Genomic DNA, 60,948 nt, shown 5'->3' on the forward strand with positions numbered 1-60,948 from the left:
ACTGTCAGCATCGGCATAAAAACATGAATCTGCCACCACCGTATTGTAAATGAAATCATTGACAGAGCCATTTTTATTAAATTTTCAACGTGTTGATCATGGACTTATCTGGGCAAACATTTAATTTAAAATGTGTATTGTGAAATTATGTTCTCAACATTGTTCATGGGTTAGTTCAACCATAAAAAGAAAATCCTGTCATGAATAACTCACCCTTATGTTCCAAACCCATAAAACTTTAATTTATCTTTAGACAAAGATATTTATAAAATTGTTTAATAATTGTTGTCCATCAATTAAAAGTCCATATTAAACATAAACTCAACAGAAACAACACTGGGCAAGAAGATGATATAATTAGTGTGTGTTGTGTGTGTGTGTATGTGTGTGTAAACTATCCTTTTAAGTGTTGAAAATAAGTAAATTAATATAAAAATTGAAAATTAAGTAAATAATTACTCACCCTGGTGTTGTTCAAGGCCATATGTTCTTTTTCAGATCATAAATTAAAGAAAAATTGACTACACATGTAATCTGAAATCTGGTTTCTGACAATTGAAATCAGAAAATGATTCTATGTGACTCGTGTCATATATTCCAAGTGTTCTGGGGGTATACAAACCGAAATGTACTGTAAATTTACACGACACGAGACTCTATAGCACCACATTTCACTCCAAATCATGCTCTGCAGCATGATAACACTGCAGCAGCAATAACTAACGTTTAAATATGAATTAGTGTTAATAAATATTCAAAAGTAACACTGCAGCGGCAACAACAAAACTTTAAATGTGAATTAGTGTTAATAAATTTTAAATTACGTGTTGGGCAAAATAACACTGCAGCAGCAACAGTGAAACATGAATTAGTCTTAATGATTATTAAAAATTACGTGCTGGACAAAGTAACACTGCAGCAGCAATAACTAAACTTTAAATATTAATTAGTCTTAAAGATTATTCTAAATTTCGTGCTAGACAAAGTAACAATACAGCTTAACTTTAATATGAATTATTCTTAATGCTTATTCTATCACTTAACTTATATCAAAACCTGGATCTATGCAAAAATAAAGCCACCATTAAAGTAGGCCTAACAATACAATCACTTGTACAACAAATAAATCACCCTGAGATGTACAGATTAGGCCTACAACAAGTTTATCCCCATTTAAAAGCACAAAAAGCCCGAAATTTAGGTTTTGTCCAACGGTTTTCCGAATAATGAAAAATCAAGCTGCAACACTTTAGCGCGCTAAGACGACGATGTAATTCACATGCAACAGTGTTTTTACTTATAGCTTTGCATAAACTTTGCAGAAGAATTGATTTTGGATGAAACTCACCCTGTAATCGGGAATTATCCGTGTGAGGAATCCAACTTCCCTCACGATGTCGCAGTTGGTGCTTTTATCACTGCGAATACAAAAATAGTTAGGCTACTTCCAATATCCAAAATACAAGTTAGTAACAATTGCAGATGTAATGCATTTTTCTATCACAACGAGCAAAACAAAAGGGAACTCACCTATTATAAGTATGAAGATGGATGAAAAATCCATGCGTGCTCACTGCAGCTCTTCCGATGTCAAGTCAAAAATACTGTTAAGTACCGTTTTGTTTCCCTCGAGCAATAATTACGTTAAAATGCCGTTATAATTTTTCTACGTCATATTACAAACGCAAAAAAACAGCAATGTACTGCTTTTGAACAAAACAGGAATATACTGTTGAAATTTGGCCGTAAATTTACAGCAATTTCTAACAGTGTACGATGTTCTGATAAAGAGATGTAGGCCTTGCAAAATGGTTGCTAGGGTACTCTTTTTGGTTGCTAGGGAGTGGCTTGGCAGCTGCCAATCATGAATCTCCAAAGGCTGCTTGTCAGTATAATTGATATAATACAACTCCCAAGCCTGTATGACATTCAGAATGGAAGATATCCCTCTTTAAAATTTGGTTGCTAAGGTGCTCGATAATGGTTGCTAGGGTGTGTCCAGAAATTGTTGAGGTGATTCATGATTGGCTGTTTGCTACCCCGAGTCAAACGAGACCACCCTTGTGTTTCTATGACACTTCTATCCGGAGATATCCCTTTGATCTCTTTCAATGGAAGTCTATGGGAGTTGTTGCTAAGGTGCGGTATATGGTTGCTAGGGCGTGGCTTGATAGCTTCACAATGATCCTGAGAGACTGATTGGTCGTCTGAGTAAAATGAGCCCGCCCCCTTGTCTCTATGACACTATGATCCAGAGCTATGTTCAATACAAAATCCCTATGCAATTTACCATAGTAGGAAAAACACATGCATTTGATGGGACATCCTTCACCATAGTAAGTCAATGGGGAAAATTTTGGGTAGCTCCTGCCCCCCAGGGGTGCAACTTTTACCCCATTGTGAGGTATGTTCTTACAGAGGCTGCCAGCCTCTTCAAATGTGGCAAATCACACGTTTTTCCGAAATCGTTGTTCGGAGCTATGAGTCGTCAAAGTTTGTCTCAATGTTAAGTCTATGGGATTTTTTGGAAATTTGTTCGCCCCTGGGTCGAACACCGTACCCCCGATCTCTGATAAAAGTGATAGGACACTTCTCTTCAATAGGCCGCACGATTTGATGCCTCATTCATGGGTCTGTGACAAAAACTGTGGACGTAGGAGTGCGCCAAACTTTTTCCTGGAATAGTATAATGCTATACTAGAAATTTTAAATAACATTGGGGTCAATGGGGGAAAATTTGGGCAGCTCCTGCCCCCCAGGGGTGCAACTTTTACCCCATTGTGAGGTATGTTCTTACAGAGCCTGTCAGCCTCTTCAAATGTGGTAAATCGCAGGCTTCTGTGAAATCCTCGCTCGGAGCTATGAGTCGTCAAAGTTTGTCGCAATGTTAAGTCTATGGGATTTTTGGGAAATTTGTTCGCCCTTCGGGCGAACATCGTACCCCCGATCGCTTAGAAAAGTCATAGCACACCATTCCCGAATATTCCGCACGTTTTGAGACCTCATTCATGGGTGTGTGACAAAAACTGCGGGAGGAGTAGCGTGCCAAACTTTTGGGCCGACTCAAAAAACACAATAGTAATAGTGTTGCCTTGCTTTCAGCAAGCACCACTAATAATAAGTTTAAATAGGATTTCAGTAAGTTGGCTTTCTCAAGCCAACTTAATAACATGGGGGTCAATGGGGAAAATTTGGGCAGCTCCTGCCCCCCAGGGGTGCAACTTTTACCCCATTATGAGGTATGTTCTTACAGAGCCTGTCAGCCTCTTCAAATGTGGTAAATCGCAGGCTTCTGTGAAATCCTCGCTCGGAGCTATGAGTCGTCAAAGTTTGTCGCAATGTTAAGTCTATGGGATTTTTGGGAAATTTGTTCGCCCTTCGGGCGAACATCGTACCCCCGATCGCTTAGAAAAGTCATAGCACACCATTCCCGAATATTCCGCACGATTTGAGACCTCATTCATGGGTGTGTGACAAAAACTGCGGGAGGAGTAGCGCGTCAAACTTTTGGGCCGACTCAAAAAACACAATAGTAATAGTGTTGCCTTGCTTTCAGCAAGCACCACTAATAATAATAAGTTTAAATAGGATTTCAGTAAGTTGGCTTTCTCAAGCCAACTTAATAAAAAATAATACTCTTTATTTTATTTTTTTAAAATTCAGTTTTCTGTTTTAAGTTTTCTGGATTCCATTTTAATTGAATAATACATAAAAACAATTTATTTCTTTTTAAAAATCGACTTATTTCTAGAAATTGTGTTTAAAATTGTGAAATTTTATTATTTTTTAAACAAATTTAATATTAAACACTTTGTTTTAACTTTATATTTATGCAGTGTTAGAGGGATTTAAGTTTTTTTTAAAACATCTTTTTAATGTAAAATTCACTTTACATAATAAAAGATCCACATTTCTCATTTTCATTCATTAAGATAACATGGAAAATGTGCCATGGTTTAATGGAAGATTGCTGAAATTAAAATTACACTAAACACTAAAAATTACACTAAAAATAACACTAAAATTAAAACTAGATAAAAAAGTTTGTTGGCAAACATTAAGTTGGCTTGAAGTAGTTTTAAGAGCTTTTAAAGGTTTTAAAGGTTTTTAGTTTGAAATAGTTTTAGTTGGATAGATGGATAGAAAGAAAGAAAGAAAGAATGAAGGAAAGAAAGAAAGAGCTTACTTAGAAAGTAAAAGAAAGATTAGTTAGAAAGAAATTAAGAATAGTTGTGCTTGTGTTTGATTCTGGGGCATCTGCCATACCTCCATTTGAATTTGGAGAGAAAAAACAAACACATATAGTCTATTCATTCTATTTTAAGCACTTTATACAAATTAGCACATACGTAATTTGATTATGCACCGTTTGTCCATGTTAACAAACAATTAAAAAAACTTTTAATACATTTTTTGTTTGTCTTTATGTAAGTAATAAAATCAGTAATTTTCATGTTGATATCTAAAGGTTAAAATTTGTACCCAATTCATGTGAGAAAAAGAATGAATCTGCGAATGAATAGGATATATTTGGGTCTTTTTCGAAACTTTCCCCTAATGGGATTCTTCAGGGCTTTTTTTCCTTACTCTGTACATATTGAGGATACAAAATCAGTTGAGTTTGCTTTTCTTGCAATTTGTTCAAGGTCGACCCCCATTTTGGCTTAAAATTACTAGACTAACAGGATTTCAGTAAGTTGCCTTTCTCAAACCAACTTAATAATAAGACATTTCAACTATAGCCAAAATGGCTTAATGGCTTCCAAACAATACTCAATAGCACATTTGCCATTTTCTCATGGGTATACATCTTTTCAAGTTTTTTATTTTGATTTATATTTAGACATTATAATTCTATAAATATAATTACAATAACAATAAAAATGACTATTTTTTTATCATTGTGCGAGTTTGAATATTGTCAAGCTGTTATACTTGTGTTTTTTCCAATATGTGGCCAAAACTAGCAACCCCTCATCAATACCCACTCATCAGACCATAACACAAAATTTATGACATTTGATGACATTTACAGATTCTACATTCTGCCTCAACAAGACCAAAGACAGATTTGAAACTTACCTTGTCCAGTTGATCTTGCAGCTCTGGGTCATCAACCTCTGTAATGTCCACTGGGGGAGCAGGGAGCCCTGACAGTTGTGCAAATAGCCGTCTGGACAGCACACGGGGTCCCACCCCACCATGGACAAGGCAGACGGAGAACATCATGCCCAACACCTTGTAAGTTCCCCTGGACAAGCCTAAAACAATTGGCATGAATTTTTTCTCTGTCTTGCAATAAGTGGTTTTAAGGTTTGTGGAAACTAACTAAAGCTTTGAAATCTCTCTATATATATGGACTTTCAGTATGCTGGCAATTGCCTGTCCAAAAAATTATACTTATTTATTACACAACAGATGAACCTACCAAGAGAATCAAGAGCAAGGCTTTTGCATTTTTGGGGCCCCACAAAGTACTGTGAATCCACAACCGCTTTCATGAGAAGCCTTATGAACTCCCTGTTAGGTCCACCATTATCGACTGAGCCCTCCCCAGATCCACATGCATCAACAAAAACGACATCCAACCGTTTTGATGGATTAAAGGCCCGCCTCCTGAAGGTCCTCATGGCACTCTCCAGAACACTGGACCTCACTACATTAACACAATTGGACATGGGGCTGGGCTCAGCAAGTTCAGCTGCTGATTGTAGATTAAGCAACAATCCCTTCAAGTCATGGCTGGAAAACAAAGTAATCACAGCAATGTAATCCAAGCTGGCATAAATATGCGATTATATGGCTAACTAATTAACCATATTTAATGTTATCAATTACGGCTTGTTGTTGGAAGAAAAAGGCAATGCAACTGGTCCAATTAAAAGAGGTTTGTTATTTGAAAAATATACATTAAGTCAAGTCACATTTATTTATATAGCGCTTTCACAATACAGATTGTATCAAAGCAGCTTCACAGTGATAACATGAAAGTAACACAACACAGATCAACAACATTGCTAAACACTAAATAACCCCAACTGAGCAAGCTCAAAGCAAGCCAAAAGCAAGGCGACAGTGGCAAGGAACCAAACTCCATCAGATTGGATGGAGAAAAAACCTTGGGAGAACCCAGGCTCAGTCGGGGGCCAGTTCTCCTCTGGCTTACATTCATATTGTTAAAATATAAATATTAAATATAATTATTGTTTATGAATCAAACGGCGCCATAACATATCGCAGGCGTTGAGTCGTCTCTTCACAGGCGTTGAGTCGTCTCATCACAGGCGTTGGGGCATCCGAAATCCCCGTGAGAGGCTGGACACAAAACTGGACCTGACGAACGCCATTTTTCTCGGGACAAGCGTCCCGAGATAACAGCAGAAAGGCAGATGGGAAATAATTAGCATAGCTGATGTTCATAATAATTTCCGTTATAACTCACAAACTCTCCGTAACCCGAACTCTCCGCAACCCAACCATACGCGCCGACCCGTTTGTCTAAAAGGCTGTCGAGCCCCACTGGTGCGTTAAGCAGTTTCAGTGGCAAACGGTTCCGTATGGCATAACAGAGGACTAGAAGGTAAGCATTATGTGAATGCTTGACTAAAGAGATGCGTCTTTAATCTAGTTTTAAACTGTGTCAGCGAGTCAGAGGCTCGGACCGTATCGGGAAGGCCATTCCAGAGTTTTGGAGCTAAATGCGAGAACGCCCTCCCTCCTTTACTGGACTTCGATATCCTAGGAATGACCAGAAGCCTTGAATTTAGTGATCTTACGGAGCGCGGTGGATTGTAGGGCGAAAGAAGGTCCGTTAAGTACATAGGTGCTAAACCATTTAGGGCTTTATAGGTCAGTAGTAGTATTTTGTAGTTGATGCGGAACTTAATAGGTAACCAGTGTAGAGATGATAAAATTGGTGTTATATGATCATATTTTCTTGACCTAGTAAGAACTCTAGCAGCTGCATTTTGTACTAACTGTAGCTTGTTTATTGAGGATGCAGGACAACCGGCTAATAAAGCATTACAGTAATCTAGTCTCGAGGTCATGAATGCGTGAACTAATTTTTCTGCATCAGAAACAGATAGCATGTTACGTAGCTTAGCAATGTTTCTAAGGTGGAAAAAGGCTGTTCTTGTAATATATGAAATATGATTTTCGAAAGACAAGTTGCGGTCTAGTATAACACCCAGGTCTTTTACTGTAGTGGATAAAGTAACAGGACATCCGTCTATATTAAAGTTGTATTGTGAGAGGTTTTGTGAGTAGTTTTTTGGACCAATAAGTAATACCTCCGTTTTATCTGAATTTAATAGTAGGAAATTACGCGTCATCCAGCATTTTATATCTTTGAGACACTCTGTCATTTTAGATGAGTTAGTGTTTTCATCTGGTCGTGATGAAATATATAATTGAGTGTCGTCAGCGTAACAGTGGAAATTAATTCCATGTTTTCTTATAATATTACCAAGTGGTAGCATATATATTGAGAATAGCAGAGGGCCTAAAACCGATCCTTGCGGTACTCCATAGTCTACTGACGTTATCTTTGATTTTTTCCCATTTAAACAGACAAAATGAGAACGGTCCGATAAGTACGATCTAAACCAGCTTAAAGGAACACTCCGACTTTTTGGGACTTTAGCCTATTCACCTTACCCCCCAGAGTTAGATAAGTCCATACATACCTTTTTCATCTCCATGCGTGCTATAAGTCTGTTTGACGCACCCACCGCTAGCCTAGCTTAGCACAAAGACTGGATGTGAATGGTTGCAGCTTTCATACTAATCCAAATGAGTGGCAAAATAATGCAAACGTTTTCCTATTTACATGTTGTGATTTGTATAGTCACATAATGTACAAATAACAAAGTCAAATGAGACACAGACATCTTTTAACCGTATAAAACCTGGGAACTATTCTCTGAAGGCGAAGCACTGCTACTTTGACGGCGTAATAACCGCATCACCGGAGACACGCCGTGGTGAGGAGCGGAGAGTTCGCTCGGTGTTTGGGTAATAGAGTCAGCAATTTATAAATAGTAAAAGCGTAGTTTAGAGTCATGGGTTTTCGCTCTATTGTAAATAGCTGCGACTGTAAACAGGGGAGGTAACATGTTTCACAGAATTCCAACTAAAAACGCTGACTGGATGAAGAAATGGCTAACTTACTCTGGATATTTATCCAAACACACCTAAGATTATCAAGGGACATTATGTTTGCTCGGTACATTTCAATGAGGACGACTATTTTGAAAAAATGGAATTTGCCACACGGACCATAATGTGCTGAAGGATACGGCCATCCCATCGATAGCACAGACAGGACAAGTATCACCTGCGGCTGAGGTAAGTGTTCCGTTATGTTTTTAGATGACCTACTGTAACAGTGCCTTTAGCCAGATCTAATGTAACGTTAGTGACACTATTATATGATTAGGGTATGAATATGTTTTTATCCTGATGCGGTGCGGACGCGCTTGGGGAAAATAAACGAGCGCGTTCACCGCGTTGAACTTGCACCCTGCGCGCGGCGCGCCTAGTAGCCTAAATTTGAAATAACCATGGAAATAACGAACTTGAGCGTGCAAAAGGGTACGATAGGCTGTGAGTTCATTGTGCAAAAACAATTTGTGCTATTACTTTCCCCTTATTCTATCCTATAGTAATGCAATACTGTATATTATATAGGCTAAATAGCCTACATTTGGTTCAGCTAATAAATTGCATTTAAAATATATTGATTCCTGTAATAATAATTATTTATTCATGTGATATTTATAAATCTGGGTGCGTTTTTGGTTGGAAATCAATGAAACATGGTACTGTATTACCTGGTCTCCCCTGTTTATTGTCACAGCTCATACAATAAAGCAAACACCCATGATAAACTATGCTTTTCTATCTAACGTTAGTAATTGCTGACTCTTTATTCCAACGCTGAGCGAAGCGAACTCTCTGCTCCTCGTCACGGTGCGTCTCAGGTGATTGTTATCACTCTGCCCAAGTAGCAGTGCTTCGCCTTCAGAAAATATAGTATTTATACGGTCAAAAGATGTCTGTGTCTCATATGGCCTTGATATTTGCACACTCTGTGACTATACAAACCACAACATGTAAATAGGAAAACGTTTGCGTTATTTTGTCACTCATTTGGATTAGTATGAAAGCTGCAACCATTCACATCCAGTCTTTGTGCTAAGCTAGGCTAGCGGTGGGTGCGTCAAACAGACTTATAGCACGCACGGAGATGAAAAAGGTATGTATGGACTTATCTAACTCTGGGGGGTAAGGTGAATAGGCTAAAGTCCCAAAAAGTCGGAGTGTTCCTTTAATGCCTGTCCCTGGACACCAGTGAAGTTTTGTAGTCGATCCAAGAGTATTTTATGATCTATAGTGTCTAACGCAGCGCTAAGATCAAGTAGGACTAGTATTGAGATACAGCCTTGGTCAGAAGCTAAAAGTAAATCATTTGTAATTTTAACTAACGCAGTTTCTGTACTATGATACGATCTGAATCCTGACTGGAATTTTTCATAGATATCATTTTCTTGCAGAAAAGAGCACAATTGAGCGGACACTACTTTTTCTAGTATTTTGGACATAAATGGAAGATTTGAAATGGGTCTGTAATTTGCCAAGTTATTTGGATCTAATTGCGGTTTCTTAATGATAGGTTTTATTACTGCCAGCTTGAATATTTTTGGAACATGACCTAAAGATAAAGACGAGTTAATAATATTGAGGAGAGGCTCTTCCACTACAGGTAATAGTTCTTTCAGTAGTTTAGTGGGTATTGGATCTAATAAACAAGTTGTTGGTTTAGATGCAATGATAAGTTTATTTAGCTCCTGTCCTATCGTTGTAAAGCGGTTTAGTTGTTCTAGAGGGGCCATAATTGAAGCTGAATCATAAGACACCATAGAGGATTGTACATTTATAATTGTGTTTCGGATGCTTTCTATTTTCTCATTGGAGTAATTCATAAAATCATTACTACTAAACTGTAACGGTATATTTTGCTCTGGTGATGTCTGTTTATTTGTTAGTCTAGCCACGATGTTAAATAAAAACCTTGGATTATTTTGGTTATTTTCGATTAGTTTGTGGAGATGCTCAGCTCTGGCTGTTTTTAGTGTCTTTTTATAACGTGACATACTGTCTTTCCACGCGATTCTAAAGACCTCTAAATTAGTTTGTTTCCATTTACGCTCTAAGTTGCGAGTTTCTCTCTTGATAGCATGCGTAGCACTGTTGTACCATGGTGCTTTAATTTTCTCTCTAACCTTTTTTAATCTAATTGGCGCAACAATATCTAATGTACTAGAATGGTGCTTAAACTGCTATTCATTTCCTCTAATTCATCTGTTTGTTTGGGTTCACTTAGCAGCTTAGATAGATCAGGTAAGCTATTTGAGAATCCATCTATAGTGGTTGGAAGGATTGTTCTGCCTGGTCTATAACGTGGCGCAACATGACATATTTCAGCAGTACGTATTATGCAAGTCACCATGTAACGATCAGTGACATCATCGCTTTGCAGTATAATATCTATATCAGTTGGATCGGTTCCATATGATATAATTAAATCTAGTGTATGATTTAGACGATGAGTGGGACCACTGACGTTTTGTTTGACCCCAAAGGAGTTTAATAAGTCTGTAAACGCAGCCCCTAAAGCATCATTTGTATTATCTACGTGTATGTTAAAATCTCCAGCAATTATTGCTTTATCGACATTCACCAATAGATCTGAGAGAAAGTCTGCAAACTCTTTTAGGAATTCAGCATATGGCCCTGGAGGTCTATATACAGTAGCCAGGGCTAGAGATAATATGGATTTCCTTCTTACATCTAAGAGCGTAACATTTAGCACAAGTACTTCAAATGTATTAAACCTGTGACCTGTTTTCTGAGTAATATTAAAAATATCTTTATAGATTGTTGCAACACCGCCGCCACGACCGATCAGGCGAGGCTCATGTTTATAATAGTATCCTGGCGGAGTAGATTCGTTTAGACCGAAATACTCATTTGGTTTAAGCCAGGTTTCAGTAAGGCACAGAACATCGAAGTTATTATCTGTGACCATTTCATTTACAATAACCGCCTTAGGTGTGAGCGATCTAATGTTTAGAAGACCTAGCTTTAGAAATTGTTTTTGTTCACTGATATTTAGATTTTCTGGTTTGATTACAATAAGATTTTTGCTAGAGCCTGCACTAGATTTATTGTTTGGCTTCACTAAACGAGGAATAGACACAGTTTCTATATAATGTTCCACACTATTGCATATTAGTTAAGTTTGGACCGCAAAGGCTGTGATTTGGACTTTGACTTACTAGTCATCTGGTGCGTAACGTCTTGGAAATGTTGTCCGACAGCACAGCCGCTCCGATTCTGCTGGGATGGAGTCCATCTGCACGGTACAGCCTGGGTCTCTCCCAAAACAGATGCCAATTATTTACAAAGAGCAGCTTCTGTTCATTACACAATGACATTAACCATTCATTTAATGCAAATAGTCTACTGAACCTTTCATGTCCTTGTCTGTACGTGGGAAGCGGTCCAGACACGATGATCGCTGCTTTAGGCGCTGTGCTGCGTACCGTCTCGATCAGGCTCCTGTAGTCCTTCTTCAGAACCTCCGTCTGCCGCAGCCTGATGTCGTTCGCTCCCGCGTGCAGCACAACAGCTCCGACACGCTCGTCACCATTCAGGATCTCGGGAACCTGTGCAGCGACATCAAGAACACGAGCACCAGGAAAGCAGTGAGTGGGCACCTTACCTTTCCCCCGAAGGCTCGCAAAGAGGGGAGAAGCGGTTCCGGGTGGAGATCTCGAAGACCGGGAGGGGCGGAGAGGCAGCTCTGGTCCTGGCTCGTGTCTTCCGCTGTGTGATCCATGGTCCATGTTGTTTCGGTGCCGGAGTGAATGAAGCCCGAGATGATCGCGTCCTGGGCAGAGTAACATACGGAGTAGACGAAGTCGGACTCAAAGAGTTAACGTTACTAACCACTGATTTGTGAGCGTCGGCGCGTGATGCTTCAAGCGTTGAGCGCCGATCCAACAGCTCGGCTTGCCTCATTCGAATGTCTGCCCTATCAACTTTCGATGGTACATTCGGCGCCTACCATGTTTACCACGGGTAACGGGGAATCAGGGTTCGATTCCGGAGAGGGAGCCTGAGAAACGGCTACCACATCCAAGGAAGGCAGCAGGCGCTGACGAAACTACAGCAGGTATTGACGAAAAATAACAATACAGGTCTCTTTCGAGGCCCTCTAATTGGAATGAGCATATCCTAAACCCATGGACGAGGACCCATTGGAGGGCAAGTCTGGTGCCAGCAGCCGCTGTAATTCCAGCTACAATAGCGTATACTAAAGTTGCTGCAGTTAAAAAGCTCGTAGTTGGATGTCGGATGCCCTAAACTGGGTGTCCGGTCCTCGGGGCCCGAAGCGTTTACTTTGAAAAAATTAGTGTTCAAAGCAGGCCACCCGTCGTCACTGAATACCGCAGCTAGGAATAATGGAATAGGACTCCGGTTCTATTTTGTGGGTTTCTGGAACCCGGGGCCATGATTGAGAGGGACGGCCGGGGGCATTCGTATTGCGCCGCTAGAGGTGAAATTCTTGGACCGGCGCAAGACGGACGAGAGCGAAAGCATTAGCCAAGAATGTTTTCATTAATCAAGAAGAAAAGTCGAAGGTTCGAAGACGATCAGATACCGTCTTAGTTCCAACTGTAAACGATGCTGACCCGCGATCCGGCGGCGTTATTCCCATGACCCGCCATCGTATAAGGGAGGGATTGCACAATTGAAACTTACAAGATTTGATGGTAACTACTTTTTGCCAATGGAAACCCCTGTTGGGGATCCCTGATTGACTGGAACTATTGAGTGCCTGGGGAGGCCTCCACCTGGTTGATAACCATGAGAGGTGGTCTTGCTCCTCCCTGCCTGCACTACGATATAAGACGGTGCTTCCCTCTAAGCCCGTTGGCCCCACTAGATCCCTTGTCTGTATAGTGAGAGGAATATAACAGGACCTTACTGGAAAACCGCACTAGGCAGACACCTCTGGTGTACGGGAACCAGGGAGAGCACCTCTCCCTCGGTATATGGCTGTTAGGGTGTCCTGGCGGATTGGATGATGATGCACCAGGGAAGGCCGACATCCTGCTCCTTCCCGCTCTGCGTATCGACGGCCACCTGAGGATTTGATGTCAGTTAATTCTGGCATCATACAGGCTGGTAGGTCTCCCTGTATAAAAAGCTACCCAGTGGAAGCCTCTGGATCGGGTGACCACAGTATGGCTAGATCCCCTCATGGTCTCGGAGCCAGGGATCATGGTGGTGGTGGTGGCTCAACAGTTTTAACGAAATTATGCTTCGGAATTAGGTTTACGAGAGTGCTTGGTTGCCCTGACTCGCCTTATAGTAGGGCAGTCAACGGTAACAGAGAGCGCAAACACAGTAACAGGCCAACTCGGCGGTTCAAGCCCCAACCCCGGGGAGCAATAAAGTGCTCGGAATGTACAGCTAGTTTTGGAACCAGGAGAGCGCTGAGTATACACGAACTGCACGTCCACCCAGATATTCGCAATCGGAAAAGGATCAAGGAAGTGAGAAAGGGGGATGGTTCTGGTAGAAACCAGACGGAAGAGGAGGCAGGAGCCCAGACTACCTTGAGGGACTGTGAGGAAGTAGCCCCTCCCGGGGCAGCTCAAGTGGGACTTACGAGTCCTGCAACGAGCAGTGAAGCACCGTTTGAGCCTGTTGCGAGTTCATCGATCCTTCCTAGACAGCCGAACTTGCCAGAGGGAGGCCTCCTTCGTCTGCTTAAAGAGGTGGCCCGCAAAATGGTGAGCGAGGTGGAAGGCGATGGCACGGAGGACATCCACGTAATAAGAGCTTGTCTGGAAGGCAGCGACCAGTTACCCGAGCTGGTTGAAGCGGCCACGCAAAGGATGCTCCGGGGCTGTAACCCTAGAGTGAGAGTCATTCCCATAAAGAGGCACGGAAGGGCAATACCAGCGTCAAGGGCATTTCACACCGGTCAGTCCCTCTTTAAAAAGGACCGAGCCCGCCTAGTAAAATCAATCTTGGACGGTGGCAAGGTGGAGATCTGTCTAGTTCCAATAGGAACAGTTTATAACACGTTTCAGGCAAAATGGGACTCACCAGCTCCCTTCGGCGGGCTCGGTCGATTCGACGTAAGGGTGAGTGCTGATAATACTCACCTAGTGGGAAGCATCTCTCAAGGCGAGATCCAACAAAGCCTACAGCAAGTATCGAACGCATCCGCACCAGGCCCAGACAGGATCGGGAAACGGGACATTCTCAATTGGGACCCTAGGTGTGAGACCCTCACTTGTCTGTTCAACATGTGGTGATTCACAGGTGTCATACCAACTAGTCTGAAGAAAAGTCGTACGGTGCTAATCCCTAAGATTTCAGACCCAGGAGCGGTGATGGAGATTGGTAGCTGGAGACCGATCACCATCGGGTCTATGATCTTGAGGCTTTTTACCAGTGTGGTTAATAAGCGAGCCCAACAAGCATGCCCGATCCACCCTAGACAAAGGGGGTTTCGCCCCGGGTGTGCGGAGAATATAGAGGTGCTGCAAGGCCTCATCCGCCACTGCAAAGAAGAGCGGAGCCAGCTTGCAGTAGTATTCGTCGACTTTGCACAGGCTTTTGACACCGTCTCACATGAGCACATCCTGTCAGCTCTTGGGCGGATGAACGTGGATCCACATATGGTAGAAGTAATCCAGCAAATCTACACGGACAGTACGACATTTGTCGAGGTCGGAGGTGAGAAAACCCCCGATGTTACAGTGAGGGTTGGTGTTAAGCAGGGAGACCCACTGTCACCCCTGCTTTTCAACCTAGCCTTGGACCCCCTCATCCAAGGCCTTGAATGCTATGGCAAAGGATACACTGTCGCAGGTCTTACAGTAACTTCCCTTGCTTTCGCTGATGACCTTGTGCTGATTGGAGGATCATGGAGTGATATGGCACAGAACCTGCGGCTTCTGGACGAATTCTGTCAGACCACCTCCTTGCGGGTTAATCCGAGGAAGTGTTACAGCTTCCTTGTCAGGCCCTGCAGTGGTGCATTCACGGTGAACAACTGCGCCCCATGGGGTCTGGGGGCATGGCCCTGCAGCAAACAAGTATTGCCGACACAATCAAATACTTGGGTGTGAAATTCAACCCCTGGGGAGGGGTTGAAAAGCCTGACCTGGGGGTGGCTCTTGACCAATGGTACCTGAAAATCGGGAAATCACTACTTAAACCCTCACAAAGGGTGGTCCTCCTAAATCAGTATATTATACCCCGGATTTTCTACCAAGCTGACCTCTGTGAGGTTAGTGACGGTGTACTCCAGAGCCTCGATAGGACTATCAGGAAATTTGTGAAGAAGTGGCTCCACCTTCCACAGAGTACCTGTGACGGGCTAATTTATGCAAGGAACAGGGACGGCGGCCTGGGAATCTGCAAGCTCTCTCGACAAATCCCATCAATCCAGGTGAAGAGGCTTTACAGCCTTTATCACGCTGCAGACGAGTTGGTTTGGATCATGATGGATAACTCTCGTATGAGATCCAAGTTTAAGGGGGCGTGGCGGAGAGCCGGTGGAAAGGAGGACTCCCTCCCACCTCTGGGTGTGGAGGATTTGAACGCAAGAGGAGACACCACCGACTCGTTGACTAGCCACCACCGGGTGTGCCCAGTCCCGAGTGACTGGAGAAAGGACGAATTCCTTAGATGGGCAGGCCTTCCAACTCAAGGAGTGGGGATACTTGGCTTTCATAATTCTGTTGCCAGCAACGGATGGTTGGGTAATCCCATCGGGTTTACCCAGAGATTGTATATAGCAGCCCTTCAGGTCCGAACCTGCGTTTACCCCACTCAAGAGTTTCTACACAGAGGCAGGGCCAAGGCGGGGGCGGCCTGCAGGCGCTGCTCATATAGGTCGGCGTCCTGTTCGCACATCTTAGGGCAATGCCCGGCTATCCAGGAAGCCAGGATTGCTCGGCACTCCAAACTGTGTACGCGCCTGCGTACAACTTTCACCGTCAAGCAAACTTTTGCGTTTTTACCGTTTACACGGGTAAGATTTAAGATTTCCACTCTGGAGGGTGGTTTCACTTTTTTTGCTTTTTTGAGCCTCAAAAACGCCATCGCCGTCTAAACGAAAGGCACATCCGATAAAATATTTTTACGTTTTCACCCGCGAGCGTTCTCGTGTTAACAGGGCCTAAGGACGGGAATCCGATTGAGGAACACCCTAGAAATGGCTCGGCTACGATGTTCCGATAAAGAAGTCACGCCGGGTGTTGAATATTGTCAGATTCAGGTAAGCTAACTTGCCTAACTGTTATGTGCTTGTTTGCCTAACTTTAGATTCGTGAAGTCCGTTCTATGAATGCTTTTAAGATCAGTAACAAGCCGTAAACAAAATACAATGAATCTTGCATGATTACCATTGCCCACATACATGTTATTTATTTAACTTTGTGATATTGACCTAAGAGTCTGAAAGAATAAATGAATGAATATTCACGGTAGTACAAGATAGTATGGTAACTTACATTAGTCTTACAATAGCTCACATTACTGCTATTGCACATTACGAGATGTAAACAACACTGGTCCAGATGCACTTCCTGTTTCAGTTTGTAAAAGGCTTCTTAATTTCAAATGTAAAGAAAATTTCTTGAATATGTTTGTTTAACTTTTTGATTCAGTTGTTCTGTTGGTTGTACTTTAACCCAACGTTTATACAGTGTTAAAACTGAAACAGGAAGTGCTTCTGGACCAGTGTTGTTTACGTTACATCTTGTGAAATGGTCTATACAGAGATTGCTGATGCTAGCAGGCCAGCTAGCTACATCTCTCATTCAGATATTGATATTGACTTATGGCGAGTTAGGAGATTGTGTATTGTTTCGTTTTTAATTAATGTATCTTTCTCACACACTGTTCTGTGTAACTATGGGTGCATTCATCAATGAATTCTCCATAAAATGACATCATCAGGGGATTTCACATCCAGTGGTACATTACCTATTTGACCTGAAGTAGCTAACCCCACTGGTGAAGGAATGACTTCAGGAGCAGCATTACGAGAATAAAAGGGTTTTAACAAATTTACATGGCACAACTGGGTAGGTTTCCTGCGCTCAGGAGTAGAAATAATATAGTTTTGATCAGACACTTTTCGAAGCACAGTGTAGGGTCCTAAAAACTTTGCACAGAAAGGAGAATCCGGTAAAGGAAGTAAGGCTAACAACTGATCTCCTGCACTAAAGATGCGAATCTCAGACTTGCGGTCAAACCAGCATTTCATCTTTTTCTGAGTTTTTTCCAATTTTTGTCTTGCCAATTCCCCAGCCAGAACTAGACGTCGACGAAAACCCTGTACATATTGAATTAGACTCTGTGGTGGCTCTTCCGGTAGAGCATTCTCACTCAATACCGCCATAGGTCCCCGTACACAATGTCCAAAGACTAACTGATTTGGACTAAATCCTAAACTCTCCTGGATAACCTCCCGTGTGGCCAATAACAACCAAGGTAACCCTTCCTCCCAGTCACCTTTCAACTCAGTGCAATATGCCCTCAACAAAGATTTTAACGTCTGGTGAAAATGTTCTAGGGCACCCTGACTTTCTGCATGGTACGCACTGGATTTATTGTGTCTTATGCCAAGCTGCCGCAGAATCTCTTGAAACATGTTCGATGTAAAGTTTGTCCCCTGATCACTCTGAACAACTTTTGGAATTCCAAAAATAGAAATGAACTGGGACAAAGCTTTTACAACTGACCGTGTGGTGATTGACCGCAAAGGATAAGCCGCAGGATAACGAGTGCTCTGGCACATCACTGTCAATAAGTAAACACTACCAGACTTTGAAGGTGGTAAAGGTCCAACACAATCAACTAGAAGATGCTGAAAAGGCTGTTCCATAACAGGTATGGGATACAAAGGCACAGGTTTTATGGTCTGATTTGGTTTTCCAGTTATTAGCTGACAGGTCGAACAAGTCTTAATATACTGTCTCACATCGCTCTTAATACGAGGCCAGTAAAAATACTGCAGCAAGTGTTGGTAGGTCTTATTTACACCCAAATGTCCAGACACCCCACCATGAGCAGAATCCAATACCGAATTTCGCAGAGAAACAGGCACCACTACCTGTATAATTGGTTCAGTCAAACCTCCCTCCGTGTTAGAAGTCCACTTCCGCAGTAGTACCCCGTTTTCAATGAAGTACCCATTAACGGAACTCTCTGCTTCGTCAGGAGGTAAAGCAGCATCAAACAGGGGGTTCAGAGATGAATCCTCTTCCTGAGCAGACACCCAGTCCTGACAGGGAATAGAAGGCAAAGCAAGGAGACCTGGCACTACCCTCTTAGTGGTTAACAAATCCTTCACATCACTTAGATTTGCATCCGCAGATTGTTTACGCATTGCACGTGTGAGTGCACAAGACACAAATACCTCTGGATACTGCTGGGACATATCAGTGTCCCCGGATGGAACAGGACAAGTAGCAACAACAGGTGGAGGTGGAACATCAGGCCACACACGGTCACCCACCAGATTATTCCCCAAAATCACTGAAACTCCTTCCACTGGCAGTGAAGGACGGACTCCCATCACAACTGCTCCATTTACTAAATCAGATTGGAGAAACAGGTTATGCAGGGGTACGGACAATGTTTGCAATCCAATACCACGAATCAACACACTGTTTCCTGTACTCGACTCCTGAGAAAAAGGAAGAACAGATTGTAGCTGTAGCTGTTCCCATCAGGAGCTGGACCTTCTATTGTTATTTCTTTATTGTTTGTTTATTTACTGTTGAAAGCTTCTTTTCTTTATTATTTATCCCCTGGACTTAATTAAATATATTTTGTTTAAATATATTTTTTGGACTCTGTTCCCTTTATTTTGTTACTTCCTGGAGCCGGAACGTAACATCCATGATCTATTTTAAGTAGCTACTAATGTAAAAAATGTTTATGGTTATAATATTTCCATAGATGCATCAATGAGAGTCAGTAATGCAGTGGATAACTATGAGGATGATCACATCCACATGCCCCACAGCTGTGATGCAGAATCACAATAGGAGGATCAATCTGTCTTTGGCCACAACCTGATCTTCTCAGAGAGACTCTCCAGCGTCTTGATGCTCTTTAGCGAAAGTATGAGCAGCACAGACTAACGTTACATGAAGAATCTTACAACGCTTCGAAAAGAATAAAAAAGGCACATGACGTGAACATTGCGGTAAGTCCAATTATTGTTCTATAACGTGGCTGTAAGCCATAGTTCGGTTACAATTATTGTTTTGTCTCTTGCGGTTACTGTGATGGTCAGCTTATTCCAACTGAAAATTCAGTTTTGTGGTTCTTGAAGATTGTGAATCAATTTAATTGCTTTTTAATTTCAAACTTTACAGGAATCTGTAAGGCGCCTCCATAATTCAGAGAACAACCCACACAAATACGTTCCACAAACCAGGTAAGACTGTTTCTTATATACTATAGCCTAAATGTTAGTTTAATCTACTACTCTATGGATTTGGAATGCCAAAAGTGAATTTCAGTAATGATACCTGCAACTTTCCCCCCCAGAATAAATTCATCACATAACCTGGCTGTGACCACTTACCTCTTCGAAGAATTAAGGTCAACTTTTACAGACGTTGACCCTGAATGTGTAAAAGGTAATCTTAAAGATGTTGTAATCATTTTATTGTCCTCTGTTTTACTTATTTTTATTGCCATTACATTTATTTATGATATATTTAGCAGGTTGGAAGATGTATTTTGAGACTTTGCGGAGGAAGTATTCTTTGGCTCAGCCTGAAAAGGCCCAGAAAAGAAAAACTATGACGAGCATTGCAAAGAACCTTCAAAGAAAGCGACTGGTAAGTTAAGAAACTGGTTAAGCACTTTTTTTTCTCTTCAGAATGTAACTATCCTCCTCTCTGTGTTTTAGTGGTTAAGTTACTGTCATGTTTTTCAGTTGCTGGAGACCAGGTCCGGGGTTGTACAAACCAACACAGAAAAGGAACTTTGGAAGACCGCAACAATAGAACTGATGTCTGATGAAGATGATGCTATTGTTGATGGAAGGCCAGTGTGAATGGTGAGGTCTCCACCAATCTGCTCTCTGCTAGGTACTATAAAACAGACTAGAGGCTGACCCACACTATGCGTCACACCACCAGCGTATCATGGCAGTTTGAAAAATGTTAACTCGTATAAAAAAATATATATACGGTTAAATATATACGGTTATATATATATATATATATATATATGTTACGACCCGTAAGGTCTGTGTGTGTGTTGGGGTGGTTGTGGGTGTGTTCTTTTTCGCCTGCAGGGGAATACCCATGTCCAGAGCCTGACGTCATGGGAAATCCCGCAGCTGGAACTGATCCGCGGAAATTAGGGAGACGAATAAAGGGAGCCAGTGAAGCGCTCTCCCACTCTCTCTCACTCATTTCCTTGGTGGCCCGCATCCCTCCGGTGTGAACTACTGCGTGAATTACTGCATGAACTACTGTGTGAACGGCTACTTGGACAACTGTGTGAACTACTGCGTGAGCTGCTGTGTGAGTTTATGGTGCGGACAACGGCGGGACGTGATCCGCCAGGTGCTTGGTCTTCAATCCACTTCACACCGTGCGTCCGGTTACCTTGGTGAAGCAGCTGGAAGTCGGCGGGGTGAGCGGCCGGCGGTGGGGTTTTCCCGAGCGTGCTTTAACGCGGTGGAGAGCCGTGGGGACTGTTTGTTGTGTTGCATACCTCATTTTTGAATGCTATATTAATGAATTTATGACACCCCTCCTGTCTTTTAGATGGGAGTTTATTTCCTTCTTGTTTGAAATAAATACGTGAATCTGACACATGTTTTGGGTCATCCTTGGTTCTCCCACCTGGAATAAATATTTATTTTGTTCGTCCTATCCCTAGACATACCAGGGACGTAACAATATATATAACCGTTCAAAAGTTTGGGGGTCGGTAAGATATATTTTTTTTTTGGTTTGGGGGGGAAAGCTCAAATTAACTCAATACTTTTATTCAGCAAGGATGCATTAAATGAATCAAACGTGACAGTAAAGACATTTATAATGTTACAAAACATCATATTTCAAATAAATGAAATATAACTTTCTATTGATCAAATAATCCTAAAAAGTCTACAACTGTTTTCAACTTTGGTAATAATAATGAATATTTATTGAGCATCAAATCATCACATTAGAATGATTTCTGAAGGATCATGTGACACTGAAGACTGGAGTAATGATGCTAAAAATTCATCTTTGATCACAAGAATAATGTATTCCAATAGAAACGTTTATTTTAAATTGTCATAATATTTAACAATATTACTCTTACTTTTTTTGTATTTTTTATATATAAAAAAAAAGCAGCCTTGGCGAGCATATGAGACTTCTTACCGATCCCAAACTTATAAACGGCAGTGTACACCTTGAATATTTTATATACACTTTAATTTCTTATTTATTTTTCTCGTATTATTTCAAATATTTGTTCCTTTTTTTGTTGTCCATGTTGCTTATCTCCATTTTGCATTTTAATGTATGTTTATAATGCACTCTCTGTAATGTTCTATTTATTTATATTGTTTACTTGGAATATCTATGTATATTATATATATATATATATATATATATATATATATATATATATGAAGAGTTCAGATGCAAAAGTCTCTAAATGCCATTTGAAATTTTCTCCTTTAATGATGATTTTTATCAAACTTGTATATTTAAGTTTAGTAATTTCACTTAAATAACAATTAATAGGCAATTATCATTGCCATTTAAGAGAAATTACTGAACTTAAATATACAAGTTTGATAAAAATCATCATTAAAGGAGAAAATTTCAAATGGAACTCTTCATATATTTTATATATATATATGTAACTTTTTATATACACTGTGTACTTTATTCCTTTACATCTGTCCTTTAAAATGATTGGGTAAAAAAAAATTAACGAAAATAAAAAGTTAACAATTTATTTAATGTATGTTTATAATTTTCTTTGGAATGTCCATGATTTTTTTTTCTTCCTTTGAGATGTTATTACTTCATACTTTTTTTTCTAGTTTTTGTTCCCAATTCCTCTGTAATGCTTGTTTATAATGCTATTTGGAATGTGTTATATACCTTAATAAAAATTTCAGACTTTCCCATTGTTCTTTGTGTGTTTAAATATATATATATATCAAATTTATTTTAATGAATATATTAAAATTGGGGGAGGGAGGTTTGGTATATATTTGAGCAATATCTGCATAGCTGGTATATAACCAATCAAATCAGTATGCTACAAGGCCTAGGGTGGGCTATGTTTAAAAGTAACCAATAAAGTCCGTTTACTGGGTTTTCAATGTGTCCTGCCCTCCAATAGTGGTCTGGGTGTTGGGAGTGGCTTTAAAAGAACAACCAATCCAGTTTGGTTGGAAGGCAAAAAGGTGTGAATGTTTCCTGCAAAAAGGTGTGATTTTTTCCTGCTAAAAACTTTAATGGGATTACTTGCCATGGCAACAAATGGCTCTAGCACGGAAGTATACGTCCACAACATACATCCGATTTGGTATCATTCCGGATGTATGCGGATATATACAAACCCATGGAATTTGACATATCCGGCCACTATACTCCTGGATTCTTCCGAATTTCAGCAGTGTATACAGGAGTATACTGGTCCGGATACACCTATTTTCATGCAGTGGAGGTCATTGGGTTTCCCTTAGGGGCAAGGGGCCTATGTCCTACCAGAAACTACAGGACGTTGACGGCAATCGGACTCAGTCGGGCAAGGGTTAAGTCCTTCAGCGAATTGATGAGTCGGAGAACCCTTCTCTACTCGTTGGATTTGTTGAGGGCTTTTCAACTGTCCCTGAGAGCCTAAAAGTGTGCTGTGGATCAGTGAGGGCGGCCAGGAAAAATTTAAAGTAGTGTGGTGGGTCAGGCGTCCCATCATTATTACTTACTGACGGTTCGGTCAAAGAGAATTATAACGTCAACATAACAAGCCTGCTGGCCGGGCGCAGCTGGGAAGCTGGGGCGGACTCAACCAGTCCTCCCGGTGTCAACTCAGCTCCGTCCCTTGTTGTCTCGAACTACCTTGATGTGGCTTCACAGCAGTGGTGATCACTCCTCCGCATGGTAGACCTTGGGGCAATGAGTCCGGTCAGCACCCGGCGGGTGCGGCGGTGCCCATGGATAAGATGACTAGTAGGGAAGTCGCCCTTCCAAACGTCAGTGGACTGTGGTGTACGGCCCCATCCACGGGACAAGTGAGGGCGGACAAACCAGTTGTTTATGTTGGTTGGCCTGTGCTGACAAGGGGTGCCGGGAAAGGAACCACCAGGAAGTAAATAATGAGAGGAAATCCCAGAACTAGGGGGATATCGCTGGAGTGATGCCAATTCCTGGCGTGGGGGTTTAGCTACCCCGCGCTGGGGTTGGGACGGTCTGCCGGTCGTGTTATCCCCCAAAACCCGAAAGATGGACCTCTGGAAACAGCTGTGGAGCTTTCTGTGGACGGTGTGCGGGGTAGGGGCGGAAAGCCATTAGCTGGGCTCTCCCTCTGCGGGGGTTCTCCTGCGGCAGGGGGACGAGGAAACAGTGGTGGCTGGAAGTGTCCTGCTTACCGCATTCTGGGCCACAGACGGACCTTCTCTGGTGTCATCCTTCCCGGGCCAAAAAGCGCTAGGGACAGAGGGTGGGTATGCCGGGGCAGGGCAGCTGGCACCCTACTGATCCGGGACGGTGTGTGGAACGGTGGAGTTACCCCCCATGTGATAAGTTCAGGATGGTATGGAGGTGCCAAAGGGAAGGTAAATGAGGGCCTGGTCAGCTCCTCAGGGTTTCTGCTGTTCTGCCTTGTCATTACAGATGCGGACCAGGACCGTAGCAGGTGAAATTAGGTGCGAGGAGGCCGGATCTACAATATTGGAAGTGGGACGGTGGGGCTCAAATCTCGAAATGGTATAATCCATATGCCGCGACCCGGAATGTAGTCTGAAAAATGGCTTCAAAGGACGAATTGGTGCGGTTCCTTGGTTCATGCGCTGCTAGACGGTGACGTAAGTATCCCCCGGTCTTGACTATTAGTTATAGTCAGGCATTTTCAAATGCCGCATATCCGGATGTAATAGTATGGAGGACGGGCCGCCTCAAAACCCGGAAAGTCGCCCCCCGGGTATCGTACCAGGTGACGATATCTGACATCAATTGGGGGACGTCGGAATCGGTAGCCAAATGCCTCGTCATCTAATTAGTGACGCGCATGAATGGATGAACGAGATTCCCACTGTCCCTACCTGCTATCTAGCGAAACCACAGCCAAGGGAACGGGCTTGGCAGAATCAGCGGGGAAAGAAGACCCTGTTGAGTTTGGCTCCTGCACGGATGGATTAATCATTTTGACACAAGGTCCATCATATCACTACTTTCCTGCATTTTCCACTCTATTATTACATGGCCCTGTGGAACATTTTATTCTGGTCAATTGACCCTATTTACTTTTTAGCGCACATTGTGTTGAACAGGTAATCTGTGCAAATAAATAGTCAGATTTTGATTTAATTTTTCCGTAGTAATTGAGAGATGGAGGCCAGGAGAGCTAAAGTAAAACACCGCCCTATTTAGAATTTAGTTTCACTTGTAAGGTAACACTTTATTTGAAGGGGTGTGCATAAGACTGTCATGACACTGTCATAAACATGACATAACACCTGTCATGAACATGAAGGAGAATGTTTATGACTGTTGTCATTAAGTGTCATTCGGTAAATTATGACACTTTTAATGCAAAGTTGACATTGGTCAAAATGTCTTTGTTATGACAACTTGACATTAACAAAGACAAAAATGTCTTGATTAAGACAACTTGACATTAACAAAGACAGAATGTCTTGATTATGACAACTTGACATTAACAAAGATAGAAATGTCTTGATTATGACAACTTGACATTAACCAAGAAATCATAACTAGTCCAACGTGTTCCACTTTACTTGAGGTAAGGGGAAATGTTAATGACACTGTTGAGCATTTGACAGTGTAATAACCCTTAATGACATCTTTATAACTAGTACAATGTGTTCCACTTTACTTGAGGACAAGTGAAATATTCATGACAGTTATAATGGTGTCATGACAACCAAAGTTAAAACCAACCATATGACAACCAACCAAACATATGACAGCGTAATGTAATGTTAACACAAAGCTAAATAACTTCTTTAAGTTTGATAATTAGACCTGTTATGACATATTTGTGACAGGTTATAATTTCTTGGTTAGTTGGTAAAGTTGTCATAACAAAGACATTTTTGGCTTGGTTAATGTCAAGTTGTCATCACAAAGACATTTTTTTTAATGACACTTAATGACAACAGTCATAAACATTCATAAAGACTCCTTCATGTTCATGACAGGTGTTATGTCATGTTTATGACAGTGTCATGTCAGTCTTATACACACCCCTTCAAATAAAGTGTTACCCTCAAATCAATATATCTGATCAATATTTCATGTCTAATTATTAACTTATGTGGCAAGAAACGTGTAATAAGCGGAATAATGTACATCCAGCAGTTTCTTCTGTTATCGCAGAATAAACCCCTTCAGGCTAATGCAAGAACCCTCCGCTTCAAGTCCTGATCAGCCTGTCGGAGTTTATTCTGCGATAACAACTGGCTGGATGTACATTATTTTGCTTATTACACAGCTGTTTTATAACAACTGGCTGTATGTATGTTATGTCCTTACATAATTGATTAATGTTGCTCTTTTTATAGTTTATAAAAGAAATTCTACAATTTCAATTGCAAATGTGCTTAAGGAGTTTGAAGATACAGGGACAATTAGCGATGACATGAGAAAACAGATGGTGAACATCTTGGTTGCACACATGATTGAGACAGAAAATTGTATAGTCTTGGGTTATTTAATTTATGTGATTATGATAGTATATATCAATTGTGAAGTATTTTAGTTGGGTGGTACACATTTAATTTAGTAAGTAATAAGTAATTATTCTGAAAGTAAGAGTGGTTTAATTATATATTTTTAAACAATTTTCATCAATGTAAAGTAACATTGAGTGTTTCCATTTTTCAGGAGAGTCCCACATCGACTTACCAAACAGAAGTATGGTTTGGGAATTATCACCTTGTTTCCCTCACTCAGAGATCCCCAAGGGAGTACTGGATATGTAAGTCATTATGTGAGATTAGAACATACATATTTTTGTCATCATTAAGAAATGTCTTTAAGAAGTTGTCATTTTCAATGGAGGGTTACAATTAGGGCTGTCACTTGATGTTTGAAAATCGATTGCATAATCGATCGGACAAACCAACACAAGTTCCGAAAACGAAAATAGGGAATCGATTTTAACGGCCTTCTCGTGGAGTGCGTCCAGCTCCAGTTCCGTTGAAAATGGAAACATCTAAGGTTTAGACATGGAAAATCAATTTTACAATTGATTCAATTAACACCTATGTCTGAAAAATCGAACAGGATTTTTTCACAAAAGTGACAGCCCTAGTTACAATTGAGTTTTACTTTTGTGTCATTTCATCAGGAACATTTTTTATGATGGCCAAAAAAACACTGGATTCTTGTCATGGCGCCTCAAGACTGTACAAAGGGGGACAAAACCTTCTGCAAATAAAGATGATCCAAAAACAGAAGAAAAGGGAGGCCCTTTGCTTGACAGACAGCTGTGTCACAATGAAGATCAGCTAGATAATGACCAAAGTGTAGAGGCTATCTCCTTGATGAATCATACAAGTGACCGTGAGGTCATCATGCAGAAGATGAGGGCCACGTTTGAATACAGACAGCGCCTTATCCATGATCCAGAGAGATCCACCACAATTCTCTCAGTTTTTCCTCGATTCCTCGATACTAAAGGATTGGTATGGATTTTGTCTTTGTTTTTCTAACCAAATTGAAATGCTAGTTTCAGAGAATTGTCAAGTAGACTGCTTAGTTGAAAAAAAAAATTTTAATGCTGATTTCTTTACATGTTTTCTGGAAACTGCTTCAGATTCATCAGGACGTCACGCTCCTCTTTGGGTCAGAAACTGCTTCCCGACTTTTTGAACGGTGGCCAACTGTTTTCAAAGCAAAGGTTATCAGGCTAGCAGAAACCTTGACTTCCACTCCACTGCTGAAAAGATTACTGTCATCTTCCAGAGAGAAAAGGGAGGAACTGGATTCCCCAGGTAGAGTTTTACAGAACAAACTTGCAATGCCTTTGGAGTTAAAATCTGCCTAGCTTAACTATTGTAGTGTTGACATTTAACATAGTCTTGTGTTTTTCAGAATGGGACAGTGACATATCATCCTTCCTTCTTCTGCATCTCTTGTCACCCCAGGCTTCAGGAAGAAAGAAAGCCAACAGAATCAGTATTTCTCAGGCTGTTGACCACGTGTTGGTATTTCAAAAAGTAGGTAATTGGTGACAAAATACAAGGGCTATTAGCATTATACTTAGATTTGGTCTGCTTAAAGGGTTAGTTCACCCAAAAATGAAAGTTCTGTCAGTAATTACTCTCCCTCATGTTGTTCAACCCCGTACAACTTGCGTTCATCTTCAGAACACATATTAAGATATTTTAGATTCAATCTGAGAGCTGGATCACTCCTCCATAGGCTTCTAAGGGATTAAAACTAGAAAAGTTATTAAAGACATTGTTAATCCAAGTGACTACAGTGGTTCAATCTCAAGTTTATCAACCGACGAGAATACTTTTTGTGCACCCAAAAGAAATAACGACTTTAATCCACTATTAATTTTCTTCTGAGTGAGTTCATGTAGTGCAACAGAGCAGCGCCTCTGTGTTCAATGTCACCACGTAGGCTCACTATTGGCTGACGTTGGTTATGTGCTGGTGATGTGTTGATGAGTGTGACGTACATCACAGAAACGCTGCTCTGGTACACTACATGAACTCATTTAGGCCCAGGCAGAAGAAAATTAATAGTGGATTAAAACTATTAATATTTTTGTTTGTTTTTTTGCGCACAAAAAGTATTCTTGTCGCTTGATAAACTTGAGATTGAACCACTGTAGTCACTTGGACTATTTTAACGATGACTTCAATAACTTTTCTGGGCCGGCTAGTTTCAGTCCTTTAAGGGGGTCGCACACCGGACGAGAAGCGCCGCGCCGCACATTCTAATCGCACATTCGCGCAAGCTCAACTTTGAATCAACTCCTGGTAGAAGAGTTGCACGATGTGTGAGTTTTAACTTGATTTATTAAATGTTGATTGAATAATAGATGATGTTTGAACGTTAATCTAGTAAAAGTGTCTGTGTTATTTTGTTGTGATGTTATCCGTTGTCTAAGCAACTATGTCACAAAATACAATAGTATTTATTTTTCTAGCATTTAGCTAACCCGAGTGAAAACAGCACAGGGTGAATCCATGTACATAAACAACGATTTGAGACAAATACATGTACATTTAATAGAAAAATATGTAAGTGGCACGACAGGGTTTTGAACAAGGTCCTGAGCCGTAGCTGGGTGCCGCGGACAGACGGCGAATGGCGCCGCCGTTGTGGGTACACTCATAGAGAATGATATGTTCGAATTTTTAAGACATGGCGCAGCGCTGCGCTTCTCGTCCTGTGTGCGATCCCGCTTTAGAAACCTATGGATGAGTAATCCATCTCTCAGATTTAATAAAAATGTGTTCTGAGGATGAACGTAAGTCGTACGGGGTTGGAACAACATGAGTGTGAGTATTTACTGACAGAATTTTCATTTTTGAGTGAACTAACATTTTTCCGTCTAATATGATGAACTGCAAAATGGGGGTTAATGTAGTAAGTTATCTAAATGTAAATCATGTAAACCAGAGATGTTCACAAGTCCTTTAACATCCAGTTGGTGCATGTACTGTTTTCTTCTGGAGTGTCTCCTGTTCTAAGCTAAAATTATTCAAATTTATGCTTACTAATAAAGCTGTACTTGTTTGTATTACTATTAATCAAATTTTTGTTTTTGTTTCTTTGTTTTCTTCATTCAGGCATGCCGGAGTATACAGGAACATCTTGAGGCAGAAGAGAATCGTCAACCCTACATTCTTGCCACAGGGAGCAGCAAGGAAGCCATCAGTCAGTTCTTCATTGTGGTTGATAAAAAGCTCATCCCCTGTCAAGAATCCTCTTCACTTGCAGCAATTGATGAACTCTTCAAGGTCCATTTTGTTTTCAGTATCACTTATGATCTTCCACTCAAAAATATGTACACTGTAATGAATCTTGGCCAGGCGAGTTACATCAACACATACACACACACACAAACCTTTCACTTCCCCCACACATCGGAATGTGTGGAATGTTTTTGAACAAAGAGAAGGACTTTTGGTGTTTAAAAACATTCAACAAAATGTTTTCAATGGTTTTTATGTATATGTGTCTTCCCCATGTCACAGTGAAATAACTTTGTTTGATCACAGTTTAAATAGGAATTAAAAATACCTTCGTCATGCATTTGAAACATAAGTGTATATTCCTTTGATATAACATAATGTTCCTTGATATCTCTAGAATGCTTATTGAATGAAACACTCGAATATGCATAGAGATGTAAAGTAAAGTGTATTTTTAATTCGTTGTACTGCCAATGAAGATCAAATTGCTATTGCAAAACCCTCATTTAACACACCCCCTTCCACGAGAAGCGCGCGCTGAGGAACAAAAGAAAGCTTCCCGCGTGCAACATCCACTCTCCGATTGGCTCAAGCCAACAGGAAGGGGATGGATTTCTCCAAGGTGATAAATGTGAGAACGCAGGTCCGCCCTCTCTCTTCTTCTGAACTTTCCAGCGCTCAACATGTAAACCTCACGGGACTCTGATCCAACGATGGATCTTTCCTTTTGTTCGTCTAAAAGTTTCATCTTTTCCTCAAGTGGACTACCAAGTTCGTCTTCCAGGAAAGGAAGTGGACTTTGCCGAACTATCTCCTCGGGTAACGTCACCTCAAAAACTCTCAGCCTTTCAAACACTGGCGCTAAATGCCGACGAACGCCACGTGACTCCCCACGGAACAAAGCAGCCATGAATGAGCCGGGACGGGCCGCGCAAACATGCCGCGGCCGCGCTTCACGTGACGCACGCGCGCCGGACCGGCGCACCTCTAGCCGACACGTGGCCCGAACGGGCCGAGCAACGAGCCCACGACTCACACAGACCACATGTGCCTTGCAAGTATACCTTCTTTTAGAGCTTCTAAGAAGCATTAAGAAGATGTTTTTGTGGTGTCCAGAAAGGTTAACTGACTGTTTTGATGAACGTAACTCTCTCTCTCTCTCTCACAACTCACTCTCTCTCTCACTCTCTCTCTCAAACTCACTTAACTTGCGCGTATCCATTGTCTAAACGCTCTGCGTCGTCTTAGTTTGTGTTTTAATGTTTGTAAATACATGTATCATTGTAACGTAGTGAATGCTTAAGTAGTAACTTTATTAAATGCAAAATATGCTTACCTTGACTGATTGTCTTGCTCATAATACGGGTCAATGATATGTCAATTTAAAGCTACACGCTTTACAGAACTATAAATACCTAAGAGGGTATTTGGTTATAGAGCAGGGAAGGCAGATTCTAGTGGCCACAGAATTTGTTTTCACAAGCTATATAACTTAATTGAGCTAATTGATTTTGCCTGTCTTGTAAAACGTGGTCCTTGCAATCAATAACAACTAATTTGTGGTTGATTGCGGGGATGCACATGTATGCATATGGGTAAAATTAATAAATTAACATGTAAGACCGGTCTGATCCAAATCTGTATGAATAATTATTAATTATCAATTATTAATTATGATATGCAAATTCCCCCCTGATCAGAACCGACCCAGAGTCTTTACAACACTTTTCTCCAGACTACAGTCTACAGAATTGATGTTGGCACTACAAGTGAGAGCCCAAGGGTGAAGGAGCTCAGAGCTAAGTTACTGAATGATGTTTAGATGCTACATCTGTAAAACGCTGCTTGCTACAACAGTAAAACTAATTCGGCACTTTAAACTTGTACATGGTTTGTATCCTGGCAAGAAATTTGAGCTGGTTTGTGCTCAGGATGGTTGTTCCTTGTAATTTAAAAGTGATGCTGGGTTTAGAAAACATTTAATTACATTTCATTGTAGCAGTGTAGCATCACACAGTGAGAATGTATCACAACAAAATCAACAAGCTCCAAATCCCGATGAAGCAGCATCACTTGTTGTGTCTGACACAGAGCAAAGTTCAGGTAATGATGCAATTTTGCATGAATGTTCTTCTGTTTCAAGGGATTGTTCCAGGGAAATGTGTGCCTCTATAATAGCTAAATTGCAGGGTAGCGGTGTTGCAAACAGTGTTATTATGTCAGTTGTTGAATGCATGGAGCATTTTGTTTCTGATTTCCATACAAGTCTAAGAGAAAAATTTTTAAACGTTGTGCCTGTTGAAAGCACAAGTAGAAGTTCAGTTGAAGATGTTTTTAATAATTTTCATAATCCATTCACCGATTTTAATACCGATACAAAATGGAGAAAATATTTCATTGAGAAATTGGGGGTTGTTGAACCTACTGAAATACTCTTAGGTGTCAGATACGATACAAGAAAGAACAAGATCTCTGGAATGTATGAACAGATTCCAGTTAATGACACTTTCATATATATCCCTCTTCTGAAGACTCTTGAATTCATTTTCAGTAAATAAAGAAGTGTGTAATCTTTTTCAAGAGAAACGGCAAAGTGACATGTATCGAGATTTTTGTGACGGACAGTATTACAAAAACCATGCTTTGTACTCCATCCATTGCAATGCACTTCAGATCCAAATTTACTACGACGATTTCGAAACTGCAAACCCATTAGGATCTAAACATGGGATTCATAAACTTGGCTGTTTATATTTTGTGCTTCGTAACCTGCCAGCACACATAAATTCGTCGTTAATGAACATACATCTAATTTCTTTGTTTCATTCTGAAGATGGAAAAAAAGTATGGCATATACTTGACAAAATACTTGGCCCATTGGTTGATGATGTGAAAATACTTGAGCATGAGGGAATGAAGGTGTCATTTTCTGAGGAGCCCATCTTTGGTACTATTGCGCAATTTACTGGCGATAACCTAGGTCTAAATGGTATTCCTGGTTACGTTGAATCTTTTTCTGCAAAACATTACTGCAGACTGTGCCTCACTGACAAGGTGTTAGCACAGGAAGTATTTAGTGAGGATGATCCGCGGGTGATATTGCGCAACAGAAACCTAAATGAGGAACATTACCAGTATCTTGCTGACAACCCTAATGAAAACTCCTGTTATGGTATTAAAAGAAATTCTGTACTCAATACCTTGACTTACTTCAATGTATCAGAGAACTTTGTGCTGGATATTATGCATGATATCCTGGAGGGAGTTGCACAGTATGAAGTGAAACTGCTTTTTGAATACATGAGTTGTAATCTAATTCCTGGCGATTCCATTCCGCAAAGATTGTATGCCTTCAACTATGGTTATTTGGACAAAAATAATCGTCCAACCAGGGTCAACCTTAACCAAGCAGGAAACGGCATTGGACTCAACGCAAGTCAGACATTGTGTCTGATTAGGAACATCCCACTCATATTTGCAGATGTGGTCCCAGAGGGGGATAAGCATTGGCATTTGATGTTGCTTCTCTTACATATTGTTAACATTATATTTTCTCCTTGCATCTCTCAAGGAATGACAATATTTTTGAAGCATCTGATAGTGGAGCATCATCGACTGTTCAAGGAGTTATATCCTTCTAGGAATCTGATTCCAAAGCACCACCTCATGATACACTACCCTGAATGCATCAGGAAAATTTGCCCATTAATCCATGTTTGGACTATGAGGTATGAAGCAAAGGTTTTTTAAGAAAAATCTAAAAAATGTCAAAAACCTGACCAAATCACTTGCAAAAACACATCAGCTCGCCATTGCCTATCACTGGGAGCACTGTCCTATCAAAGGTATTGAGTCTGGCCCTGTTTCAAAAGAATTGTTGTCCGACCTTGAAAACAATGATTTTATTTCTGAGCAGCTCCACATTGATCTCTCAAGTGAAGTAACTGTCACACCGTGGGTAAAGTGTCATGGTACGGAGTATCGTATTGGTCTTATTGTATGCTTAGACTTGGTTGAGGATGCACCTATCTTTGGAAAAATTGTTAAAATTTTTATTAAGGATGGAATTTTTTTTTTGGCATCATGTATGGAATCAGAGTTTGTTGAACATCTTCATGCTTTCAGTGTTGTTGCACAAGAGAACAGTCTTGTACTCAAAAAACCTGACGAATTGTTTTACCACAAACCTTTTGATTTACAAATGTCCTATGGCAATGACAGTCTATTTTACATCGTTTTGGACTGTTATTTGTAAAAACAAAAAATCAAATAAAAGGTTTGAAAGAGTAATATGGAGTGTGAAGTTTTTATTTCAAAGTGAATTTATTATTTTCAGATTAAATTGTATAATTCTTTAAGGCTGTTTTTGCGGAGTAAAGCTCCATTAATTGTCTAGCAAGCAAGTAAAGCATTTTATTTGAAGCCGGGCTAAATGAATAATCACTGTTATTGCACTCCTGATAAAAATCAGACCCTCAGTCACTCCAAATATATAAGACATAGGTTATAGATTAGCAAGAAAAACAACCAACAAAACCCCATAATTGTTCCAATATGATATTAAAATACCAAAATGCAACAGTCCTATCGCTACAATTGGCAGTACCGTCTGGATTATCCAGTACACCCATCCTCCCAGTGGCGCAAAAAGTGGGTATGCGCTATATGCGGCGCATAGGGGCGCAGCACAATGGGGGGCGCCAAAGCGATGGTAAAAAAAAAATATATATATATATATATATGCTATATTGTATTTCTATATGTAGCTTCCGTTGTGCGTTTCTAAATCATTTCTGCATTCCTTCAATGTTATATAAAATTTTAGAGGACTAACAGCCAGGCTAGAGTAGGCGCCCTCATGGAGAAGGGGGGCGGGTAATATCGCGAGCGGGCAGGGGGCGCAGTGAGCGCTGAGCGAGCAGGTACAAGTAGTGAGTTGTCGTCGAAAAAGATGGATAAAACAAAATGCTGTGGGGCTAAAAATAGAAAAAGAAAGAGAGAAAAGGAGATGGCATGTCAATTGATGCGACAGCAGCTAAACAACTGCATGCATTGCTGAAAGCCAACAGGTAGGATTTAAAATGTGACATCCAGGCATAGGCTATCTATATCTCGGTGGCCATCGGGACTACCGGGAGATTCCCGCTGGGCCGACGTGCTTTTCAGCCAATACATTATCCTTTTTTAATTTATTTGTCTTAACGGCCCACAAAACTCATACATTTGTTTGTTTGTTTTTTTGTTTTGTTTTTTGCTTAATTGGCGGCGCTGTGCTGGTGTAATGCATTGGTCAAAAAAAGTCAGCTTTAGTTTTTTTTCTGACACACTGGCCCATGAAACATGTCATTATGCGCTTATATCTTTCAAGTATAGAAATTAGTGCAAAACTAATTATGAAAGTTTCCTTTATTTTTCTGTGCATTTGTTTTACAATAGCCTTTATGGCTATTATCATGGAATTAATATTATAACTATTATTATTATGTAGTAGTGTAATGTAGACAGACACTAACTAAAAGAGGTTCAAATTTTTCTTTGTTTAATTTGCACCCTGAATATGGGTTGGAGCTTTTAATTTTGAACTCTCAAAGTGCACCAGACTGCTGAATTTAACATTACAGAACACAAAATTTTCTTACGGGGGAGCATGCCCCCTGAACCCCCCTAGAGAAACAGAGGTCCACCTACCACAGTTTTACCTAAAATCCTGTGAGAAACACTGGTATTGCTGTTCCAATGAAGCTTATAGTTTTCTTAGGGGGGTTCATCAAGGTGGAGTAGCTATAGTTTAATTGTGTTAATAAACGACAATTTTGCACTTATTTTTTTCTGTTAGCTGTCATTTCTTCCTACTCACTTATCACTGATACGTCACACTAGACTAGACTCCTTACAATACTCCATTTTCAGAAAATACATGTTCTTTACACAAACACATTAACATGGATCTAAACATGTGCTATGCCCGTTATTAAACTGATATAAAAGGAAAAGGTCTGAAAAATAACATCTTTAAAGTACAATAAACTCTATGAGTCATACATTTAAACTCAAACAAGCATGTGAATAGTATTTGGAATTAAAATAGATTTTCAGGTATCAGCAATAGTTCAGTCTATACCCACATTACTCTAACATTGATAACTGCACGTGTATTCCTAATACTCTTTCATATCACTGTTTAACTTGTCTTTAATCTTTTTTACTCTTCCATGAAATATGCTAATGACCTGACTACATTATTAACTAAATTTTAACCATTTAACAGTTACTGTGTTATCACTATGAACTCTCAAAATTATTAATAAACTGTTTTACCTCTCAATTTGACTGTGGTTCTTAATTTAACGGTATTAACGTCCTTTATTTTTACATGTAATGGCTGACAAAGCAATGGTAAATGAGGGTCACGTGTATATACGAGGGCTAAGAACAGTCACGTGTGCCTCGTTAACTCCAATTGCCCAGACTTGTCTCTACACGCATTTTAATCAATGTCCATACACATATATTCGGTTAATTATGCCTCATCCCACACTCACGTCGAGTATATATTTTTTTCAACCTTGTTTTGCTCACGTTAAGAGTTACTAGTTTCCTACTAATTGAATAGTTAACACTCCCGTCCGCCATTTCACGACATAACTCTTAATCACCGTTAAAACTTCACTTTTCTTAACGTTTCAGGCACAAACTATGGCTCTATAAGAATATAATACCAGTGTAAGGTTATTGTCAGCTTACCTGTATGAAACACAAGAAAATGCAATGTTCAAACAAGGAGCATATTTCTCTGCACATTCGCGCTTCATCTCGTGCTGGACTACTTCTATGCTGCTAACTAGTCAGCCACTCATGCGCCGCGCAACTCCCGGGTGCCCCCTGCTGGCGACTCCGAGTCTCACCAAATTGAACACAATGAAAGTCATACAAGTCACTAACGATAATATGAACAGTTTGAAATTTAAAGAAGGGTGCTTTGATATCTGTCCCATTTTACATTCTTAGTGCTACACATACCCCTCTGAAACTGGGTAGTTGCGCCCCTGCATCCTCCCCACATAGACATGAACCACCCAACCCATGCCCCATTAGCATGTTCAGGCTCCTTTACCACCTGTCTCATGTGTTCCATCCCCCAGTTATGTTGTCACTGTAGTCTGCAATGTTAAAACAAGACTTCTAATTCAATTTAGTAAGCCCTATTGAATGCTGTTTAACAAATCTTACCAGATAAGACTTATAATTTTATCCTTTCTTGTAACCAAATTAGTTGTTCAAAATGAACTCTAATATCTCTAGTACAGACACATTGATCAATACATTTCCTATATTTGCACCAATCAAATCAATACTTAGTTTGATTCAAACAAAATCATCACAGAAACAGATTCTCCTGTTAAACTTAAACCATCAGTTGGCAGGTGGTTCCTCCAGGTGTGTTGATCATCTCGTTCGCCCCATGGACGTTCCATGTTCACCAGGGTGACACTTTGCGTGCTGTCGCAATGGTCTTCCCACGTCGGGAGGGAGGCTGTTACTAGCACTAGCCTTTGACCCCTCACTTTATGCTCTATTGGATGGTTGAGGCCTGCTGGTGTTGTCTTAAGGTGAGAGGCTTGGACCCAGTTGTCACATTCTCTGATCCTTTCAAGGTTTCCCTTAATTCACGACCGCACCCCCACTGGAGTGAACCATTTCTTGCCTGCTTTCACCTGCGAACAGAGACCTTAACTATTCTTGTTAGTGACAACATCTATTAACGCATCTGCTTGTCTGGCCGGTCTTCCCTTTTAATGTGACCTGTGGAATCAATAACCTGAAACATTATCACTGGATCTTAATATCATTCAGAGTCCTTTTTCCTCTGGGAAACATTCAACTCATATTGCTCATGTCCTCAGTTCTGTTTGCTGCAATCCATCCTGAGATTCTGTAAAAGGAAAATCTTAGTTATGCGCTGCGCAGGTGTGACACCGTTCCGTCACACTAATAACCCAGGCCAGGGTAGTTAGCCAAATTCATCCCTAGCCATTATTTTATTAGACACATTCTGCTCATGTCTTAAAAATCCGCATGATCTGTAGAGAAAAACAAATGGCGAGGTTATTTTCAGATAGTAAAGTACACGTAGTTTCTTTTGTCCGCTGTGCTGCCATGGCCTTCGCTGCTGCCTCTGCTGGCGTCTCCTGTTGAAACAGTCCTGAAATTGTGTTATCAGCGTGTGCAGCCCACTTATAGACAGCAACATTGCCCCACCTGTGCAATGGCTTTCAGCAAATTTAAACCCCTCAGTAAACCCATATTTGGCAATTGTTACCATCCCCCTTTTGATGCATGACCCAGCTCATGCATCAATTTAAATTAATCTAATTCTCCAATCAACACTAACCCAAACAGCATCCTTCAGCCAATTTTCGCCCAGACATCTTTCTCTGCCTCTGAAACAAAAATATTACTTAAAGGCCCAATCTCACCTTCTTATCGAAGTTTTTTGAAGGGCAACGGCCCAGAGTCGCACAGCGAATCCTGCTTTTCAGGCCTGTTGTTTGGTCTCTCAAGTCAGTTATCTACAAACATTTCCAAAGTCATCAATTGATTCTATCAGGTCAGGTCGTGCTGTACAGACTTAGTCTATGTCAGTCAAACATGTCCCCCTCAGTTCATAATTGTTAAGGACTCTCTTAATAATTCGATATTAACTTAGCCATTTTTCTTTGTTGTTGCCGTCAAATCTACACCCTTTTTGTTGATCTCAACCCCTGACAGACCCCTGACAGACGTCCGTCAACAAATTCACAAAAGTTTGTCATTTACCTTGGCCCATCTGTGATGATAAAACTCACAAAAGCATAAAATGCTTTCACTATTAAACACACACACACACACACACCAATTCCTCTTAGCTCTTTTCTATAATCTCCATCAGAGTGTGGTCCCCTGGCATACATAGAGCTTGTCACAATGAGAAACAAGCCGTGCTGTAAGTGCGGTTTCTGGTGAGTGGGATAGAGGGACTTACGTTCCTGGGGCAGACTGCCGTGACTCCTCACAGCTCCATCCCCCCCTAATGATAAAGGATGCTGTTGGCCTCGCAGACACCCGTCCACTCTCATACCCAACCTCACATAAACACCTCCATCAGGAGATGCCCAGTGTCTGCGTGATCCCCCTGCCTTAGGTTGCCTCCTATTTGGCCAAAGAAGGTCTTACCCGTCATCGAGATGACCACTCGTGCACACATGGTAACCGCCATTTTCCAAAACCCTTTTCTTCAACAAAATCTGTTGTTTCTGGAGCTTAGGAAAAATATTCAAGAGTCACCAGGGCCATTCGGATTGCCTAATAGTTGTAACACAGGGAGACAGGTTAATAACAACAGTATTCAATCACTTAAATCCATTAACCATCTTAAAAGCAGCAACTAGCTACTCAGTGGATTTAGATCACAACCGTACATTCAGTGCACTTCATCTGTAGGCGGAGCCATCAGCCCCGCCCCCGTCTCATGGTGGGGACTAAGATCTTCAGACAAAGAAGTTACTGGTTCACAAACAACCTAGTCAAAGATGTATCTAGTTTCGTCTATTATTATTTTAATGATTTCTTGAAAGTCCTTCAGTTTTACCTTTAAAACATTTAAAATACAAATTGCCTCTGAATGGCAATGATTTCTCTTAACATCTCTGTGTCTATGATCTTCAACTGAAAAACTGTGTTTTAATACAAATAGCTTATTATCACTAATGACACAGGCTCAGATAACAGCTTCTAGTTGACATTGAATGAGAGAGAGACTGTGAGGGATTCAGTACTGGTACTGCATGCTCATAAACTTCTAACATCAAACTTTATATTCTATTCCAGCTTAAGGCATCTTTGCCAGAAATTACATACGGTTTCAAATAAACATTATTTACATTTGTCTTTTGCCCACATCAGGGAATTAAGGCATTACTAATTTCCTCTCAGATTGAGTCTCTGTTGCACTGGCAGTTTTCAGCCACAGCACACACCAGATTCAGATAAGCAAACTGTTACATTACAGCCCAAAACAAACTTATCTTTTTGAAAGCTAAACATCAGCTTCTAGTTCTTTCATGGTCAACTTCTCAAGTTGTTTGTTTAATCAGCATTCAACAACTGCTAATAAAGTACTGCTTCTGCTTATTTGTTCTTAAATAAAAATAATTATTCTAGTTCTCAATAAACGTTTCTCATTTCCCAATCTCAATTTTAATCGTCAAGTTCTCTACCATAGTTTACTATTTGACTTAAGTTTTCTCTTGGAGTTTATCAATCTCCAATTAGGATTCACACTAACTTTGACGAGGCAAGCACTCTCTGCTTGTGATACTTTTGCAGTTATTGTAAATCATCTGTGCGATTAGTCTCTATATCATCTAAAACCTTTTTAAAATGTTTAATTAAAACACAATCATCCTATTAGTTACTTTGATATATTTTGCAACTTACATTTGTTGGAGTCATTCATTTTACATCAAACTGTATTTCATTATTTCACTATAAAAATTACTATTATAGATCTTTTCTTCAAAAGGACTCTTTAAGACTTCAATCTTTTGACCTTGTTTTTATCTCTTATTTCTCAGACGAAAAATGTTAATGTCATCATTTAAACGCGGATCTACTTCCAAACCCACATTAATACCAGAAGTTGTTGTCACTTTCACATTTTCAACCACCTTCTCGTGGGCATTTACAGTTACGTGTTGAATGATCCTGCTTACCACAATTAAAACACTCTCTATCTGCTCCAACTTACTGCACACTCTTGAAGCAGTGTGTCCCACTCAGGAATGCACACAGAGCCACTGATAAGCAGTTCTCTGTATTCCTTTACAGTCCACCAGTGGCGGATTTAATCACAATAGTCCAATCATAATCTTCTTCATTATTATTGACAGAACATTAATTTTCATAAGCTGCATCGAAATGCTCAAAATATTCAAAGTTGTTTTCACAAAGTTTCTTTAATCACTTGCCTAGGGAAATTATTCCCGACCCAAACTTTCCTTTTATAAAACAATATCTTATTTCAATGTCAATCAACCTTACTGATTTCCAGAATCTTTGGACATAGCTGTCTTTACATTTTTACATTTATGATGAACGCAGCCACAACAGCCTGTTTGCTTTTCGCTGCCCTGTTCCACTGATTTCTTCACTAGCCTACCTTTAGCCTGGTAGCGCTCAGTGTTCCCTCACTGGGAAAATCATGATACTTTATCAATTTTCTATATCCACACCTTTCTGCCCATAATGTTTTCTCATTTGACCAAAACACCGGTGTATCATATCTGGCAAGCTTGCTCTGAGATTTCCCCATACTGGCTGTTTCTATTTCCCCCCATGGATTTTCCTTGGACGCGTCTAATAATCTGTCGGACGTCTCCAACAGATCCGATCTCTTACCCCAAGATCGGTCAAGGTGCACTACCATCGCTTAATCTACTGGAAATCTTTTGACCCCGCTGCAGATCTTCAATTACCCCACAGATTAGAGTCCACCTGAAATCTCTTGACCTGCTTTCAGCTCTCAAGTGACCTCGGACCGTAATCTGGGCGAAATCTCTGACCTGACAAATGTCAATTAATTTCAGATTTACGAAAACTCAGTGTCCATATGAAATTTCTTGACCTGACAACAGGTCTCAATTAATCTTGAACTACTCTCTTATTCGCAATTTACGAAAACTCAGTGTCCATATGAAATTTCTTGACCTGACAACAGGTCTCAATTAATCTTGGACTACTCTCTTATTCGCAACCACCGAAATAGACCCCAGCCAGTACAGTTCCTCTCAATTATATACCCAATATAAAATGAATTTAGCTGTGTCTTACCAGGATGTCTTTTTTTCTGTGCCTCGGGTTCTTTTTTGATTCCAGTGGAGCCTCTCCTGGGCCTGATAGCGGTCGGCCCCTCTCTCTCAAGCTTACAAGGTAGAGCTGGAACTGCTCAGTCCAGGTGGCCAAACACCGTCCGCTCTCAGGTCCAGAAGGCACTTCCAAGGAATCCCATTCTTCTGACACCAATTGTTAAGGCAAAAATTCAATAAACAGACATCACTTCGTAAGAGACATTCTGAGTCAAATTAATAAAAGAAAAGAGAAGTTTATTCTTGCAAGAATAGGCCCAGTCGCTAACACAGATTGGTACACTGTGAAGAGAGTGACGCCCAGAACACAGGCCGGGGTGAAGACTAAATAGCCCTCCCCAAGGTTATTTACTGCAAGCCGAGCCTTCTCTGTAAATTTCCACAAAGTTATAGGATTCATGATGCCAGGTTAGATTTACTAACCCCGTCCCAATCTAAGATGACCCCTGACCCGGCCGGTCCTCTGGTGCCTAGCTCCACTCCTGATAAGGGAGAACAAATCACTTCCCCCATCCCATAAGACATTCCTCTGTGGTTACATATAGAAAGTGAACATAATAAGGAAATAATGAGACATAAGATCCAATAATCATATTAATATATGTGAGATTAAAATTTCCACAACAACACCATATTACATATGCATTATAATCTTAATGTTCTTCAATATTTAATGCATTTTTTAATAAATCTGGCAAGATTTCATGACAGCCACCATTTAAATGTTTATATTTCATATAATCTTCTTCTTATAAAATTAAATAAAGTGTAATTTAAGTGTTTGTATAGCTACAAAACAGTTCATTATTACCTTCATATTAGGCTAATGAAGACTATAGGCTACAACTAGACTCCCATAAATTACAGCATTAGTTAAGAGATTTAATTTCCTTGAGAAAATTTGCCATTTATTGTAACTGATATCCAAAATAATCAATATTGAATCGAATTGCAAGCTTGTAAATCGAATTGTGAAATTTGAGTCAATACCCAGCCCTAGTTATTATTATTATTGACCCTAATTATTATGGTAAATGATCAGTGTGGGCAGTGCTTTAGGAAAACTGTTCTGCAGGATCATAAACACACGCATCGTCTCACACATCTCATCGCACAACATTTGAAATAAAGCACAGATTGGCTTTCTACCCAAACACTCTCATCAACAAGAACATCAACGACAAACAAAGACAAATATTTGCATGTTTTGTAGACTTTAACCCTCTGGGGTTGTTTGTTTCAGAGTCACACTCGGGGTGTTCGGGTCCAAATGGACCCAAAGGGCGGGATTCATATTTAAAAAAACAAAAATCATGATTTTTTTTTTTTACTCGTTTTTTATAATATTTTTTCTTTTCTTTTTTGGTGTTTTGAGAAAATTTCAAAAAAAAAAAAAATTATAATTAGTATTAATGCAATAATTATGACAAAATGTCCCCCCATTGAACATAATAGAAAAAATATTTACATTTTTTTATTTTTTATTTAAAGCTGTATTTCATTTTAGAGTCAAGCCTAGGCCTCATAAAATCAATTTTTGAAATGTGGTGGACAAACTGAGCATTTTAAAAATACAAAACACATGTATAATCTGAATTTTTGGTGTGTTTGTGTATAAAAGTGTGTTTGTGTATGTGTATGTGTGTCTGGATGTGTCTGTTTTGCACTCTTGATGTTTTATAGATTCACCCCTTCACTGTTGTGTGCTTTTTTTCAAGATCGTTGCTGATTTGTAGATTGTACGCACAAAAAAAACTCAGTATTTTCACATTTTTGCCAATTTCCCATTCATTTTCCATGCGGGTCCATTTGGACCCGAACACCCCAAGTGTGACTATTTTTTTTACAACCACTTAGACTACTCACATCCTGTCCCCAATTTTTTTGGGTCTTCAAATACCAAATATCAACAAAGTCACCAAATTTCGGACCATTCCGAGGAAGTTGTGATTTTTAAAATTTTTTTTATTTAAATTCTTCGGGTCCATTTGGGCCGAACAACCCCAGAAGGTTAAAAAAGCATTCGATTCAATCTGGCATGATGTCTATACTGTACAAAATCCTACAAACTGGCATTGGCGGGAAAACTTTGATTTAATAAAATTTCTGTACAGCAAAAATGTGGTGAAAATCAGGAACCACAGAAGCGCGTTCTTCCAGCAGGGCCGTGGAGTGTGTTTGTGTGTGTGTGTTATTCCAGCAGGGGTGCTCTCTCTCTCTCTCTCTCTCTCTCTCTCTCTCTCTCTCTCTCTCTTATTCCCTGTATTCGCTCTTGTGTTTTGCAGAATCACCCCAGCAGTTTTTCCTTGTTTAAACACTTCTTGAATTAATGACCTGCTCTTTCTTGCTATGTTGGAAAACATTGCTTTTGTCTTTCTTGCTCGGGGATTCAAGACTCTAAACAAGATATAGAACCATTTAAGTCTTTTGTCTGAGATTACGGTTATTTCCTGTAAATGTACAGTACACTTGCTGTGAGCTGTTCTCTTTCTGCAGGCCTGGCTCACCGAGATTAATGAGTTTGCTCAGCAGAACGTAGTGATCATGCTTCTGGGGAACAAGGTGAGTAAAGTATATCCTGAAATACTACAGATACAGCACTGTCCTGATCTGAAACCTGTATTTGGATTAGCCATGCATGTAGAACATCAGTTCGTAAATAAGTTATATAGAAAACATTGATAAGCTAATACATAATGCATTGTTTATTGATTGATTTTTCAGGCTGATGCCACTCATGAAAGGGTTGTGAAGCGAGAGGAGGGTGAGAAACTGGCCAAGGTGTGTTATATCAGCACACAAACACACTTACACAGTCATGTAGACATAAAAAAAAAAATATTGGTGTAAAATCTTTTTAATGAGGTAAATGCAGCTTTAAATGGGAAACCGGCATCACATTATGCAGGTTTCACTCAAACATTTCATGCATTACCTGTTTGTTTTTCCCGTCACGCTGCAGAGTAGATCATGCGAATCTCTTGCCTAATTGAGCGTCTTTATTGTCTTTGAGAGGTTATTCCGTTTAAATTACTCATGCATATGACACACACACACTTACTTCGAGCTGAACTGTGTAGGTTTGTAACTAATTTGCATAATTCCAGTCTCTGGTGTTGATTGGCTGAGCAGCGCCTCTTAGCTCCGCCCTCAAACACTGTAGTGTATCTGAGACTGAAGAGTTCGGTTCGTGACAAAGCAAATCCACTTTGATGAGATTGATACGGTAAAACACACGCCATCGTTACTGTTCGTATCACTGTGTGTAAAGAGCTGAGATTCACATATGATAATGATCGCTTTCTGACCAATCACAGCAGAGCAGCTCTCAGAGAGGCGGAGCTTAGAGAGGCCGAATGACACTGTTTACACGAGAACGCTCGCGGGTGAAAATGTAAAAATATTTGATCGGATGTGCCTTTTGTTTACACGGCGAAATCTTAGGCTATGTTTACACCTAAACTATCTGAAGAGAAAACGCAAAAGCGGCGTTGCATTATCACTTTTTATTCTGCGTTCAGACGAGCGTTATGGGTGGGAAATCCCAACCCGATCTCACGGGAATTCGTACGAATTTTACGAGGTGGCTAATTCGTAACAATTCATACGACCTCACTCGTACAAATTAGTACGATTTTGCTAAATCGTACATATTTTGCGAATTGGCCAATTCGTATGAATTCGCACGAATGACTTACCCCTGACCACGCCCCTAAACCTACCCATCACGTGGGTTTAGACAAATCGTATGAATTTGTACGAGTGAGGTCGTACGAATTAGCCACTTTTTAATCACTCGAATTGGTCGTGAGATAGGGTAGGAAATCCGCATGCATATGGTGATGCAAAAGTGTGTTAAATTTGATGTTGTGTGCGCTCCAGACGGCTAGGTGGCGATGTGAAGCACTGCCACACAACAACACCAAGTCCGCGCGCCGGCGTACAACCTTCCGTCTAGCAGACTTTTGCGTTTTTACTCTTTAGACGGGAACGCGACGGTGGAGCGTTTTTAAGATTTCCACTCTGGAGGGTGTTTTCACTTTTTTTGCGTTTTTTAAGCCCCAAAAACGCCGTCGCCGTGTAAACGAAAAGGCACATCCGATCAAATATTTTTACGTTTTCTTTTACGTTTTCACCCGCAAGCGTTCTCGTGTAAACAGGGCCTTAAAAACACTCCACTGCCGCATTCCCGTGTAAAGGGTAAAAACGCAAAAGTCTGCCTGACAGTGAAGGTTGTATGGCAGTGCTTCACATCGCCACCTAGCCGCCTGGAGTGCACACTACATCGAATCTCACACACTTTTGCTTCACCATATGCATGCGGATCTCCCACCCAAAATGGTAGTCTAAACGCAGAATAAAAAGTGAAAACGCCACGCCACTTTTGCCTTTTCTCTTCAGATCGTTTACTTGTAAATATAGCCTGAGAAAAAAGAGCTGATGCTGTAATGTGGATTATGAGAAAATTAAAGTGTTAATTGTCATAGGAGACCTTTAAATCGGCATAATAGGGACCTTTTAAAGGACTTCTGAAGCACTGATCTCACTGTTTGTAAATGTGATATGCATTATGTCGATGGATCATTTGTGCATGCATATTTTAAATTAGACAAATGTTGTCTTTCTCTCTACAGGAGTATGGCGTTCCCTTCATGGAGACCAGTGCAAAGTCAGGTCTGAATGTGGAGTTGTCCTTCACTGCTGTGGCAAAGTAAGTCACTTGCTAAATCTGTGCATGATAAATAGAGCCGAGAATATCACACTCTTATTTTTGTCACATCATCTAAATAAATGCACACACACACACACGTGGCAGCCGATGCCTTTCCAAATTCAGGACAATTTTTAAACGTAACTACAAGACTTCATTAAATACATTTGCATGCACAAAAGCTGCATCTTATTCATTAAACCACCCGTAATCCAATTTAAGTCATGCTAAATATGCATTTACATTTACAATACATTTAGGAAGTCTTTTATGCTCACCAAGGCAAGATTGATAATAATCATAAATGTTTGTTGATCATCAGATCCTCATATTAGAGTGATTTGTGAAGGATCATGTGACTAATGATGCTTTGATCACAGGAATAAATTACACTTTACTGTATATTCACATAGAAAACTGATGATTTACATTATAATAATATTTCACTGTTTTAATGCATTTTTTATCAAATAATTAAAGCCTTGGTGAGCAGGAAAAAAACGTAATTATTCCAAACTAATGACCGGTAGTGTAAACATACAGCAAACGTTTATCGGCAGTGACTTACAATATGCACCATGTATACTGTCTGTATATTCTGCAAAAGGAAGAATATACAATAAATATGCATTGTGTAGAGTAACTCGCACATGTAAATGCAGTTTCAGCCTCTTCTCTGTGTAAATGAGTGTAAAATGAACAAAATCACAAACTTAGTGCAGTTAATGTGTGTTGAGAAAGCGTCGGGAAGTGAAGGCCAGATGTTCTGCTTACGGGGATTTATCTTTACATTTACAAGATTTTATGCAAAAGTGTGTCTGTATTTGAATAATATAATAAAATCAAGGCCAGAATACCATTACTAAACACCAATTACACTATTGCATTACATTCAGTTTGAGGGAAAACACTTAGATGAAGACTGTGTTATTCACAAATGCAATTAATGATGTAGCCGTGAAGCAACTGATTAAACGAGTAGTTCACTTTTGCTGATAATTTACTCGCCCCCATGTCATCCAAGATGTCCACGCCTTTCTTTCTTCAGTCGAAAAGAAATGAAGGTTTTTGATGAAAACATTCCAGGATTTTCTCCATATAATGGGCTTCAATGGGGTCCAAACGGTTCAAGGTCCAAAAGACAGTTTCAGTGCAAACTACAAACTGTTCAACGACACCAGACGATGAATAAGGGTCATATCAAGCGAAATGATCCCTCATTCAACGAACGAAATGACTCGAAAAAAGATTTGTTCATTTTGATGAACGAGTTCAAACAGGAGAGTCACGACAGAGCAAGCCGAGCATTTGTGCTTATAAAACTTAAACTTTGTTATTTATTTATTAAATGAGCGATCGTTTCACTTGATAAGACCCTTATTCATCGTCTGGTGTCGTTGAACAGTTTGTAGTTTGCACTGAAAGTGTCTTTTGGACCTTGAACCGTTTGGACCCCATTGAAGTCCATTATATGGAGAAAATCCTGGAATGTTTTCATCAAAAACCTTAATTTCTTTTTGACTGAAGAAAGAAAGACGTGGACATCTTGGATGACATGCGAGTGAGTAAATTATCAGCAAAAGTTTTTTTTTTTTTTTTTTTTTTAAAGTGAACTACTCCTTTCATAATGGAGAAAAACATGCTGTTGGATCATAGATGCTAAAGTACATCAGATTACAGTAATCACACGGTGTGTGTAGGTGTGTTTGCATCATTACCAGGTTTTCCTAATTCCTTCATTGAATCTTGTGCTTAAATGTGTGCTAATAAACCTCAGGCGTTGAGTTTTCCTGAGGATTGTGCTGTTTCCCTCAGGGATCTGAAGCACAGGGAGATGAAGGAGCCGAACGAGCCCAAGTTTCAGCTGCAGGAGTTTGTTAACAAGGAGATGAAGGGAGTCGGATGCTGTCGCTCATAAACCCGTCTCATTGTCTGTGTGTTTCCACTCTTTCATCCTCTTCTCCCGCATAAATTGGAGGCTGTCAGATATTCAGTGTCTCCGGAGACTTTCATTTTCAAACACTGTATTTTTTCTTTGGACCTTCATGCTCTTCACAGCTCGCAAACAGAGAAGCAAGCCGTCGTCAGGGCGGTCGGCATGTTTACATTGATAAATACGGGGAAGAATGATGTTCGGTCCTGCTTTCTGACCCGCCGCCTCAAGCAGATGTGAATGTGTTTATCTCAACGTTTGCTTCGGTGTATCGCATCATCACTGCTTTACTTCTGGTGTGTGTGTTAGAAGGTAAAACACACAGAGAACTGAGGCGTAAAATCAGAATCTGTGCTTTCAGTCTCATTCATGCTAATTGAGTCCTGAGGCACTTTCTACACACTTAAAGGAGTAGTTCACTTTAGAAACTTTTGCTGATAATTTACTCGCCCCCATGTCATCCAAGATGTCCATGTCTTTCTTTCTTCAGTCGAAAAGAAATGAAGGTTTTTGATGAAAACATTCCAGGATTTTCTCCATATAATGGACTTCAATGGGAACCAAACGGTTCAAGGTCCAAATGAGAGTTTCAGTGCAGCTTCAAAGGGATTTAAACGACACCAGACGATGAATAAGGGTCTTATCAAGCGAAACGATCGCTCATTTAATAAATAAATAAAAAAGTTTAAGTTTTTTAAGCTCAAATGCTCGCCTTGCTCTGTTCTGTGATGCGCGTTCGTGACTCTCCTGTTCGAACTCGTTCATCAAAATGATCAAATCTTTTTTCGAGTCATTTGGTTCATTCAACGAACGAAATGAACGAATTGACTCGATAAAAGGTTTGTTCATTTTAATGAACGAGTTCAAACAGGAGAGTAAACATCCAACAAACAATTGGTAGTTGATTAAAGAAAGGGTGTTAAAAGGCACAACTTAAATGTCAAAACTAATGTCCAAGTAGGGTTCAATTGATTCAATAGCGTTTCGATAGCAAAAGTAAAGAACTGTATGCTTGTACGTTCCAAAAGCTTCCTTGTTCTTTTCTTGTGTTTTAAAAAGTGAGAGGCGGCCATCTTTTTATTCAAACTTTCTCAACAACTGTCAAAATAAAAGACCCTACAAAATAAAGGATCCTAAATCTAACAAAACATTCCAGTGCTCCAATAGCACAACAATTTAGATTAAACTAAACTCAAAATAGCTCCTACACACACAGAACAGAGCAAGGCAAGCATTCATGCTTATAAAACTTAAACTTTGTTATTTATTTATTTATTAAATGAGCGATCGTTTCGTTTGATAAGACCCTTATTCATCGTCTGGAGTCGTTTAAATCCCTTTGAAGCTGCACTGAAACTCTCTTTTGGACCTTGAACCGTTTGGACCCCATTGAAGTCCATTATATGGAGAAAATCCTGGAATGTTTTCATCAAAAACCTTAATTTCTTTTCGACTGAGGAAAGAAAGACATGGACATCTTGGATGACATGGGGGCGAGTAAATTATCAGCAAACGTTTTTTCAAAAGTGAACTACTCCTTTAATGATGTGTGGAAAAGTGGTAAAATTATATTAGGGAAATTATGCACATCTTTCTGTTTTTAAAGCCGTTTTTGGCCAGACTTTCTCTTTTTAGTGACCAAACCATCTCACATTCCTCTAAAGCTCATCGAGGTCATGAACATGTGGAACTTTTCTCTTTATATTATGGGCGCTTGTTTCCGCCACAGAATAAAAAATAAAAAAAGGTATTTGCGACTTTTTATCCCAGTTATGCCTTTTTTTAAAATATCTTACAATTCTGACTTTATAACACGCATTTGAGAGTTCATATCTCACAATTCTGACCTTATAAGATGAAATTGCGACTCTATATCATGCAATTCTGACTTCATATCTCCCAATTGCATGTTATAAAGTCAGAATTGCGAGATGTAAACTCGCTATTGTGAGAAAATAGTCCGAATCGTGAGATAAAGAAGCTTGTCTCTGCCACAGAATAAAACATTTTAAGATAATTGCAACTTTTTATCTCACAAGTTTATCTCTCACAATTCTGACTTTATTTATAGGAATTATGAGATATGAAGTCAGAATTGTGAGATATAAAGTCAGAATTGTGTTTTATAAAATCAGAATTGCGAGATATAAAAACAATTCTGATTTTTTTTAAAGTTTATTACTTGCCATTCTGACTATAACACACAATTGTATACGTATATCTCGCAATTCTGACATTTTTTCTCTAAATTGTGAGATATAAACTCGCATCTGCAAGTTTAAGTCCAATTCTGAGCGGAAAAAAGACTAACTTAATCAAATTTTTCATCCATGTTAAAATATTTTATAATGTCACATGATCTGTTCATTATGGAAGCTTGTTTCCACCACAGAATAAAAAATAAAAAAGGTAATTGCGACTTTTTATCTCTGCCCTTTTTTAAAATATCTCCCAATTCTGACCTTATAACATGAAATTGTGACTCTATATCATACAATTCTGACTTCATATTCACATTCATCTCCCATTTGCGTGTTATAAAGTCAGAATTGCGAGATGTGAACTCGCAATTGTGAGAAAATAGAATCGTTTTTTTTTTTTAATTCTGTCGCGGAAACAAGCTTCCATAATGATCATGTGACCTAATAAAATGTTTTATCATGGATGGAAAGTTTGATTAAGTTAGTCAAAAGAATTACTCATCCATATATATTAGGCTTTTTACACTTTCAGAAACACACACACACACACACACGCGCTCACATACGCTCCATACACTGTAAAAACGAATACGCTTTTTCTAATCAAAAAAATTGTGGCAACAGATTACAAGCAATATTACTAATTAAATTTAACAAATTAGAATTGAGTAATAATTAATCAAATTAGTTAACCATTTAAAATGACTAAAACATACAACAACAACAACAAACAAACAAAAAAGTACATTTAAGTCACCATTATGTTGATCAGTGTTTGTTTTAAAATGACGGTTTTCTCCTTCAGTAATTCTGCTCGTTAACATCAGGTGTCTTCAATGTTGGCAATATTAAATAAAGAGTTCTTAATTAATCTTTGACGTCAGATATTTTTGTTAAATTTTTGGGTGTAAACTTTACTCATTTTAAATGGTTAACTTTTAAGGAATTAATTTGTTTAATTATTACTCAATTCTAATTTTTTTAATTTAATTAATAATATTGCTTGTAATCTGTTGCCACAATTTTATTGATTAGAAAGCGTATTCATTTTTACAGTGTAATCATATTCTCGGTTGCACTTTATTTTACAGTCCTGTTGTGCATACTTATTACAGTAATTACAATAACTGGGTAATAACTACTAACCTTGAACCTATAACCTAAACACCTGTAGTTTACGTGTACTTACAGTGAACTTATTACCCAGTTAATATAATTACTGTTATAATGCACATTGCACAACTGGTCTGTAAAATAAAGTACAACCATATTCGCTCGTCATTTTTATTTGTCAATGTCCGTTCATAAAATATAAACTAATGGGAAAAATGAATGTATGTAATGTACATATGAAAAATATCATATGGCGCTTAGTTTGCATAATACAGTACATGATTGATGTTTTGTTGAATGCCTTACATTTTTGTCCTGTTGGCTAAATATATAAGCTTTAACTAGAAATTAGTTGCTTTCAGTGATGTTCAGGATGTGCCAGAATTTAACGATTTGATGTTAGCGTACTGTAGATCGTTTACTACTGTATATCGTGCTGTAGAAATATTTTCATGTGAAGAGTTTTGACCTGGAGAGTACTATGCCTTTTGCACTTTTGTTCTCGTTGTTTTTATGTTGTTGTTCTTATTTTTTATATCATATCTGGAACTAATGGAAGAGCAGTATTTAACCTGAAAGTAATATTTTGTTGTTCAGAAAATTTGTACTGATGTGCCATTTTTAACAGCTTAGAGAATATTAACCACAAATCAACTAATGTATATAGCCTAAGATAAACTCAGTTTATTTCCCCCTATGATGGAATTACATGATATCACAGAAATGACAAGCAATGATATACAGAACTTTTTTCTATTGACCTCCACGTTGTTGTTGTTTTTTTGAAGGTTTTTATGTAAAGTGTATTGTATTCCCTACAATAAAGTTGAATTCTGCATTGAAGTTTCATTAATATGATCTAACAGCGACACCTCGTGGACACAATATCATATTGCGTTACCAAATTAACATGGAAACCGAAGTTCCATTATTCCTTGTTTCTAAATTAAGCTTTTACTGTTTACAGATTTTACAGAGAGAGAGAGAGATATTAATTATACATTAATTAATTAATCCAAAGCCAATTACAAAGAAGAGAACAATACAATCAGAAGTAATTATTCCAAGCAATTGGACTACTCTTATTTATTGAAATGCCATAATCACTTTCAGCAGGTTGAATATGATAAACAAGCAGATGACGCTATATTGAACAGCATTTGAACAAGTCATTTACAAAACGTACGAAATTTGGCTAGCAAACAGCACATTTCTTTTTATGTAGGCTATTTATAATGGTAAGTCGTCTATAGTAGCCTAAACTATAAAGTTTTCTATTCAAAACTAACAAAATGTATTAATTATTCAAATGCATTATCGATGCTTCTCATCTTTACATAATACTGCGCCACTTGCGTCATTAAACCAGAGGGTGGCGACAAGACTGTCTTTTTGAGTGAGCCATTACTTAAATTACCAAACATAGATTAATTTAGGAAAGAAAAGTAGCTGAAACTGAAACTGATTCTCATGTTTGAGAATCTGATCAAATAGGCTACTTCATGCTTTTAAAGCTACTGTTGTCAATTTTTTTTGACCATCAAAACACCTTAAAATGCTCATTTCGAGATCAGGAAAATCTAAATTTTCTCGTGGGGGGGCATTTCCCTGAACCCCCCTAACAATATCATTTATGGGACCTGGGTATTGTGCGGCCCTGATATGCAATAATACTGATTTTATGTGTTCTATTGTATTTATTATACTCTATTCTGTAGTCTTGCATATTGTACTAATGCTAGACTAGTAGTCTTTCATGTCACTGTTTATAACACAGAGCGTTCATCCTTTGCTGTGACGCTTAAAAAAATATTTAGGGCATAAATTAAGAGTATGCCCACTTCTCCAGGCACCACTACATCACTGGTTATGCCCTCAAATATTTTGAAAACTCAATAAAAAAAAAAAGGAAAAAAGTTATGCCCTCAAAGATGGCGTCGATGGGGAGGTCACGTGTGACAGTTATTCATATGAGGTTAACTGCAAGACAGAAATTAAAAATAAATTTAAAAAAAACCCAAAAAAACTGCAAGACAGATATCAAACTTCACTTTAAATAAGATTATTTTCATTCAAACGATGTGCGTGGGCGTTGGCCGTCTGCCAAGGCGTCCTCTCTGCCCTGCCCTGTGACATCATAGTAGCCTCCGCTGCACTTCACTGTCTCTCCGCTTGGTTTCGAACGTCTTTGGAAGAACATTGAATTTGTGAAACTTGCACGGTATTATACTTTTATACCTCCAAACATCAAGGAAAGAAGAAGCAGATGACCGACCGTTCTGTGAAACTTGCCGTGAACTGTGTTAATCAGAATAGCTGGACCCTGTCCGACGACGACAAGGTAACTTAAGGGGTTATAATTGCTTTTTTTAGTAACGTTGTTTGATATAGCGTGAAATTTAACTAAGTTAGTGAAAAGTGCCCGAACAAAATCAGTTTTTGTGTGTTTTAGTAATTGTTGGTTTTTATGTGTTTATGTCAGAAGGATTATTTTTGAACCACAACCTTCTAAGTGCTTCTTATATAGTTATTTACTGATATACACAACCGGTCAAAAGTTTTATATCGGTAAGATTTTTTAATGTTTTTAAAAGAAGTATCTTCTGCTCACCAAGGCAGCAATTATTTGATAAAAAATACCCAAAAAACAGTAATATTGTGAAATATTATAACAGCGGTCTATGTGAATGTATAGTGAAGTGTAATTTATTCCTGTGATCAAATCTGAATTTACAGCATCATTACTCCAGTCTTTAGTGTGACATGATCCTACAGAAATGATTATAATATGATGCTCAAGAAACATTTATGATTATTATCCATGTTGAAAACAGTTTTTTACATTTTTATTTCAGGATTCTTTGATGAATAGAAAGTTCAAAATAACAGAATTGATCTGAAATGGAAAGCTTTTGTAACATTAATCACTACTATTCAAAAGTTTGGGGTTAGTTAGAATTTATTTTTTATTTTTGGGGGGGGGAAATGGTACACGACTGTTTTCAACATTGAAAATAATAATTTAGTTTTTTTTTAGCATAAAATCAGCATATTAGAATGATTTCTGAAGGATCATGTGACACTGAAAACTGATGCGTAATCAGCAACAGTAATGATGTTGAAAATTCAGCTTTCAAATGACATTTTAAAATATATTAAAATAGAAAACAGTCATTTTAAATTGTCATAGTATTTCACAATATTACTGTTTTGTCATTTTTTCATCAAATAAAGCAGCCTTGTGAGCAGAAGAGACTTCATTTAAAAACATAAAAAATCTTACTGATCTAAGACTTTTGACCGGTAGTGTATTTTGCGTTTATAGCTAATCCAAACAACGTAAAACTCGTCACTGCACCTGTAGCAAGACACCAGTCAAATCTGAAATCCATCACACACACACAAACACACACACACACAAACACACAGACATTCATGTAATTTTTAGATAGATTTGGGCCGCTCAGTTTGAGTTATATTAGTTATATGTTGATTGATGTTGTTCTGTCTCTGTTTCAGTTGAGAATGGCCATCAAACTTCCTGCGATCACTAAAGGTCTGGTGGACAACAGGAACCATCGCCCACAGCTCAGGTGTGTGTGTGTGCTCAGACGTCAGTGTGTGTTAACATAGTAACTCAGCGAGGTGTATATATAAAACATCTAAACAAGATGTAGAAATTATTTTGAAATAAAATAAAACATTAAAAAAATATTCTATTTAATTTGACAAGTAATAAAAATGTTATTTATTTTATGTTATGATAATGTTATATATCTGGTTTTACAGTGTAAACACACAGAGAAAAAAGGAGGAGCTCCTACAGCTGACTCATGGAAAGCAGTGGATCAACCAGCCAATCATGACGCAGGAGTCAGATCCCAGGAGGGACCGTAAAATGGTAAGTACTTGACCGAGCTTTATTTTTAAAGAAACAACAAAAAAAGCATTTAAGGCTTAAGTTATCGAGATAAAAATCAACCCGATTTCAAAGGGGGACCAGATTTGTCAACACAACAGCTTCATGAACAAGAAAAAATGTAGAATGGCGGTGAAAACACAAACCTGCCAGACATTAAGGGGTTTTATGCAACACTTATCGCTTATTAAGGGATTACTTAAATAAAAAAACAGCATTTATGGGAAATTCTAAGTGTTTATGACGTTACACTTGATTGACATAGTACTCCATTTTAAAGGGATAGTTGATTAGCAGTTGTAAATCATTTATTTATTAAACAGGTACCATATATCTATTTATCTGTTTATTTCTTCATTTTTAATTTCTGCAGGATTTGTCTTCCACGAAGCTGAAGCCGTCAGCTCTCATACCGATGAAGGATTGGGAAGAGCGGCAGCAAAAAAATATGCATCGACAAATGGTATGAGGGAAAACATTTTGAAAAACAGTTTGTGAATAGGCTACTATGAATGATGGCCGTGAATAAAATATAATATTCAAAAGTAAACATGTTAGAAATGTTAGTAACCATAGCTGATATAAATAAGTTTGTTTAATTTGATTTCAGCTGATGCTTATTGTTCTGTCTCTCTCTCTCTTTCTCAGCTGATGAAGGCCAAACCTGCAATCGATAGCAAGGGCCCCGAAACACTGCCGCTTATTAGAGGCATTCGGACGAAAGTCCAGGTATCTGATTAATTAATATAGTTATATTAGCTATATATATATATATATATATATATATATATATAGCTCTATAACAGTACAATTGAATATCTATTTATCTGTTTATTTCTTCATTTTTCATTTCTGCAGGATTCGACCTCCACGAAGCTGAAGCCGTCAGCTCTCTTACCGATGAAGGATTGGGAAGAGCAGCAACAAAAAAATATGCATCGACAAATGGTATGAGGGAAAACATTTTGAAAAACAGTTTGTTCATAGTAGGCCGTGAATAAAATATAATATTCAAAAGTAAACATGTTAGAAATGTTAGTAACCATAGCTGATATAAATAAGTTTGTTTAATTTGATTTCAGCTGATGCTTATTGTTCTGTCTCTCTCTCTCTTTCTCAGCTGATGAAGGCCAAAGCTGCGGTCGATACCAAAGGCCCCGAAACACTGCCGCATATTACAGGCAATCGGAAAAAAGTCCAGGTATTTGATTAATTCATATAGTTATATTAGCTGTATAATTATATATATATATATATATATATATATAGCTCTGTAACAGTACTGTTGCCGATTACAGTGATGTGTTTGAAGTAACGTGGAGTAGATGAAATGCATGATGATAACAGTGTTTGTCTTCAGTTGCAGAAAGAAAGGAAGATCTCTCTCGAAAACCAGCAGAACGACCAGCGAATCCTGATGCTGGAATCCGATTTCAGGAGGGAACGCTGGGAAGCTGAGTGGGAACAGGTCCAGCAATGGAGAGACCACTGCAGACGGTTTCCCCGAGGAGAGACCAACAAACAGGTATGATCGTAATTCACACTTTATAAAGCGGAGCTAATTTTTTCTTCATTTTCTCGCCTTCATCATGTTTCCAACCCTTCTGTGAAACACAATAGCACACATTTTGGATGCTCACGCTGCTCTTGTTAATGCCTGTGAAAAACAGCATGTCAAGTGGGTTCGAAATTGTTATTTCAAAGCCCTAAATGGTTTAGCTCCTCAAGACTTGAGCGAGATTTATTTTTAAAGAGGCGTTTACAACACAAAAAAATATTGAATATCTATTTATCTGTTTATTTCTTCATGTTTAATTTCTGCAGGTTCTGAAGCCGTCTGCTCTCTTACCGATGAGGGAATGGGAAGAGCGGCAACAAAAAAATATGCATCGACAAATGGTATGAGGGAAAACATTTTGAAAAACAGTTTGTGAATAGGCTACTACGAATGATGGCTGTGAATAAAATATAATATTCAAAAGTAAACATGTTAGAAATGTTAGTAACCATAGCTGATATAAATAAGTTTGTTTAATTTGATTTCAGCTGATGCTTATTGTTCTGTCTCTCTCTCTCTTTCTCAGCTGATGAAGGCCAAACCTGCGGTGGACACCAAGGGCCCCGAAACACTGCCGCTTATTAGAGGCATTCGGACGAAAGTCCAGGTATCTGATTAATTAATATAGTTATATTAGCTATATTATATATATATATATATATATATATATAGCTCTATAACAGTACTATATTACTAGTAATAATTGGCAATAATTGGTAGGTGCCAATTATTTAAACAGATGCCAATTATTTGCAAAGAGCAGTTTCTGTTCATTTTTTTGTCAAACAGTATTTGTATTTAACGTTACTGTCTTTCTGACATTATTATTACCTGTTCAGTAGGAAGGAAGCGCCGGACATCGAACAGGCACAGAAAAACTCTGAAGATGTCAAGTCACATTTATTGGCAAAACCCAGGATCTAAATAGTCTACTGAACACACTATGCAGTTTTCCATTTTTTTGTCAAACAGTATTTGTATTTAATGTTACTGTCTGTCTGACATTATTATTACCTGTTCAGTAGGAAGGAAGCGCCGGACATCGAACAGGCACAGAAAAACTCTGAAGATGTCAAGTCACATTCATTGGGAAAACCCAGGATCTGTCGGGGGCCACTTCTCCTCAGGCCATTGAATACCTACCTACCCACCCACCTACCTACCCACCCACCCACTCACCCACCTACCCACCCACCCACCCACCTACCCACCTACCTACCTACCCACCTACCCACCCACCTACCTACCCACCCACTCACCCACCTACCCACCTACCTACCCTACCAGGTAGGTGGGTAGGTAGGTGGGTGGTTAGGTAGGTGGGTAGGTGGGTTCGGGTAGGTGGGTGGGTGGTTAGGTGGGTGGGTGGGTAGGAGGGTGGGTTGGTGGGTGGATATTGGGTAGGTGGGTGGGTTCGGGTAGGTGGGTGAGTGGGTGGGTGGGTAGGTAGGTGGGTGGGTAGGTGGTTAGGTAGGTGGGTAGGTAGGTGGGTAGGTAGGTGGGTAGGTAGGTAGGTGGGTGGGGAGGTGGGTAGGTAGGTAGGTAGGTAGGTGGGTGGGTAGGTGGGTGGGTGGGTTGGTGGGTAGGTGGGTAGGTGGGTGGGTGGGTAGGCAGGTGGGTGGCTAGGTAGGTGGGTAGGTGGGTGGGTGGGTGGTTAGGTAGGTGGGTAGGTAGGTAGGTAGGTGGGTAGGTAGGTGGGTGGGTAGGTAGGTAGGTGGGTGGGTAGGTGGGTGGGTAGGTGGGTGGGTTGGTGGGTGGGTGGGTTGGTGGGTAGGTAGGTAGGTATTCAATGGCGAGACCCAGGCTGTACCGCGCAGATGGACTCCACCCCAGCAGATTCGGAGCGGCTGTGCTGTCGGACAACATCTTTCCAACATCTGTATTGTGAAAAGCTATATATAAATAAATGTGATTTGACTTGACTTGAAATTGTCTCAACACTACTGTGTATTAAAAGCTATCCTAAATAGGTGGGTTTGAAGTTTAGTTTCATCAGCAATTGTGCGAATATCAGGGGGTAGCTTGTTCCAGAGTCTCGGAGCAGCAACTGCAAATGCCTGATCACCCTGTAACAAAGTTCAGGGAAGAAGGAGGCAGGGACCGGATAATATTAAAAAATAAAACTTTACTTAAACAAAATAAAACATAAATACCGGCCAGCAGCCCGGACGACTGCTAGCTTATCAAATAAAATATAAAATATAGCTGCGAGCAGCGATGGCGGGCCCAAGCCGGAGGCACCGCAACCCCGGTTCCTTTAGTTACCTAAAGGCACCCGGGTGGCGGTGCCGAAGGCTTTGGCCCTTTCATGATTAAATGTTAAAACGGCTTGCCATACTCTGTCATTTCGACTACTCACAATTATGTTACAGATATCTTAAATGATAATACAAACTATCCAAAGTGTAATTACGACTAGACAGAAAGACGTTGTTGATATCTACAATGTTAATTCCGGATAGGCAAACTTAGCTTTTAAATGTTAAAAGGGCTTGCCATACAGGGACGTAGGCTCAGAGAGATGCTCACCATATTCAGACCAAAATATCTGACTTCCTCTTGGTCCGAGCTAATGACTATGTATTAGAAAGTTGTACGGCTTGAGGAGTACAATGTATATACCGATTTTTGTAACTGTAGATAAAACTAACAACCCCACTTTTAAGTATATATATGGTGCCTTTAGTGTTATTCTGCACGACGTGCAAAAACTTAACCCCCGCTTTTTTAAGTATATATATATATATATATATATATATATGAAGAGTTCAGATGCAAAAGCCTCTAAATGCCATTTGAAATTTTCTTCTTTAATGATGATTTTTATCAAACTTGTATATTTAAGTTCAGTAATTTCACTTAAATAACAATTAATAGGTAATTATCATTGCCATTTAAGTGAAATTACTGAACTTAAATATACAAGTTTGATAAAAAAATCATCATTAAAGAAGAAAATTTCAAATGCATTTAGAGGCTTTTGCATCTGAACTCTTCATATATATATATATAAAGAGGGTTATTCTGCACGACGTGCAAAAACTTAACCTCCGCATTGACTGTCGAAGAGAAGTGTGCAGAAGAGCTTGCATCAGTGAGGGCTTTGCAAAATATATATACATACAAACACACACACACACATATAAATGAGGTTAGTGTTTTACAATATTAAGGAAAGCAAATGTATTGAAATATAGCACATGAATTTTAAAATCATTCAGCTTCAATTACCAATTTGTAGTTTACCAATTTATCTTACTTTTATTTAAACCAAGCTATACATTTAAAAGATTAGGGTTATATGCATATTTTGTCATTTAAAAAAATAAAAAATTGTTATGCAAAAAGATAAGGACTTGCAGAAAAAATCTACAGTCAGCCAAACACACACACACACACACATAAACGCAGACACCAGCAACCCCCCCTCCCTCTTCCCCACACAGACACTGATAGAGACAAGATACACATCCAAACTGCAATATCTGACTTTCTTTTGGTCTGAGCTTCTTACTGTTAATTAGAAAGTTGATCGGCTTGACAAGAACAATATACGTGGCATGTTTTGTAACTGTAGGTAAAACGAGCAAAGTTAACACATTTTATGTGTCCTTTTTTAGTCATAAAATTATTTTCCTCGCCACGGCCAAACCATTCGAGACATCAAAAATCCGTCCGGAATTGAGCATCCTCAATGTCTTGCCTTCATGCACACCGAGTTTTGTGGTGATTGGTAATCACATGCGTTGTAATTTGATGTATTTCTCCTAGGAGATTTATTCAAACAACCCATAATTCCCAACTTCCATTTGACCTGTCGTAAAACTTAGAGCACGAAAGTTGTTTGGCCTGATGTGATCTATAAGTGTACCGAGTTTCATATTATTACATGCAAGTGTGTTTGATTTATGGACCAAATTTTCAGATCAAGTTTATGGACCAAGTTAATTTAATTAATAAACTAATTATATAAAACTATTGTCAATGCACTACAATTAAACTGGTTATATTATGCCTTTATGTATAAAAAAAATAAAATAAAAACTTATTTAAAACATACCAGGCTTAAAAAATGTTTTTTTTTCTGCAGGCCAGACACACAGCAGTGAAATGGTTAAGCCCCCTCCCCCTACAAACACACACACAGAGGCACAGACAGGCAAACACACAGACAGAGACAGAGATGTAGGCTCAAAGAGACCATGACCACATTCAAACAAAGATATCTGACTTTCTGTGGGTCCTAGCTAATGAGTGTCAATTAGAAAGTTGTCTGGCTCGAGGAGTACAATATACATACCGATTTTTGTAACTGTAGATAAAACTAACAACCCCACTTTTGTCAAA

General features: G+C 39.3%; 4 protein-coding genes and 3 long non-coding RNA genes across 8 annotated transcripts in view; 5 read left to right on the plus strand and 2 right to left on the minus strand.

Annotated features, from left to right (window-relative positions):
* Positions 1-1,775, minus strand: part of LOC120486667 (uncharacterized) — a 3,035-nt gene extending 1,260 nt beyond the window's left edge. Inside the window, exons 1-2 of the long non-coding RNA XR_005624237.2 lie at positions 1,531-1,775; positions 1,349-1,418 (exon numbers count right to left, since the gene is read on the minus strand). This is a non-coding gene — a long non-coding RNA (uncharacterized LOC120486667). The remainder of the gene's footprint in view (positions 1-1,348; positions 1,419-1,530) is intronic.
* A 17,384-nt stretch (positions 1,776-19,159) lies between these two features.
* Positions 19,160-20,266, plus strand: LOC120489022 (uncharacterized). Its single transcript, XR_016146044.1, has 5 exons — positions 19,160-19,315; positions 19,488-19,549; positions 19,663-19,754; positions 19,840-19,958; positions 20,057-20,266. It is a non-coding gene; the product is annotated as an uncharacterized LOC120489022 (long non-coding RNA).
* Positions 20,267-26,893: 6,627 nt separating this feature from the next.
* On the plus strand, positions 26,894-33,249 carry LOC148997211 (uncharacterized). Its single transcript, XM_089118707.1, has 5 exons — positions 26,894-27,013; positions 27,145-27,322; positions 27,423-27,547; positions 29,138-29,337; positions 33,070-33,249. Exons 1-5 carry the CDS (start codon positions 26,903-26,905, stop codon positions 33,113-33,115), a joined length of 660 nt encoding a protein of 219 aa, XP_088974833.1. The 5' UTR covers positions 26,894-26,902; the 3' UTR covers positions 33,116-33,249.
* A 10,427-nt stretch (positions 33,250-43,676) lies between these two features.
* On the plus strand, positions 43,677-47,963 carry LOC120485811 (ras-related protein Rab-26-like). The gene is made up of 4 exons (XM_039681590.2): positions 43,677-43,728; positions 43,891-43,947; positions 45,801-45,877; positions 47,693-47,963. Exons 1-4 carry the CDS (start codon positions 43,711-43,713, stop codon positions 47,793-47,795), a joined length of 255 nt encoding a protein of 84 aa, XP_039537524.2. The 5' UTR covers positions 43,677-43,710; the 3' UTR covers positions 47,796-47,963.
* Positions 47,964-49,341: 1,378 nt separating this feature from the next.
* LOC148997212 (uncharacterized) lies at positions 49,342-50,125 on the minus strand. The gene is made up of 2 exons (XR_016146045.1): positions 49,871-50,125; positions 49,342-49,657 (listed from the first exon to the last, which is right to left on the minus strand). It is a non-coding gene; the product is annotated as an uncharacterized LOC148997212 (long non-coding RNA).
* A 3,075-nt stretch (positions 50,126-53,200) lies between these two features.
* Positions 53,201-55,579, plus strand: LOC120464409 (uncharacterized). The gene is made up of 4 exons (XM_089132426.1): positions 53,201-53,465; positions 54,644-54,717; positions 54,914-55,025; positions 55,417-55,579. Exons 1-4 carry the CDS (start codon positions 53,391-53,393, stop codon positions 55,510-55,512), a joined length of 357 nt encoding a protein of 118 aa, XP_088988552.1. The 5' UTR covers positions 53,201-53,390; the 3' UTR covers positions 55,513-55,579.
* A 280-nt stretch (positions 55,580-55,859) lies between these two features.
* Positions 55,860-57,743, plus strand: LOC120464189 (uncharacterized). Of its 2 annotated transcripts, none has more exons than XM_089132442.1 (6): positions 55,860-55,991; positions 56,164-56,244; positions 56,404-56,568; positions 56,868-56,942; positions 57,128-57,208; positions 57,441-57,743. In XM_089132442.1, the coding sequence occupies exons 1-6, from the start codon at positions 55,944-55,946 to the stop codon at positions 57,441-57,443; spliced, it is 453 nt and encodes a 150-aa protein (XP_088988568.1). In that variant the 5' UTR covers positions 55,860-55,943; the 3' UTR covers positions 57,444-57,743. The 2 variants fall into 2 exon arrangements, with proteins under 2 accessions (XP_088988568.1, XP_088988560.1); XM_089132434.1 differs by having other exon boundaries at positions 57,444-57,743.
* Positions 57,744-60,948: the final 3,205 nt, after the last annotated feature.

The sequence above is a fragment of the Pimephales promelas genome, chromosome 2, assembly GCF_988280905.1.
Source record: "Pimephales promelas chromosome 2, fPimPro1.hap1.1, whole genome shotgun sequence".
Taxonomy (NCBI): Eukaryota; Metazoa; Chordata; class Actinopteri; order Cypriniformes; family Leuciscidae; genus Pimephales; species Pimephales promelas.

Bases quoted from the DNA above. Each gene is read 5' to 3' on its own strand.
- LOC148997211 (XM_089118707.1), top strand. From the start codon at position 26,903: ATGCAGAAGATGAGGGCCACGTTTGAATACAGACAGCGCCTTATCCAT. The intron at 27,548-29,137 runs GTAGGTAATTGG...TTCTTCATTCAG, and splicing joins ACGTGTTGGTATTTCAAAAA to GCATGCCGGAGTATACAGGA. The intron at 29,338-33,069 runs TCTTCCACTCAA...AAACACATCAGC, and splicing joins GTTTTCAGTATCACTTATGA to TCGCCATTGCCTATCACTGG.
- LOC120485811 (XM_039681590.2), top strand. The intron at 43,948-45,800 runs GTGTGTTATATC...TTCTCTCTACAG, and splicing joins AGGGTGAGAAACTGGCCAAG to GAGTATGGCGTTCCCTTCAT. The intron at 45,878-47,692 runs GTAAGTCACTTG...TGTTTCCCTCAG, and splicing joins TCCTTCACTGCTGTGGCAAA to GGATCTGAAGCACAGGGAGA.
- LOC120464409 (XM_089132426.1), top strand. From the start codon at position 53,391: ATGACCGACCGTTCTGTGAAACTTGCCGTGAACTGTGTTAATCAGAAT. The intron at 54,718-54,913 runs GTGTGTGTGTGT...CTGGTTTTACAG, and splicing joins AACCATCGCCCACAGCTCAG to TGTAAACACACAGAGAAAAA. The intron at 55,026-55,416 runs GTAAGTACTTGA...TAATTTCTGCAG, and splicing joins CCAGGAGGGACCGTAAAATG to GATTTGTCTTCCACGAAGCT.
- LOC120464189 (XM_089132434.1), top strand. From the start codon at position 55,944: ATGAAGGATTGGGAAGAGCAGCAACAAAAAAATATGCATCGACAAATG. The intron at 55,992-56,163 runs GTATGAGGGAAA...TCTCTTTCTCAG, and splicing joins AAAATATGCATCGACAAATG to CTGATGAAGGCCAAAGCTGC. The intron at 56,569-56,867 runs GTATGATCGTAA...TAATTTCTGCAG, and splicing joins GAGGAGAGACCAACAAACAG to GTTCTGAAGCCGTCTGCTCT.